The sequence below is a fragment of the Chlorocebus sabaeus genome, chromosome 15, assembly GCF_047675955.1.
Source record: "Chlorocebus sabaeus isolate Y175 chromosome 15, mChlSab1.0.hap1, whole genome shotgun sequence".
Taxonomy (NCBI): Eukaryota; Metazoa; Chordata; class Mammalia; order Primates; family Cercopithecidae; genus Chlorocebus; species Chlorocebus sabaeus.
The window spans coordinates 91,462,402-91,530,180 of NC_132918.1; the positions used below are offsets into that span (position 1 = coordinate 91,462,402).

The 67,779-nt window shown below is 48.7% G+C and overlaps 1 protein-coding gene and 1 pseudogene across 3 annotated transcripts; both read right to left on the reverse strand.

The window, feature by feature from the left end:
* Positions 1 to 30,670: 30,670 nt before the first annotated feature.
* On the reverse strand, positions 30,671 to 55,375 carry NRROS (negative regulator of reactive oxygen species). 3 transcript variants are annotated; one of them, XM_073023781.1, is made up of 5 exons: positions 54,361 to 55,375; positions 52,874 to 52,979; positions 51,633 to 51,728; positions 38,968 to 39,088; positions 30,671 to 33,522 (listed from the first exon to the last, which is right to left on the reverse strand). In XM_073023781.1, exons 4-5 carry the CDS (start codon positions 39,073 to 39,075, stop codon positions 31,552 to 31,554), a joined length of 2,079 nt encoding a protein of 692 aa, XP_072879882.1. In that variant the 5' UTR covers positions 39,076 to 39,088; positions 51,633 to 51,728; positions 52,874 to 52,979; positions 54,361 to 55,375; the 3' UTR covers positions 30,671 to 31,551. The 3 variants fall into 3 exon arrangements, with proteins under 3 accessions (XP_072879882.1, XP_072879883.1, XP_008007842.2); XM_073023782.1 differs by lacking the exon at positions 54,361 to 55,375 and having other exon boundaries at positions 52,874 to 54,046; XM_008009651.3 differs by lacking the exons at positions 52,874 to 52,979; positions 54,361 to 55,375 and having other exon boundaries at positions 51,633 to 52,843.
* On the reverse strand, positions 40,542 to 51,638 carry LOC140713511 (uncharacterized; annotated as a pseudogene).
* Positions 55,376 to 67,779: the final 12,404 nt, after the last annotated feature.

A 67,779-nucleotide genomic window follows, 5' to 3' on the forward strand; every position in this document is an offset into this window, starting at 1 on the left:
GTGTGAGGTGTGGGGTATACGTGTGTGTGGGGTGTGTGGGTGTGCCGGTGTGCAGGGGTGTGTGGGGGGTGGGGTGTGTGTGTGGGGTGTGTGGGTGTGCCGGTGTGCAGGGGTGTGTGGGGGGTGGGGTGTGCGTGTGTGGGGGGTGTGCGGGTGTGCAGATGTGTGGGTATGCGTGTGTGTGGTGTGTGCGGGTGAGTGTGTAGGGTGTGTGGGGGGTGGGGTGTGCGTGTGTGTGGGGTGTGCGGGTGTGCAGATGTGCGGGTGTGTGGGTGTGTAGTGGGTGGTAGCTGAGGGAATCGTCCTGGACACAGATGGCAAAGCACATCGTGCATCTTCACATCCCTCCCAGTGGCTCTACCACTGTGGGCAGCCATAGTTTGGTATTCAGGAAATGAGGATATTTATTGCTGCTAAAATTAAAAATTAAAAAACTACTACCATCAGAGGGCAGTATTTGTTTTTTAATTTATCAAAAGGTAGCTCTGGCTTGGCACTGGGTATTAGCAATTTTTTCTTTTTCTATTTCTTATCCTTTTTTTGTTTGTTTGTTTTCTTGAGATGGTATCTCGCTCTGTTGCCCAGGCTGGAGTGCAGTGGAGCGATCTTGGCTCAATGAAATCCCCGCCTCCCGGGTTCAAGCGATTCTCCTGCCTCAGCCTGCTGAGTAGCTGGGATTAGAGGAGGGTAAGGCTGGTCTTGAACTCCTGACCACAAGTGAACCACCTGCCTCGGCCTCCCACAGTGTTGGGATTACAGGTGTGAGCCACCACGCCTGGCCGCAATTTTTTCTTATAATTTAAATGTGACTACCTCCACATCTAGAGTGAGCCTTGCTCAGAATTTACCTTTTTTAAAATAATCTTTTAAAAATGCTAGGTTGTCTGTGCCATACATGGAACCATTCTTTAATTATTGATCTCATATGTCTGACACACTTCACAGGCACCAAGCACTGTTCTAGGTAACAGCGACACAGAGGAGGGCCAGGCAGCCAGGACTTTTCTTTCGTGGAGCTCACATTTCCGTCGGGGAGCAACAGTCAACAAGAAAAAAATATCTTTTTCCGATAAGAAACTATAGGTAAAAAGAAAAGAAAAAGAAAAATATCGCACGGTCATAAATGCTGTGTAGACAGAGTAGACCATGTGGGGTTCCTCCTTCACTCAATCCATTCCCTCCTGCAAAATCTAAAAAGGAAGTCAAGGCCGGGCGCGGTGGCTCACGCCTGTAATCCCAGCACTTTGGGAGGCCGAGGCAGGTGGATCACGAGGTCAGGAGATTGAGACCATCCAGGCTAACACGGTGAAACCCTGTCTCTACTAAAAATACAAAAATAAATTAGCCGGGTGTGGTGGTGGGCGCCTGTAGTCCCAGCTACTCGGGAGGCTGAGGCAGGAGAAAGGCATGAACCCGGGAAGCAGAGCTTGCAGTGAGCTGAGATCGTGCCACTGCACTCCAGCCTGGGCAACAGAGTTCAAGACCAGCCTGGCCAACATGGTAAAACCCCGTCTCTACTAAAAATACAAAAATTAGCCAGTGTGGTGGCACCTGCCTGTAATCCCAGCTACTCGGGAGGCTGAGGCAGGAGAATTGCTTGAACCTGGGAGGCTGAGGTTACAGTGAGCCGAGATCGCACCACTGCACTCCATCCTGGGCAACAAGAGCAAAACTCCACCTCAAAAGAAAAAAAAGAAAAGATCTGTATTTTATAATATGTTGAGTGACTGGACTAACATCAACAGGATGAGATATTATGGAGACACAAGGAAAGTCCACGGCTTGCATGAAGAAATCCCAACTGCAAGAGCGCAGGACAGGAAAGAGTTAACTTGAAAGCAATTAACGTGGCACAGACAGAGGCATCGAACTGGCAGCAGATGCAGTATGAACACTCTGCGGATTGGCTGCCCAGAAAGCTAATGGAAGCCTACGCTGCATTAATTGAGGTTAAATGCTCAGATCAGGGAAAGGAATGGCTCCATTTTACACTGTCCTGATTAGATCCTGTCTGGAGCCATGTTTTCTTCCAGGAGTCTCATTTTAAAAGATGTTGACAAACTGGAGTGTGTCCCACAGACAGTGTTGCAAGAAGTGATGAGATTTTTGCCTGGAAAAGGCAAAAATTAGAAGATTGCCCTTAGAGCTCTTTAGTTATTTAAAGATCTTCAACGTAGAAGAATATATTAGTACTTCTAGAGGGAAAAACCAGGCACAGTGATTGGAAATTTAGGGAGCAGCTCTCACCTCAAGAAAACACAGAACTTTCTGGCTGGGCGTGGTGGCTCATGCTTGTAATTTCAGCACTGTGGGAGGCCAAAGCGGGTGGATCACTTGAGGTCAGGAGTTCGAGACCAGCCTGGCCAACATGGCAAAACCCCCATCTCTACTAAAATTCCAAAAATTAGCCGGGCATGGTGGCAGGTGCCTGTAGTCCCAGTTACTTGGGAGGCTGAGGCAGGAGAATCACTTGAACCCGGGAGGCAGAGGTTGCAGTGAGCCGGGATTGCGCCCCTGCACACTCTAGCCTGGAGGACAAGCAAAAAAAAAAAGAAAAAAGAAAAGACAGAACTTTCTGAAGATCCAAACTGCCAGCAATGGGAAGGATGACTTTATGAAGGAGTGACCCGGGTGTCCCTAAAGCAGCCCAGCGAGGCGCCCAAGAGGAGGTTAAGCGTCGGCGTTTTGCAAGCTGCCCTCTGTGGAGCAGCCTCCTGGGGAGCTGGGGTTGGGGTCGGGCTGTAAAAGTGGTCATTGTTCCGAGTGACAAAAAGAATAAGGACGTGGGAACCGGACTCCTAATTTATCCACAGCACCTCAATTCTTACGTTTAAGTTTTTCCCATTTCCGAGTTCCACTTGAGATCTTCATTAAGGTTTCTGCTGCTAAAATCAAACTTGCAAACCACCAGAGATGATGCCTTTCTTCACTTTCTCTTCTTTTTTGAGACAGAGTCTCGTTCTGTCACCCAGGCTGGAGTGCAGTGGTGTGATCTCAGCTCACTGCAACCTCTGCCTCCTGGGTTCAAGCGATTCTCCTGCCTCAGCCTCCCGAGTAGCTGGGATGACAGGCGCGCACCGCCACACCCGGCTAATTTTTGTACTTTTAGTAGAGACGGAGTTTCACCACCTTGGCCAGTCTGGTCTCGAACTCCTGACCTCAGGTGATCCGCCCGCCTTGGCCTCCCACACGGCTGGGATTACAGGCGGGAGTCACCGCCCCCAGCCTCTCCACCATCTCTGATGGACACAAGGCCCCATCTCTTAGGTGCCTGATTCTCAGACAGGACTCGGGGGCAGAAACCAGATAAATCTCAGATTTGTCTGAGCTTATTTGCTTCTGGAGTTTTCTAAACAGCTCTCTCTCTTCCCTGGGGTGGGTTCCTTTTTGTTTGTTTGTTTTGTTTTTAAGGCAGTGTTTTCAATCTTTTGGGTAGTAGCTCTTGAGTCTGTAAAGCCTGGTAATTTTCTAGAGGTCATTGGCATTAACCGTCAAGACTCTTCTCACATGCTCCCTTCCACTCTGGCACCCTCCTCCCACAGGCCTTCCTCCTGTCCTGCTGCCTCCATCAGTCTCTTCCTCTGGCAGCCAAGGGTTGCCTCTCCAAGTGGTCCCAGGAGAGAAATGCTAGGGCCACATATCCGCCAGAATGCTAGTCCTGGACACCTGTGTTTCTCCTGCCCACAGCAGACCCTCTGGAGACACTTGACCAGCACAGGCCCTTGTGGGGTGGCTCGCCAGGTAGGACCCCTCCCTGCCAGCTGGGGCTTCCCAGCCCCCACACTGGAGTTCTCCTAAGTGGAATCTTTTTAGGACTACTCTTAACAGTCCAGTCCTCTCTACTTGCTTTACACCTCCTGAGACTCGTTGTTGCAAAAGTCTTTCTGTGCTAGAGACACAAACTTTGAATCTCTACTCGAGCTAGTGGTCCTTAGACTTCAGCATGCATCAGACTCACCTGTGGGACTTACGATAACGCAGATTGCTGCATCCCACCCCCAGAATTTCTGATTCAGTAAGTCTGGGGTGGAGCCTAAGATTTTGCATTTCTTTTCCTTTTTTTTTTTTTTTTTTTTAATTTGTTTGAGACAGAGTCTCGCTCTTGTCACCCAGGCTGGAGTGCAGTGGCACAATCTCAGCCCACTGCAACTTCTACCTCACAGGTTCAAGCAATTATCCTGTCTCAGCTTCCTGAGTAGCTGGGATTACAGACGTGTGCCACCATGCCCAGCTAATTTTTATATTTTTAGTAGGAACAGGGTTTTACCATGTTGGCCAGGCTGGTCTCGAATTTCTGACTTTGTGATCCGCCTGCCTTGGCCTCCCAAATTGCTGGGATTACAAGTGTGAGCCACCGCGCCTGGCCAAGAAATTGCATTTCTAACAAGCCCCCAGAGCACACTTTGAGAAGCACCGTGCGACTCTGCTTTGTCTCACCGTTGTTGTGGGTCCTGGTGTTCCAACTCGCAATTCCCTTTGGCTCGTATTAGCTTCAGTATGTTCCATCGTGTCTCTCTGCTTATAGGCTTTTTGTAATAACCTTATTTCTACGGAATTCCAGTATAGCATGGCCTTCTATTTTAAACTTTCCTACAACCACTGGCTCTGTAGGCCAGGGTTTCACCCTCACACAGGTGCTATGCACTTAGAAGGCATTCTTTTTTTGTTTTTGTTTTTTGAGACAGAGTTTCACTCTTGTTGCCCAGGCTGGAGTGCAGTGGCACGATCTCGGCTCACAACAACCTCCGCCTCTGCCTCTGCCTCCTGGGTGCAAGTGATTCTCCTGCCTCAGCCACCTGAATAGCTGGGATTACAGGCGTGCACCACCACGCCCGGCTAATTTTGTATTTTAGTAGAGACAGGGTTTCTCCATGTTGGTCAGGCTGGTCTTGAACTCCCGACCTCAGGTCATCTGCCCACCTCGGCCTCCCGAAGTGCTGGGATTATAGGCGTGAGCCACTGCGCCCGGCCTAGAAGGCTTTCTTGCTGAAGAAATTGGGCAGAGGGAAGGATTCATGCGGGCTGGAGCAGCTGGAGAAGCTTCACAAAAGGAGTTGGAGTTGAGCGTGTCCTCAAAGGGAGGTCTGTCTGTGTCGAAGGGAGAGGAAAGCGTGTTCCTGACAAGGCAACCATGCTGACAATGGCCCTGAACATCGGAGCGTTTATTGGGATGACTCGGAGGAACAGACTCACACTGGAACACACATCTCTTCAATGAGGTGGTGAAAGACATCATGGGCAGCAGCCTGTCTCTGCCAGAACTATGATAACCTATTAAGTGCAATTAGCCATGCTGTAGCCAAAGGGATGTTGATTTTGTCCAGCAGGCTATTATTCAGGAACCCCAGGGACAGTGAGGCTGTGTGGGCAAAGCCGCGTGGGCAGCACCAGCAAGGGAATGGGTGTGTTTACTCCCGAAACCCAGGACAGATAACTCCACTTCTTCTTTCTGTAGAAAGAAGTGTGGCAAGAGCTGACCCGAGGAAGAAGCTTTGCTCAATAGGAAATGAGCTATGATGACGAAATGAGGAAGCCCTGCTGGGCTTCAGCTTGATGGTTCTGAGTTATAAAAAGAAAAGAATGTGTAAAAAGCGAATATGATCGTGGAAAACTGGAAACACTCCAGATATCCATCAATGAGACATTGGTTAAGTGAATTGTGTGGTGTCCACGCTGCGGTATACTATGAAACCTGTAGGAAGAAGGTAGCACTGGGCATAGTGACCTGGAAATAACTCCTAGCTACATGGTTAAGTGAGGAAAACAAGTTGCCAAATAGCATATTATAATTCCTTGACTTAAAAACTACATCAGTGAAAACTCTTGAATGAGGCCAGGCGCAGAGGCTCACACTTGTGATCCCAGCACTTTGGGAGGTTGAGATGGGCAGATCACCTGAGGGCAAGAGTTTGAGACCAGCCTGACCAACATGGAGAAACCCCATCTCTACTAAAAATACAGAATTAACTGGGCATGGTGGTGAATGCCTGTAATCCCAGCTACTCAGGAGGCTGAGGCAGGAGAATCGCTTGAACCTGGGAGGTGGAAGTTGCGGTGAGCTGAGATCGCATCATTGCACTGCAGCCTGGGCGACAAGAGCGAAACTCCATCTCAAAACAAAAACAAAACAAACCTCTTGAATGATATTTGCAAAGTGACTGTTAACAGTTTGCCTGTGGAAAGGGGAGTGGGGTTAAAGTGGGAGATAGAGAGCTTAAGTGAGGTTTTATTTTTTATTTTTAAAATTAAATTTCTGAATGGTTTAAATTTTTTCAAAAATGCAATTGAAATAAATTCTAGCTAATGTGTACTCAGTGCCAGACACTGCTCTAGCTGTTTTAGACCTATTATTTAATCCTCCCAACAAACCTCTGGAGATAAGTATTATCAATCTCTCCCATTTTGCAAATTAGAAAACTGAGGCCTGGAGCAGTGAAGCAGCCTGTCCAAGGCCACACGGTCATCAGTGGGAGAGCTGAGATTTGAACCCACGTCATGTGGCTCCAGCATCTGTGCACTGAGCCTCTCACTGCTATGGCCCTCGATGGACCATGTTGGTCCATGGGACGGCAACTGTAACTGTAATAAGATTCCAGTAAAAATCACACAAAAATTATGCACATAGAAAAGGCAATGGGAGTCTCTATAGTTGTCCCTTTAAAACATTGATCCAAAGATTAACTCTGAATTCCAGCCCAGATAGGCTAATTCAGGCAAGAAATTAGTGATTTCAGAACACAAGGAAAGCGTCACTTCTCCCTCCTACCCCAAACTGCTGGTTAACATTGCTTAAACAAGGACTAAATGTTTTTACCACCCAAATAGACATCAGGCTTCATATGTGAATATTTCTGGATAAGGCGTAACTATCTCAAATTTAGTTGTGTAAATCTCTGATTTAATATTATCAAGGTGTAAATAGCAATCGCATACAAAAAGCAGGTTGTGATAGGAGATGGGGAAAAGGCAGGAAGGAGGGACTCAGAGAATGATAGGGTACATATGGGGAAGGCAGATGGCAGCAGATTATAATATACTAGTTATCAATGATGCTTCTTTGCAGTGATAGAAGCCTTACCTTTCATAAGAACTTGCCTATGTATTTACACATTTGATCTTGACAACTTATGAACTAGAGAAGACAGATTTCTTCATTTTATTGATAGAGAAAACCAGGCTCCAGGAGGCTGTGACTTGGTAAATTACCAAGTTGGAACTGGAACCCAAAACTCCTGATTCTCCCTCGAGGATTCTTGAATTACACCCAGACACCAGCCACATGGCGACTTTACCCAGGATTAGGCCTGAGTCGGCATCAGTGTAAGAAAAGGTAGCAGACAAAAGCTCCAGAGGTTCAAGGGAGCAATAGGACCCTGGACAGGACCCACCAAAGGACATCCGGGTGGAATGACAAAGGAAGAGCCCAGGTCAACATAGAGGGTGCCAAGGTCACAGGCTCAAGGAACGGCCCCAGGGCTGACACCAAGCAGTGAGGAAACAGGGCAGAAGTTTTGATTTTGGCATCTCTATGCCAGGACTTTGCTGCCACTGCTTCTCCCATGCTGCCCCCATTCTTAGAATCTTCCTCCTATTTCTTTCCCTTCATTCTTTGCTTTCCTCTCCCACTGCAGCCCCAAACTCACATTTGCAGTTGTATAAAGGAGGGAAATACATTAATTTTTAAAAATGAAATTTGTCTTATCAATGGGATTGGAATTGTAATCCCATTCTCTTAAACTCAATTTAAACCCCTACTAAATCTTTGAACTTTTTCTGCTTTATCACCTGGTTAGAATGGGTGAAGTTCCATTACTCAATTCTTTCATCACTTAATTAAATCCAATCTATTTGCTGCTTTGTTCAATCTTTTTTTTGAGACGGAGTTTTGCTCTGTTGCCCAGGCTGGAGTGCAGTGGCGCAATCTCGGCTCACTGCAACCTCTGCCTCTCAGGTTCAAGCGATTCTCCTGCCTCAGCCTCCCGAGTAGCTGGGGTTACAGGTGCCCACCACCACACCCGGCTAATTTTTTTGTATTTTTAGTAGAGACGGGGTTTCACCATGTTGGCCAGGCTGGTCTCTAACTCCCGACCTCAGGTGATCTGCCCACCTTGGCCTCCCAAAGTGCTGGGATTACAGGCCTGAGCCACCGCGCCCGGCCACTTTGTTCAATCTTGAATGCTCTTCATATTCTTTCTATCACTAGGGCTACAGCAGTGCTGGATATTTAAGTGATCTTCAGCTGAATTCTGTATCTCCCATGGCTTCGACTACAGAGTCACGCTAAATCACATCCCCTAAAAGTCACGCTAATGACCTGAAGACACGGATATGCTCCACAATCCATGCTAGGCAGAGGAGAAGGAAAATAAGGATGAAAACAGATACTACACACTGTCATTCCTCTAGGGTATGGGTGTCCAGTCTTTTTTCTTCCCACATTAAAAGAAGAATTGTCTTGGGCCACACATTAAAAAACACACTAACACTAACGATAGCTGATGAGCTTTAAAAAAGCCACAAGGGAAAAAGCTTACCAATTAGTGCTGGGCTGCATTCAAACCGCCTGGGCCACATGCGGCCGGCGGGCAGCGGGCTGGACAAGCTTGCTCCAGGGTAAGTGGATGACTCCTGGAACTTCCTGCAATGCGTGGTTGGACTACTGATAGTGGTGGGAGGGAGAAGGCACCAAGAAGGCAAGACAATGCACGACCCCGACGCCGCTGTGCCTTACAAGGAAGACATTGGGGGGGGGGGTTGTTTTACCCTTTTCCACGTTTTATTTTTGCCCTCGCCACTACCCCCATAGTTCTAAACATTACCACCAGGGGGCAGAAGGGTGCCAATGTCAATTGTCTCTGCTAGGTTTGGGTTTTCCTTTCCGAATTTCCTCACAGAAGAATTTCTGATCCTATTATGCAGATTAAGAAACCAAGGAGCAGAGTGATGTAAATAGTAGGCAACCTAGCATTTCGTGAGTGGCAGTGGTAGGAGTTAAACACTGGTTTGGGTGAACCCAAGGACTAGGCACTTTCAGAGCTCACCTGAGTCGAAAAACATTTTACAACCCTCTTTAATGCAATACATTAAGAAAACTTCAAACAGGCCGGGCGCAGTGGCTCACACCTGTGATCCCAACACTTTGGGAGGCCAAGGCAGGGGATCACTTGAGGTCAGGAGTTTGAGACCAACCTGGCCACCATGGTGAAACCCCATCTCTACTAAAAATACAAAAATACAGGCATTGTGGTGAACACCTGTACTCCTAGCCACTCAGGAGGCTGAGGCAGGAGAATCGCTTGAACCCGGGAGATGGAGACTGCAGTCAGCCGAGATCGCGCCACTGCACTCCAGCCTGGGTGACAGAGCAAGACTCTACCTCAAACAAAAACAAAACACTTCAAACAATGTTACTGTAACTCCTTCTATTTTCCTGTTTTGTGTTTCACTTATCCCTAATTTTTGTCACTCATAGTCCTTTCAGCTCTGTCCACTGTAAAAGAGGGGGCCTTGTCCCTTTCCACTAACATCGACTTTGTGTCCCTCCATTAAGAAAACCTTGGCCGGGCACGGTGGCTCACGCCTGTGATCCCAGTACTTTGGGAGGCTGAGGCGGGTGGATCACGAGGTTAGGAGATCAAGACCAGCCTGGCCAACACAGTGAAACCCCGTCTCTACTAAAAATACAAAAATATTAGCCGAGCGTGGTGTTGGGCGCCTGTAGTCCCACTTACTCAGGAGGCTGGGGCAAGAGAAGCGCTTGAACCCGGGAGGCAGAGGTTGCAGTGAGCCGAGATCACGCCACTGCACTCCAGCCTGGGCGACAGAGTGAGACTCCGTCTCAAAAAAAAAAAAAGAAAAAAAGAAAAAATCTTTCTGGGCCAGGCACAGTGGCTCACGCCTGTAATCCCAGCATTTTGGGAGGCTGAGGTGGGCAGATCACCTGAGGTCGGGAGTTTGAGGCCAGCCTGACCAACATGAAGAAACCCCGTCTCTACTGAAAATACAAAAAAACTAGCCGGGCGTGGTGATGCGTGTCTGTAATCCCAGCTACTCAGAAGGCCGAGGCAGGAGAATTACTTTAACCCGGGTGGCGGAGGTTACGGTGAGCCGAGATTGCTCCATTGCACTCCAGCCTGGGCAACAAGAGCGAGACTCCATCTCAAAAAAATTAAAAAATAAAAGAAAGAGAACCTTTCTGTGATGGCTTCTGTTCTGTTGTCTATAATTTGAAGACTCCAGCAGAATCACTGTGATGTAAATGTGTGTGCTCATCAGATTGTAGATGTAAGCTAGGGCTAGCTGCCCTGAGCGAGAGCACATACTCTAGGGGCGATTAGTGAAGCAAGTCATCAAATGCTTCAGATAGCTCTGTGTCCAGTCACACGGGAGGCTTTAACCAGCACGATGGATGTTAGAGGTGTTTCACTGGTGAGGTTAGCAGTGTCCAGGATGCGTGGATTCTCGGAAATACTTGAAGAGCTTTTCCTGCCATTGCAGGGGCAGGATCCCATGCCTGGTGACTCATACCCTTAGAACAGCACTGGAGGTTTGACTCCTAAACGCTCCTGTAATCCAGCCACTGATTCAAAAAGTCTTGACTGCCAGGTGCGGTGGCTCAGGCCTGTAATCCTAGCACTTTGGGAGGCCGAGGCAGGTGGATCACCTGAGGTCAGGAGTTCGAGACAAGCCTGACCAACGTGGTGAAACCCCATCACTACTAAAATACAAAAAAATTAGCCAGGAGTGGTGGCAGGTGCCTGTCATCCCAGCTACTCGGGAGGCTGAGGCAGGAGAACTGCTTGAACCCGGAAGGTGGAGGTTGCAGTGAGCTGAGATCGTGCCATTGCACTCAAGCCTGGAAAACAGAGCAAGGCTCTGTTTCAAAAAAAAAAAAAAAAAAGAGTCTTGGCCCTTTGGGTTTGACAAGATGCTAGCTGAATCCTCACTGGAGACTAGGGTTTCACTTGTGTCAAGTGGAATGGAGTAGTACTGAAAAGGTCCGAGATCTGGGGCTTCATCAAGTCCTCAGAACACATTTGAAAACTGTTTCTGTACCTGCCTGAGAGTAAACATGATGTGCATGCAGCCCTATCTGGGCTGAGATTTGCTTCCATTGTGGCCACATGATGTTGTGGGTCAGGAGTCTGTGGACCTCATCTGTTATCTACCGATGATTATAAACAGACAAATTGCCTTAGGTTGGTTCACAGTATTTTGTTTACATCCCACTTCAGAAAAAATCCTTCCAGCAAATATACCCGCATCTCCTTCCTTCCTCCGTGAGGGAAAAGTCCAGAGGTGTGGGAGTGGGGGAAGAGTCACCTCTGTCCTCTCTCCAGGTTTCCCACTAGCTGGAGGAAGCATCTCCCTCCTTTCTTTAATTTACAGGTTCATTTCCTGAGGCTCCTTTTTTGCTTTTCTTCCAGAGAGCAGCATGTTTTCCACACAATGTGTGTTTGCTAATAAAAAGACCTGTAAGTTTTCTCAAGCTAGGGAGTAACACATAAGCAATTGACTTCTTGAAAACCACTGATACCAAATGTGTAAAGCAACAGTGTCCTTTAAAATACAAGATAAGGGCTGGGTGTTGTGGCTCATGCCTATAATCCCAGCACTTTGGGAGGCTGAGGCGGGTGGATCACCTGAGGTCAGGAGTTCGAGACCAGTCTGACCAACATGGAGAAACCCCTTATCTACTAAAAATACAAAATTAGCCCGGCATGGTGGTGCATACCTCTAATCCCAGATACTCAGGAGGTTGAGACAGGAGAATTACTTGAACCCAGGAGGCGGAGGTTGCGGTCAGCCGAGATCGTGCCACTGCACTGCAGCCTGAGCAACCAGAACAAAAAAAAAAAAGATAAAATTGCAAAGAAAAAAAAATCTATGTCATCATTATAGGGTGGTAACTTTTACGCTTATGTTTCTTTCTGAGGAGATTCTAAGTCCTGAAGAGTCAGTCTCAGAAATTACAATCCCCGGCCGGGCGCGGTGGCTCAAGCCTGTAATCCCAGCACTTTGGGAGGCCGAGACAGGCGGATCACGAGGTCAGGAGATCAAGACCATCCTGGCTAACACGGTGAAACCCCATCTCTACTAAAAAATACAAAAAACTAGCCGGGCGAGGTGGCGGCGCCTGTAGTTCCAGCTACTCGGGAGGCTGAGGCAGGAGAATGGCGTAAACCTGGGAGGCGGAGCTTGCAGTGAGCTGAGATCCGACCACTGCCCTCCAGCCCGGGCGATAGAGCAAGACTCCGTCTCAAAAAAACAAAAAAAAAAAGAAATTACAATCCCCGCCCTCATGCCCTTTGGTCCAGGCTTTTGTCATATGTTGTCTACAGTATTATCACTGTCTAGATTGGTTTCTATTATTCCATAGTTATTTTTATTGAATGGAGGTACAGCAAAGTGCATCAATTTTAAGTGTACAGTTCAATGAATGTTGACATGGTTGTACACCCCTGTGGGCACCACCACACATCTCCAACACCTCCAAAAGGCTGCCTCATCCCCTTCCTTGTCAATACCAAACCCCCAAAAGGATGAACTACTCTAACTTCTACCACCTTAGATTGCTTTTGTCATCTTGAATGTAACTGAATAAAACAGTACATACTTTTTGGCATCTGGTTTATTTGCTCAACATAGGGCAGTGAGATTCCTTGACTCTGTGGCATAAAACGGTAACTTACTCTTTTGTATTGCTGTGTGGTATTCCAATATATGAATATATTACAATTTGGTGATTCAGCCCTCTGTGGATGGACATTTAGGTGGTTGTCAGTTTTTGGTTATTGTGATACAGCTGCTAAAAACGTGTACATGTCTTTCAGTGGACTCATTTTCCTTGGATAAGTACTAGGAATGGAATTGCTCAGTGTTAGTATAAATGGCGTCTTAAAGATTTTTATTTTCTAGTTGATTGTAGAAGCATGCACAAATACAGTTGGTTTTTGTATACTGACCTTCCTTCTAGCAACTGTGCTAAATTCATTTGTGAAATCTCATAGTTTATTTCAGATTCTTTCAGACTTTCTATGTATATCATCATGTCATTTGTGAATAATGACAGGTTTTTTTGGTTTCCAGTTTTGTTCCTCTCCCTGCTTTCTTGATAGTAATGGCTAGAACCTCCAGTACACTGTTGGGTATTGGTGGTGATGGTACATACCATTGCCATGTTTCTGATGTCAGGGGAAAGTATTCAATATTTCAGCATGCAGTTTGATGATATGTATACCTAATTAAAATTTTCTTGTGTTTTAGAATAATTTCGTAGTCACAGAAAAGTTCAGAGTCACAGAAAAGTTCTGCAAAAAGTGCTTTTTTCAGATGGATACTATTTTTGCAGTATTTTGTGAAAACTTTTTGCAGGTGGATACTATTATTACTGTTATTATTTGAGATGGAATCTTGCTCTGTTGCCCAGGCTGGAGTTCAGTGGCACAATCTTGGCTCACTGCAACCTCTGCCTCCTGGGTTCAAGCGATTCTCCTGCCTCAGCCTCCTGAGCAGGTGGGATTACAGGCGCCTGCCACCACACCCAGCTAATTTTTGTATTTTTAGTAGAGACGGGGTTTCACCATCTTGGTCAGGCTAGTCTTGAACTCCTGACCTCATGATCCACCTTCTTCAGCCTCCCAAAGTGCTGGAATTACAGGCGTGAGCCACGGTGCCTGGCGCAGATGGATACTATTTAATGGATTAACAAATTTTCTATTATTGGTTTCCTTACGTTAACAGGTATTGAATTTTTTCAGGTGCTTTTTTGTATATTGAGATGATTACATGATTATTCTTTTAGTCTGTTCATGTAAAATTTGTGTTGATTGACTTTCAAATGTTATACTAATCTTGCACTACTAGAATAAACCCGGCATTACTGAGCAAAGTGTGAGGTCTTTTTTGGGTATATTGCCAGATTTGCTTTGTTAATATTTTGTTGAGGATATTTATATCCAAGCTTATTAAAGAGGTTGTCCAACAATTTTCTCTTTTTGCAATGTCTGTTTTTGAGTCTCGATATCAGGATTTGCCCACCTCATAAAACACGTTGGAATATATTATCTTTTCCTTTTTTTTTTTTTTTGAGACAGAGTCTTGCTCCATCGCCCAGGCTGGAGTGCAGTAGTGCGATCTCAGCTTGCTGCAACCCCATCTCCCATGTTCAAGCGATTCTCCTGCCTCAGCCTCCTGAGTAGCTGGGATTATAGGCATGAGCCACCACACCTGGCTAATTTTTGTATTTTTAGTAGAGATGGGGTTTCACCATGTTGGTCAGGCTGGTCATGAAGTTCTATTGTTTTAAAAAAAAATTTGAAGAAAACTAATATTTTTCTTTCTTCAACATTTTGAGTAATTCACTAGTAAAGCCATCTGGACATGGAATTTTCTTTGTAGGAAGGTTTTATTACTAATCCAACTTACAGGACTATTCAGATTTTATTCTTTCTTCTCATCTCATATTTATTGTATTTTCCAAAGACTTTGCTGATTTCATCTAAACTATTCAAATTATTGCACAAAGATAGTTACAACATCTTATTATTGTCTTATTGTTGTAGGATCTGTAGCAATATTCTCATTTTAATTCCTGACATTGGTAATTCATTTTTTTCCTCTTGAGAGTTATTAAATTTTTTGTTTTAGAATAATTTCAGAGTCACAGAAAAGTTCTGAAGATATACAAAACGTTTCCATATACCTCTCACCCAATTTGTTTATCCAATACTTTTGTCAAAACTAAGAAATCAACATTGATATGTTACTATTAATAAACTCCAGACTTTACTCATATTTCACCAGATATTTTCTTTTTTGTTTTTTTTTTTTGAGACGGAGTCTTGCTCTCTCACCCAGGCTGAAGTGCAGTGGCCAGATCTCGGCTCACTGCAAGCTCCGCCTTCCGGGTTCACGCCATTCTCCTGCCTCAGCCTCCCGAGTAGCTGGGACTACAGGCACCCGCCACCTCGCCTGGCTAGTTTTTTGTATTTTTCAGTAGAGATGGGGTTTCACCGTGTTAGCCAGGATGGTCTCCATCTCCTGACCTTGTGATCCACCCGTCTCGGCCTCCCAAAGTGCTGGGATTACAGGCTTGAGCCACCGCGCCCGGCAACCAGATATTTTCATTGGTGATCTTTGTTTCTTCCAGGATCCAATCCAGAATACTGCATTGTGTTTAGTTATTACTTTCTTAGGCTTTCCTTGTATTTCATGACCTCAACAGTTTTGAAGAGGACTGGTCAGATGTTTTGTAGAATGTACTTCGGATTGGGTTGTCTTGCATTTTTCTCATTATAGGACTGGGGTGATGGGTTATTGGAAAGAAGACCAAAGGTGACGTTCCCTTCTCATCACGTTGTATCAAGGGGTACATACTACTTACATGACAGCATTGGTGATGTTAACCTTGATCACTTGGTTCAAGTAGTATCTGCCAGATTGCTTTACTGTGACGGTACTATTTTTGCCTTTCCATATTTTATTTTTGGAAGTGAGTCACTAAGTCCAGCCACACTCAAAAGTTGACTGAGGGCAGCAGAGGAGGATAAGATTCACTTCCTAGAATGTAGAGAATCTACACACGTTATTTATAATTCTTCTTTCCCACTTATTCATTTATTCAGATATTTATTTATATCAGTATGGATGGATACAGAGCAAAACAGGAAAGGGTGGAGAATGGATCTGAAAGTAAAGAGGCAACTGACTGGCAATAGGGCTAAGCCAATATTACTTGTTTTCTCGTTTCTTTGAGATTCTGAGCCCAGAGCCTAGACTAATGTGTCTGTTGGATGGCTGGATATGTGGCAAATTGATGTTCTATGTCATCCAGCTTTAAGACTAAGAACAGAAATGGCCTATTGTGTTATAGTATGTGGTAAATGCATGGGTGACACAGGAAGAGGAACTGATTCCTCTGTCAGGAGCACATTAAATTAAGAAAACTGAAGACACAGAAAAGAGTTTATGTGATCCATATGCCACACACCCTTCCTGTCATGGTCCTAATGTAGCACAGAGAACCTCAACCCAGCGATGACCGGAGTAGTTCAGTACTCAGCTCTCAGGATACTGAGGGGAGTCAAGAACAGTGGAGGGATGGGGGATGGAAGTGAAGAAAAACAACTTGTAAATGACAACCAATGAATTAAAAATATAGCTTTGTATGTATCCCCAGAGCTAAGTAGTGCCTTGCAGACAGCAGCAGCTTGGTAAATATTTGCTGAATGAATGAATGACTTAGAGATTTGCTCAAACAAGGAGTAAGATTTCTGTGTATTTGGACGTTAAATAAGCCCCAAGCAAATAAATGCAACTTTCTTTCTTTTTTTTTTTTTTTTTTTTTTTGAGACGGAGTCTCGCTCTGCCGCCCAGGCTGGAGTGCAGTGGCCGGATCTCAGCTCACTGCAAGCTCTGCCTCCCGGGTTTACGCCATTCTCCTGCCTCAGCCTCCCGAGTAGCTGGGACTACAGGCGCCCGCCACCTCGCCCGGCTAGTTTTTTGTATTTTTAGTAGAGACAGGGTTTCACCGTGTTAGCCAGGCTGGTCTCGATCTCCTGACCTCGTGATCCACCCGTCTCGGCCTCCCAAAGTGCTGGGATTACAGGCTTGAGCCACCGCGCCCGGCCATAAATGCAACTTTCTAAAAGTGAACAGACCTAAAAGGTTTATGATGTTGAAATTGTAAGGGAAGACCAAGCTGTAATTCCCTGATGAGGACATCAGATTTGAGGATGTGGGGGTGGGTGGTGAAGCTCTAGTTGACTGATACCAAGAAAACAGTGGGCAGTTCCCAAGCAGAGTGCCCTTTGTCAGCTTAGTAACATGTAAACTTGTCCTAGTGTTGCTGTCAGCTGGTTTGAGGGGTGGGGGGCAGATTCCAGCCTATTTTAGGGGTGTTAGGAAAGAGATTCCTGGTCAGTATCTCGCAGGTAGATGCTGGAACCTGGATGAGAAAGATAGAGCTGAGACATACCCATCCCAGAGGGCTATTGGACTTTGTGGATATGAGTTAGCTGAAACCCTCAGAGACAACAAACAAAATCCACATAGGTGTTCTCACACACTGGAAGCTCACTGTTATAAACAATCAAATAAAGGCTGTGGGGACAGGAAGGGAAGCCTGCTTCATCCTCCTCTCTGGGCCTCTAGCAAACCAAACACCTCCACATTGCTCCCTTGCTTAACTAAGCTGACCCTTCCACTCTTTCTAATTTTATTTACAATTGATATTTTATTTATAAACATTTCTAATACCTGCCTACTTCACCCAGATAATCCAACAGAAAGCTCTTAGAATCACGGAACGTTAGATTTGCAGGAAACTGTAGAAATTATCTAGTTCAACCTCCTTATTTTGTAGGTGAGGAAAGTGAAGCCCAGGAGGGAAATGCTTAGCTCAAGGGCACACGTTTCCTTAGAGTCAACCTGGGACTGTAACCTCAGTGCTAATGCCCAGTCAAAAGCTGTCTCTGTTATTCTGGTGCTGCTGCTCGACCTCGAGGAACCTCAGAGTGGATGCATCAGCCAGACCGCAGGCTGTCCTACCTTTCCACCGGCGGAAGCTCAGGAACTGACAGTGTAAAACTGACAGCCAATAAAAAATAAAAACGGGGCCAGACCTATAATCCCAGCACTTTGGGAGGCCGAGGCGGGCGGATCACGAGGTCAGGAGATCGAGACCAGCCTGGCTAACACGGTGAAACCCTGTCTCTACTAAAAAGTACAAAAAACTAGCCGGGCATGGTGGTGGCGCCTGTAGTCCCAGCTACTCGGGAGGCTGAGGCAGGAGAATGGCGTGAACCTGGGAGGCGGAGCTTACAGTGAGCCGAGATCGCGCCACAGCACTCCAGCCTGGGCGACAGAGCGAGACTCCGTCTCAAAAAAAAAAAAAAAAAAAAAAAAAGGCTGACTTTTAAAAATCATGTATGTAGCAAAAGGCTTCTTGGGGTTGGGAAAAACAGTATGTCCCATTAGAAGACAGAAATTGTGAACTGGCGATGACTCGAAGGATTGATACCATTCAACCGGCAACCCTCCCTCTCCTGATAGAAGTTCCCCAAACAGGCTATACTCTCTCGTCTCAGAAAAGGTGATGAGCACTGTCACCTACTACCAAAAATTAAACAGGACCTAGAATTTAATATGAATCCCAGTAACATGGCAACCTAGTAGTAACTCAAAATTAAAATGCCCTCTGAGAATGAACAAACCTCACAACATCAAAGCCCCGGTACCACTCACGTCCTCACAAAGCAGCCATGGCGGCCGCCATCTTGGACGCCGCAGCTCCGCAAGTGACCGAAGGATGAAAACCACAGACTCGCCGGGCGCGGTGGCTCGCGCCTGTCGTCCCAGCACTTTGGGAGGCCGAGGCAGGCGGATCACGTGAGGTCAGGAGTTTGAGACCAGCCTGGCCAACACGGTGAAACCCCATTTCTACTGAAAACACAAACATTAGCCGGGCGTGCTGGCGGCGCCTGTAGTCCCAGCTACTCGGGAGGCTGAGGCGGGAGAATGGCGGGAACCCGGGAGGCGGAGCTTGCAGTGAGCGGAGATGGCGCCACTCACTCCAGCCTGGGCGACAGAGCAAGACTCCGTCTCAAAACAAGCAAACAAACAAACAAAAACCCCACAAACTACAAAAGTAAACAACAGTAAGTGCAACATTTTGCAAGGGCTATGGAGAGATTCACACGCTAAGAAATCAACATTGGAAAACCAAGCCCCCCAATAGAAGTAACATTTTTTCATGAACTCACTCACAAAAATACACCCAAGAGGGACACTTGAAAATGAAATAAAAAAGGACTGAGTGGGTACAAATTGGGAGGAAAAAGAAAAGATTAAATAAGTCAGGAAGGGAAAAGACGATAAATTCAATGATGAGCTAATGGAATTTGATGCCAGGCACCAGAGGCGGAGCTGCTCAAACAAGCATCAGGTCTTTTCTTCCTTTGAAGCCTGAGAAACAAATTGTGCCTATTTATAAGATTTTAAATTCCAAAAACAGGAGAGTACTTGAGTTAATAGTCATCGAAAGAAAAAAAAATTGAGTTGTTAGAGTATTTCGCTGTTGGTCTAAATAAACTTTAAAAGGATGAAGAACGATGTTCTACTTGCTGGGTGCTGGGGCAGGGTTGACAGGGAGGAGAATGGGAGACACAAAATACTCATAGAAAGGGGAATAGCTGCAGAACTGCGCCCACCATGGGAACCTCAGGAGAAGCACTAGCAATCAAAAGTAAATAAAGCACATTTTTAAAAAGACTTTGTACTTTCATACACAGAATTATATTTCAGCCACTGATTTAATATATGCCACTTTCTTATTTGTGAACACATGTGTTATGCAAAGAGTTACTTCATTTTTAAATGTAACTTTAAAAAAAAGTATTTGGGGCCAGGTGTGGTGGCTCATGCCTGTAATCCCAGCACTTTGGCAGGCCAAGGTGGGTGGATCACCTGAGGTCAGGAGTTCGAGACCCATCTGAACAACCCTGGTGAAACCCTGTCTCTACTAAAAATACAAAAAATTGGCTGGGCGCAGTGGCTCATGCCTGTAATCCCAGCACATTGGAAGGCCGAGGTGGGTGGATCACCTGAGGTTAGGAGTTCGAGACCAGCCTGACCAACGTGGTGAAACCTCATCTCTACTGAAAATACAAATTAGCCGGCATGGTGGCGCATGCCTGTAATCCCAGCTCCTCAGGAGGCCGAGGCAGGAGAATCACTTGAATTCGGGAGGCGGAGGTTGCAATGAGCCGAGGTCATGCTATTGCACTCCAGCCAGGGAAACAAGAGCAAATCTCCATCTCTGTCTCTCTCTCTCTCTCTCTCTCTCTCTCTATGTGTGTATATATATATATGCACAAAATATACAAACATTAGCTGGGCATGGTAGCGGATGCATGTGACATTTTTGAAAAGTTAGAGAATTGAAGGGCGTTTCCTTTTCTAATCGACTGTTACGATCAAAGTGGAATTTTTGTTGTTGTTATCGCTCTTTCAGAGGAAGGATGTTCTACAAAATGAAACAGGCAGTAAAGGAAGATGATATTCTTCAAGAAATCTAGATCAAGAAAGTCAGGGTTCGCTTGAAACTTTTAAGAGAAGTCTCTTGTATAGTCTCAAAATTTCAGGAGAGGTGTCATTCGCAGATGACAGTTTAAAAACCTTCCTTCCCACAGATTTCTCAAAAACATTGTCTAAGAAGGGGGTGTGGGGAAGGCAAATGGCCAAATAAAATTTGAATGGAGATATATTGGCTTTTTGAAGCATAGTAGAAAAAAGTTTATCAGTGAAATGACAGCCAAAGAGAGGCTATTTTGGTAAGTGGTAAGTTGTATGGTAATGTTAAAAATAAATAAATGTGGCCGGGCGTGGTGGCTCAAGCCTGTAATCCCAGCACTTTGGGAGGCCGAGGCAGGCGGATCACAAGGTCAGGAGATCAAGACCATCCTGGCTAACACGGTGAAACCCCGTCTCTACTAAAAAATACAAAAAACTAGCCGGGCGAGGTGGCGGCGCCTGTAGTCCCAGCTACTCCGGAGGCTGAGGCAGGAGAATGGCATGAACCCGGGAGGCGGAGCTTGCAGTGAGCTGAGATCGGGCCACTGCACTCCAGCCTGGGCAACAGAGTGAGACTCCGTCTCAAAAATAAATAAATAAATAAATAAATAAATAAATAAATAAATAAATAAATGTGTATTAATCATGGCGATAAAAATAAATAAGTATATGAATACGGGTGACCTGTCAGGACTGCCTGTGTCCTCTACTGTGGTGGCCAGGATGTTTCTGCTACATTTCATGAAGTATCTCATTGGCAGCTAAGATGTTCAGAGCAGCAAAGCAATGAAACAAAATCTGATATTTAAATGATTCTTTCCAACACTATAAAACCTTGGGGTCGATTCTCACAGAATGGAAGGATTTTGAGGGCATTAAACAGGGTGGGTATATTTCTTTGGCTGTATCTCCCACACATATCTCCTTAGTCTTCCTTTTAAGACTTTCAACGCTGTTGTTTATTCTGCTGTTTTTCTTGCTTTTTCTTTTTCTTTTTCTTTTCTTTTCTTTTCTTTTCTTTTCTTTTCTTTTCTTTTCCTTTCCTTTCCTTTCCTTTCCCTTTCTTTCTTTCTTTCTTTCTTTCTTTCTTTCTTTCTTTCTTTTCTTTCTTTTCTTTCTTTCTTTCTACAGAGTCTTGCTCTCTTACTCAGGCTGGAGTGCAGTGGTGTGATCTCTGATCACTGCAACCTCCACCTCCCAGGTTCCAGCGATTCTCCTGCCTCAGCCTCCCGAGTAGCTGGGACCACAGGCGTGCACTACCACACTCGGCTGATTTTTGTATTTTTAGTAGGGATGGGGTTTCACCATGTTGGTCAGGCTGGTCTGGAACTTCTGACCTCAGGTGATCCTCCCACCTCAGCCTCCCAAAGTGCAGGGAGTACAGGCATGAGCCACCATGCCCAGCCAAAAATACCCTTTTTATATAGATAAATTATTTTCTGAATCCTGATTGATTTGGGAAACAGCTCACGTGTGAGGTGTGCCTCTTTCCTGCATCTCCAGGGAAAAATGTGAGCTGAGTTTCCTCCTAAAGGCTGGCATTCCGATCTAGCTAGGAGAGCTTCCCATTTTTTTCCCCTTTCCCCTCTTTTGCTTTATTTCTAACTTGCATTTTGCAGCATTGGTAAGACAACAGGAAGCACTGGGCTTCCTCTCCAGGGCATTCAGCTGAAGGGATGTGCTTACCACATTGAAAACAGTAGCCGGAAAAGAGAGCACACACCCACCCTCCAGAGCGTGACCTCTCCCCTCCTCCTTGCTTTCTCTGCCCTCCCCATGCCGGCCCCATTTCCCCCTCAATGACTGGGAGGCCCCATTGGGGTTGCACTGTGCAGGCCCCCTCTCCCCGGTGTCCGTGCCAGCTTTATCCCCACTGAGATTTGATGTGGCTGTATGTGTACCTTCCCATGTTCTCCTAGACAAAGGTTTTTGGAGGTCTGAAGGAAAGACTGTTTTTGAACTGTGATCTGCTAATACCATCTCTCTTAAGATTTTGAGATGATGCAAGGAACTTCTCTCAGTCTCAGCAAGATAAGATGCTGTTATGTAAAGTTACTAAGGGTTAATCAGTCACTGAGACTCAGACTCACTTAGTGTCAGAATTGCTCATAATGTCCTGATATGTAAAATGGTTTGCTGTGTTGCCATTTATAAGCTAAACACCCTTGAAATAAGCAAAGGGAGGGATTACTGGTTGCAAACTCAGTGTGTACAGGGATAAGAGTTTTAAATATGATGCAATTTAAAAAAAAATTTTTTTTCTTGACATAGAGTCTAAGTCTGTCACCCAGGCTGGAGTGCAGTGGCGCGATCTCAGCTCACAGCAACCTCTGCCTCTTGGGTTCAAGCAATTCTCCTGCCTCAGCCTCCCGAGTAGCTGGGATTACAGGCGCACACCACCACGCCCAGCTAATTTTTGTAGACAGGGTTTCACCATGTTGGCCAGGATGCTCTTGATCTCTTGACCTTGTGATCCTCCCACCTTGGCCTCCCAAATGCTGGGATTACAGGCGTAAGCCACCGTACCCGGCTGCAATGCATTTCTTTTTTCTTTTTTTTTCTTTTTTTTTTGTTTTGAGACGGAGTCTTGCTCTGTCGCCCAGGCTGGAGTGCAGTGGCCGGATCTCAGCTCACTGCAAGCTCCGCCTCCCAGGTTTATGCCATTCTCCTGGCTCAGCCTCCCGAGTAGCTGGGACTACAGGCGCCCGCCACCTCGCCCGGCTAGTTTTTTGTATTTTTTAGTAGAGACGGGGTTTCACCATGTTAGCCAGGATGGTCTCAATCTCCTGACCTCGTGATCCACCTGTCTTGGCCTCCCAAAGTGCTGGGATTACAGGCCTGAGCCACCGCGCTTGGCCAATGCATTTCTTAAATGTATTTGATTTAAAATTAGCCAGGCATGGTGGCTCTCTAAATGTCTCCTGCCTCTCTGAAATGTATAAAACCAAGCTGCGTCCAAACACCTTAGGTACATGTTGTCAGGACCAGTCATGGGCCATGGTCACTCATATTTGGCTCAGAATACAGCTCTTCAAATATTTTACAGAGTTCTGGCCGGGCGTGGTGGCTCACGCCTGTAATCCCCAGCACTTTGGGAGTCTGAGGCAGGTGGATCACCTGAGGTCAGGAGTTTGAAACAAGCCTGGCCAACATGGTCTCTACTAAAAATACAAAATTTAGCCAGGCATGGTGGCTGGCACCTGTAATCCCAGCTACTCGGGAGGCTGAGGCAGGAGAATTGCTCAAACACAAGAGGCAGAGGTTGCAGTGAGCTGAGATCGCTCAACTGCACTCCAGCCGGAGGGACAGAGCAAGACTCTGTCTCAAAAAAAAAAATTATTTTTTTTCCCAGAGTTTGACTCTCCTTCGACAGAACCAACTTTGGACAGAAGGTCCAAAAAGCTGCTGAGGACAGTCTTTGCACTGATTGCACTGGCAGGACGATGGGACCTTGAAAACAAAAGCCGTATCTGGAATGAGTGAAAGACACCGTTGTTTTGGGACCAATTACAGAAGACTGTTTTTTTTTTTTGGTGACAGAGTCTTGCTCTGTCACTCCAGGCTGGAGTACAAAGGCACGATCTCTCAGCTCACTGCAACCTCCACCTCCTGAGTTCAAGCAATTCTCTCTTTTCTTTTTTTTTTTTTTTGAGATAGAGTCTCGCTCTGTCGCCCAGGCTGGAGTGCAGTGGCCGGATCTCAGCTCACTGCAAGCTCCGCCTCCCGGGTTCACGCCATTCTCCTGGCTCAGCCTCCCGAGTAGCTGGGACTACAGGCGCCCACCACCTCGCCTGGCTAGCTTTTTGTATTTTTTTTTTTTTTTTTTTTTTTTTTTGAGACAGAGTCTTGCTCTGTCGCCAGGGCTGGAGTGCAGTGGCCGGGTCTCAGCTCACTGCAAGCTCCGCCTTCCGGGTTCACGCCATTCTCCTGCCTCAGTCTCCCGAGTAGCTGGGACTACAGGCGCCCGCCACCACGCCTGGCTAGTTTTTTGTTTTTAGTAGAGACGGGGTTTCACTGTGTTAGCCAGGATGGTCTCGATCTCCTGACCTCGTGATCCACCCGTCTCGGCCTCCCAAAGTGCTGGGATTACAGGTTTGAGCCACCGCGCCCGGTCTTTTTGTATTTTTTTAGTAGAGACGGAGTTTCACCATGTTTGCCAGGATGGTCTCGATCTCCTGACCTCGTGATCCGCCCGTCTCGGCCTCCCAAAGTGCTGGGATTACAGGCTTGAGCCACCGCGTCCGGCTCAAGCGATTCTCATGCCTCAGCCTTCCTAGCAGTTTGGACTACAGTTTGGACTACTACGCGCCACCACACCCGGCTAATTTTTGTATTTTTAGCAGAGACGGGGTTTCACCATGTTGGCTAGGCTGGTCTCGAACTCCTGACCTCAGGTGATCCACCCGCCTCAGCCTCCCAAAGTGCTGGGATTAGAGGTGTGAGCCACCATGCCTGGCCTTCGCCTAGTCTTTCTTCCCTGAGAAATGACATCTGTAAAAGTTGGGTTCTACTTTTGAAGAACTTGGATCAGGTGATTATCTCATAAACAGTTTCCTCCCTGGCACAATGGTTTTCCTAACCAGTGCCACACTCACCATGAACCGTTAAAATCATGGTGAAAACCACGGTCCCCCTACGCCAGCCTTTGATCCTGATGGTTCAGCAGGAAGATGTTGCTTGGCTGAAGAAGGAATTGAGTGAGGTTCCTCTGGTGGTAATTACCTCCAAGCTGTCACCACATCATGCTGCTGCCTTTGAACGGTCTCAGTGGAAGTGAGTGAGATCTTCAATCACTCTACCCAGCTACCCCGAGTAGCTGGGATTACAGGCACCCGCCACCACACCCAGCCACCTTGAACAAATCTTAAGTGCTCTCAGCTGAGGGTTTTCTCCAAGATTAAGCGAAATTATCCACATAAAGCACTTAACACAAAATAAGTGCTTGGTACTTGTTGATGAGAATGAAATAGAAGGTGGCTAGTTGGTGAGATGAGTTTTTTGTTTGTTTGTTTGTTTGTTTGTTTGTTGTTGTTGGTTTTTTTGGACAGAGTTTCGCTCTTGTTGCCCAGGCTGGAGTGTGGTGGTGCGATCCTGGCTCAACGCAACCTCCGCCTGCCGGGTTTAAGAGATTCTCCTGCCTTCTCCATGTCTGCCATTTAATCAGCAAACGTGCTGTTCAGCAACCACTAACCACTATTGGCTGACAGTTTGATAGACTTGATAAAGACGACAAGTTGTTGAAGCTGTTTTATCTTCTTTGCGTAATATTAATATCTTCACCACAGTTCTTGAGCAAATCATCTTTTTTTTTTTTTTTTTTTTTTGGAGACAGGATCTCATTCTGTTGCCCAGGCTGGAGTGCAGTGGTGCAGTCATGGCTCCCTGCAGCTTCCACCTCCTGAGCTCGAGTGATCAGCCTCTCGAGTAGCTGAGCCTGCAAGCACATGCTACCGTGCCTGACTAATTTTTGTATTTTTTTGTAGAGATAGGGTCTTGCTCTGTTCCCAGGCTGGTCTCAAAATCCTGACCCTCAAGTAATCCTCCCGCTATGGCATCCCAAAGTGCTGAGATTACAGGCATGAGCCCCCACGCCCAGCCACCTTGAACAAATCTCAGGTGCTCTCAGCCGAGGGATTTCTCTGCGATTAAGGGAAATTATCCACATAAAGCACTTAGCACAAAATAAGCGCTTGGTACTTGTCAATGAGGATGAAATAGAATACGACGAATTGGTGAGAAGTGTTTTTTATTTTTATTTTTTGTTTGTTTTTATTTTGGTTTTTTGTTTTTTTTGGACGGAGTTTCGCTCTTGTTGCCCAGGCTGGAGTGCAGTGGCGCGATCTTGGCTCAACACAACCTCCGCCTCCCAGGTTTAAGATAGTCTCCTGCCTCAGCCCCCCGAGTAGCTGGGATTACAGGCACCCACCACCACACCCAGACACCTTGAACAAATCTTAAGTGCTCTCAGCTGAGGGTTTTCTCCAAGATTAAGCAAAATTATCCACATAAAGCATTTAGCACAAAATAAGTGCTTGGTACTTGTTGATAAGGATGAAATAGAAGGTGACTAGTTAGTGAGATGAGGTTTTTAATTTTTTTTCTGTTTTTGTGTTTTGTTGTTGTTGTTGTTGTTGTTGGTTTTTTTGGACGGAGTTTCGCTCTTGTTGTGCAGGCTGGAGTGTGGTGGTGCGATCCTGGCTCAACGCAACCTCCACCTGCCAGGTTTAAGAGATTCTTCTGCCTCAGCCCCCCCGAGTAGCTGGGATTACAGGCATGAGTCACCGTGCCTGGTTAATTTTTTGCATTTTTAGTGGAGACAGGGTTTCACCATGTTGGGCAGGCTGGTCTCGAACTCCTGACCTCAGGTGATCTGCCTGCCTCAGCCTCCCGAAGTGCTGGGATTATAGGCATGAGTCACCGCCCCCGGCTGAGAAGTTTTTTTTTAAATAACACTTTTTTTTTTTCCCTAGCTCCATCATCTGTTTGCTTTGGCCATCACAACACCCACACTCTTTTAAAGAAGGTCTCCAAGGCTAGAAAGTTCTCCCACTCTAATTTGGGTAAAATATGAATATGTTTGCAACACACTGAGGCGTGCCGTCTTCCTCATGTCCACCCATGGACTCCATGGAAATCGGAGGGCTCCATCTTTGGGAGATTTGCTTTCGTAGTGCTGGCTGCATCCTTAGCACTCTGTGGTTCCCCAATACAAGCGCTGGAATCTCTCAGGCTCAGTATTACTAAATGAGTAGCCAGCTGCATCATGCAGGGACCCAGCAGGAACCAGATGGCACATTCAAACAAGGACAAGTCAGGAGGATTTATAAAGGGACGATTCACAAAGGGGTGGTGAGGGGAAGGCAGACCACAAAGGATAATGCAATTACACGAGCTGGTGAGGCAGAGCTGTTACCCATGCTAGGCCCAGAGAAGACAGCCAGGGCAGTGAGTGGTTCCCAGACACCCAAGGCAGAGACTTGTGTGCAAAGAGCTGCCCTGAGACGGGTGTGAGTTTGGTTGAGAGGTGCAGCCGGTTTGAGACATATCTACAGGGAGGAGTCAGGAGAATAAATACTCTCATCTCACTTTCTTCCTCCCCTCTAATTTTCCAAACCTCTTTCTTAGCCAAATACCACTGGAAGCCAAAGGCCAAGGGAGCCCATTGAGGCCAGCCTCCTGGGGCAGGGTGGAAAAGAGTGGGAAGTGGATCTGGAGGGGCAAATGGAAGTTTTCTGGCACATTAAATAAATAAAAAGTGACATGACCAGTGATACAAACCAAGGATTAGAGTTTGTCCAATTGCTTGCAACTGGGGTCCTTTAAAAAAATCGGCAGGTGCAGTGGCTCAGGCCTGGAATCCCAGCACTTTAGAAAAATCGGCCGGGCGCAGTGGCTGACGTCTGGAATCCCAGCACTGTGGGAGGCTGAGGTGGGCGGATCACGAGGTCAGGAGATCGAGACCATCCTAGCCAACATGGTGAAACCCTATCTTTACTAAAAATACAAAATTAGCCAGGTGTGGTGGCGCATGCTTGTAATCCCAGCTACTCAGGAGGCTGAGACAGGAGAATCACTTGAACCCGGGAGGCAGAGGCTACAGTGAGCCGAGACTGCTCCATTGCACTCCAGCCTGGCAACAGAGCGAGACTCTGTCTCAAAAAGAGAGAGAGAGAGAGAGAGAGAGAGAGAGAGAGAGAGAGAGAGAAGGGAGGGAGGGAGGGAGGAAGAAAGGAAGGAAGAAAGGAGGGAGGGGGGGGAGGGAGGGAGGGAAAGAAAAGAAAAGAAAAGAAAGAAAGAAAGAAAGAATCAATTGAAATTGATCCCTAACTTAAATGCCTCCAGAAAAACCTTCAGCTTTTGTTTTATGACTGGATTTCCAAAATCTAAGTTACTGTTACTCATGTTTACAGACCAGTCTCTGACATGATTTATCTGTGATTCTGAATATTCTCCTGTCTGAATATTCTGGCATGTGGCAATTGGGGATGGCCCCTACTTCCCACCCACTGAGGAGGAACCACGTGCCCCACCTGGCTGAATGGGAGCTCTTACGCAGACCACCATTCTGGCCCACCGGAGAACGCTGGTAGCAGCAGGCTTTGTGAGTCCTTCCCTTGCCAGTACGCTGTCCTATGGGTCCTTGTCCTGTGGGAGAAGCAGGGAAAGGGGACAGAATTTGCTGGGGGAACCATGGCTGAGGACTGGAGGCAGAAAGCACCTTCTCTATGTAACTTTCCACATACTGAGAGAAACCTAGAAAATCATCCTTTTTTTTTTTTTTTTGGAGACGGAATTTTGTCTCGTTGACCCGGCTGAACTGCAGTGGCACCATCTCGGCTCACTGCAACCTCCGCCTCCCAGGTTCAAGTGATTCTCCTGCCTCAGACTCCCAAGTAGCTGGGATTACAGGCACTTGCCACCACACCCAGCTAATTTTTGTGTTTTTAGCAGAGAAGGGGTTTCATCATATTGACCAGGCTGGTCTCGAACTCCTGACCTGAGGTGATCCACCCACCTCAGCCTCCGAAAGTGCTGGGATTATAGGCGTGAGCCACCGCGCCCAGCGGGAAATCACCTTTGGATCCTTGTGACAGAAAACACTAGGAAGGAAAGCCCACAGCCTTCTAAAGTCACAGTCACAGGCAGGCTGGGGCTCCATTTGCCATCCTCCCGGGCTGGCTCCTAAGAACAGAAAGAGTGGCCAGCTACATGATGTGACTTGAGGGGCTTCAAAAGGCCTGCTGAACCCCAAACGATCTTCCCCACTGGCCTGAGATTCTGTCTGAAGTTTCCATCATTTGAGTCATTTCTTTGTGCTAAGAATTTCCTTCCAGAAGTTGCCTGCTAAAATGTACATGCTGGCCGGGCGCGGTGGCTCACGCCAGTAATCCCAACACTTTGGGAGGCCATGGTGGGCGGATCACCCTGAGGCCAGGAGTTCAAGACCAGCCTGGCCAACATGGTGAAACCCCATCTCTACTAAAAATACAAAAATTAACTGGGAGTGGTGGCAGGCTCCTGTAATCCCAGCTATTCAGGGGGCTGAGGCAGGAGAATCACATGAACCTGGGAGGCAGAGGTTGTAGTGAGCAGAGATTGTGCCACTGCACTCCAGCCTGGGTGACAAAGCGAGACTCAGGCTAACAAATAAATAAATGAATAAAATGTACATGCAGCCATAGAAGGATATGGGACTTACTTTTCATTCATTTTGTTTGCTCAACATCTTACTTCCCTTCTTAGGTTTCAAGAACTCTGCCCCCTCATGAGAATTTGGAGGATGCGGAGCCTATCTTTTGCCATAGACACCTCGCCAAGAGGTACAGCATGGCTGTGCCAGTCCTTCTTGTACTCAAGGCAGGGGCACATGTCCCAGGGTCAGGAGCTGGTGACACAGCAGAATTTAGGGAGCGTTTATTTCAGCAGCAGGTGGCAGGGGTGGCTGCAGCCATGCTCCCACAGTTACTGCTTATGGCATGATTTGGGCTGCAGTCAGGAGTTTGAGACAAGCTGGTCCCGATTGCTACACGGCATCTTCTGTTCCTGCCTATTTTCCAAGCCTGTTCCTCAGCCTTCCCGAGAGTCCAGAGCTTACCAATATTCTCTTACTAAATGCGTAAGCTGCTTAAATCAGACAGAACCGTCTTCAGTTGCATGAGACTAAGAACACTGATTGATACAAGAGGTGACACATTGACTCAAGAGAAGCGGTCAGTGCACCAGCCACAGGTAAGTGCATTTGTCTAATTTAACTAGTTGTCACATTAGGAGACAGCAGGACCCCAGGGAAGGTTTTTGTTGATGGGGAGAGGAAATAAGAAGAGTCTGGTCTGATGTTGCGTTGGCTGATGGGACTTGCCCGGAAGGCTTCAAGGTAACCTGAGAGGCATCCCCGGCACGAGGCTGGGCGCAGTGCAGGAGGGAAAGGTGGGGTCATAATAAGGGTAAAGCCTAACAGGACCTGCCACTGATGCTGTTGAATGTGGGGCCTGAGATGGCCTTGTTCAAACCTCCATAGAGCATCCAAGGGAAGTTTCTGCTTTGTCAAAGACAGACCACTGATTTTATCTCTTTGATTTGCCTAAACATTTCTGCTGACAGTCTGCATGGTAATAGCAGTTTGTGGGATTTCTAGCCTCTCTCCCTCCCCATCCCTCCCCCGTTACGTTTAATTCCTTTATGATTTAGTAAGCAGAGATTAAAAACTTGGAGGACAGTGTAAATTCTAAACTACCGAAGGACGGGGGCCGTGTCTTTGTTATCTTTTCTCTCAGAGAGGAACACAAACATTGTCATTGAATAGCAGGAGAAGGGAAGCTGAGAATCTAGTGAATACAGATACTGAACATCTGCTAAGAAGTTGCAAGCAATTTTTTTGAAGAGTTAGGAGGGTTCACAAGCGAGCAGAATTCATTCCTTTCTGCTTCCTCTTTACTTCCCTTCAGAACGAGGACTGTCTCTGGCAGTTGGCTTACTGACTGGATAAACTCGCGGCCAGTTATTACTCTCTTAGTTTCTCCACGGAAGAGTCATGTCTATCTGCCAGAGACTCTGGGTATGAAGCCAGGGCACGTGGAGAGGGCCCAGCTAGAGGTCCATTATTTTATTTATTTATTTATTTATTTATTTATTTTTGAGACAGAGTCTCGCTCCATCGCCCAGGCTGGAGTGCACTGGTGTGATCTCGGCTCACTGCAACCTCTGCCTCCTGGGTTCAAGCAATTCTTCTGTCCTAGCTTCCCAAGTAGATGGGATTACAGGCACGGGCCACCACGCCCGGCTAATTTTTGTTATTTGTAATAGAGAGGGGATTTCACCACGTTGGCCAAGCTGGTCTTGAACTCTTGACCTCAGATGATCCACCCACCTCCGCCTCCCAAAGTGCTGGGATCGCAGGCCTGTTCTGACGGCAGTGGCCGGTCACACAGCAGGTGAGAGGCCACATCTTACCATCTTACGTCAGACCCTCCGGCTGTGCTTTGAAATTCTTTGTTGTTGTTGTTGTTGTTATTGTGCATGCCTTGCTGCATCCCCAGGGCACTGACTCACCATCTCCAGCACGCACTCTTGGAGTTTTTCCAGTAGGTTGCATTGAATTGCAACCCTTTCGGCTCTGTGGAGGTCACCAAGGGGAGGACATTAAAAAATAATCCAAGGGAAACCACAAAGGAACATGAAACAAATACACACAAGCTGCATTTAATTTAAAAAATATTTATGAGACACGTTGCCTTTTATTTCTATAAAATGTCACCTAATAAATATTTTACCGCGATAATAAGGATGAATTATAATGATGGAAAAAGAACTTGGGTGGGGGGTGGGGAGTGGAGATGAGGAATGGAAACATTTTAAATTTTAATTGAAACTTCAATTCGTCAGACTTGGCCTCTGCATCACATCTTGAAAGCTAGCAGAGAAAAGAGAAAATGTCCTGTCGTGTGCAGACCAAGTTTCGAGTCTTGGCACACAGGCAGGTCAGTAAACAGAGGACCAGTGGCAGCGGCTCTTGATGACCTGAAGCAGAGGCTTCTTAAAAGTGAGGACGATGAGGGTGCAGGCCACCAGCAGGGTGAGGCAGCTGGGGAGGATGAGCACCAGGTAGAGCAGGCCCAGGTCCAGCCGCTCCCACTTACAGTCCCGAGGCACACCCCCGGGCAGCTCCGCCAGGCGGATGATCTTGGAGGAGAGGTTACAAGTGACTGTGGCCCAGTCGGCCACCGTCTGCCCCTGCTGCAGGGCCCCCCAGCCGTCCACCCCACAGCAGTCATACGGATTCTGACTGAGGTAGATGGTCCGCAGACCTCTCGAGAGCTGCTCAGACACAGCCTTCTGGGGAAGGGCTGTGAGCGAGTTTCTACGGAGATCCAGGGTCTCCAGGGCCAGGCTGCCCCCAAACCTTGGGAAGGTGGTCAAGCAATTTCCCGACAGGTCTAAGTCCCTCAGATTCCCAAACCCGGAGAAGTCCAGTGCCATAAAGTTGGAGTGGAGGCCCATGTTCCTGAGAGACAGGACCTGTAACATGGGGGCAACGTCCCGGAGTGGGGCGAGGCTCCCATTCAGAACCCCCCAGTTGCTTGAGAGGTCTAAGGAGGTGAGGGGGGTCCCTTGGAATGGGCAGTCTGGCAATGCCCCCAGCCCACAGCCCTCCAGAGAGAGGCTCCTTAAAGATGCCATATTCCTGAAATCCACACAGCTAGGGGGGCCCACCCGGTCCGAGGCAGCTGGCAGGGGACAAAGTGAGATCTGATTGTGGCTCATGTCAAGTGTAGTGATGTTCCTGGCGTTGGCGAAGAGGCCAGGGGGGACGCCCAGGAGCTGGTTGGAGCTCAGGTTGAACAAGCGCAGGCTGCCCAGGCAGCTGGCCAGCCCTGGAGTCAGGTGCAGCTCCGACAGCTGGTTGTGGCTCAGGTCCAGCTCGGTGAGCGCTCCAGGGGGCTCGTGCTCCCGAATGTGAAGCGTCATCAGGCAATTCTGGTTGAGGTTCAGGTGGGAGAGGGAAGGCATTTTCCTCAGGAAGCCATCTGGCAGGTACTGGAACTGGTTCTGGCTCATGTCCAGGAAGCGGAGAGCTGCGAGGTCGCTGGAGGAAAATTCTTCCCAGAGGTTGACGGTGGTGATGTTGGTCACATTGCCGTCCACAAGGAGGAACTGGGCCACCATCTCCCTTGGCGACGAGGTGTTGTACAGGTCCCTGTAGAAGCCCATGTTGTTGTCACGCAGCAGGAGGGTATGCAACTTGCTGTACTGCGGCAGCAGCGGGAAAAACAACAGCTGGTTGTGAGACAGGTCCAGCGTCTCCAGCTCAAACGCAGCCTCTCCCCCGGCTGCGAGGAACCACTCCAGGACATTGTAGCTGACGTTGAGAGACCGCAGCTGTGTGAGCCCGAAGTCCACAATGCAGGGGAGGTTGTTGTAAGCCAGGTTGAGGTGTCTCAGCTCAGTCAGGCCGTCAAAAGCACCTCCCTCAATCTCAAAGATGTAGTTCCTCTGCAAATCCAGCTCCCGGAGACGCTCCAGGCCCTCGAAGACGGAGTCATCCAGCCGCATGATGGTGTTCCTCGCCAGGGACACGGACTGCAGCGAGGAGAGGTTCTGGAGCATGAGGGCCGCCATGTCCTCCGTCAGGGAGTTTCCTGACAAGTCCAGCCTCTGCAGGCCTGGCAGGGTGTGGAGTGCCGCTGCCGTCTCTTTGTAGTTCTCTGAAAGGCAGTTGTCCCCCAGGACCAGGCTGCGCAGGTGGCCTTGCTCCTGGAAGGCGCCGCGGCCGATGCGTTCCAGGTGGCAGCTGTGCAGGCTGAGGCTCTCCAGGAGAGGGTAAGGCTGGAGGGAGTGATTCCACAGGGCCTTGAGAGGGTTGGCATCCAGGATGAGTGTCCGGGCTTGGGGCGGGAGGCTGCTGGGCACCGAAGCAAGGCTCTGCCCTCGGCAGTCAGTGTCTCCACCCACCTGCGGCCAAAACCACACTGGTCAGCAGGGAGGAGGCCCAGAGGCAGGCATTTATGCCCAGAAACTTAGTTCACTTATCAGACTGTCCCTGCAACCGCTGGGGATGGCTCTAGGGATGTTCATTTTCAAAACAGGATAGAAAAGGCCAGGCACAGTGGCTCGTGCCTGTAATCCTAGCACTTTGGGAGGCCGAGGCGGGTGGATCCCTTGAGGTCAGGAGTTCGAAACCAGTCTGGCCAACATGGTGAAATCCCTTCTCTACAGGAAATACAAAAAACTAGCCGGGCGTGGTGGTGGACACCTGTAATCCCAGCTACTTGGGAGGCTGAGGCAGAGAATTGCTTGAACCCAGGAGGCGGAGATTGTAGTGAGCCGAGATCGTGCCATTGTACTCCAGCCTGGGCGACAGAGTGAGACTCCATCTCAAAAAAAAAAAAAAAAAAAAAAAAAAGGACTTGAGAGCTTTCACCATCCTGAATTGTACAGGGAAGTAAAGTGGGACTGCAGTGGAGAAGCGAAGAGCCAGGCGCAGTGCTGGGACTGGAGCCCAGGGCTCTGAATACCCAGTTCAGTGCTTTTGCTAAACAGGGCTCTACTCTGATTGTGCAGAATAAGGAGGTGGGAGGCACAAGGCCACCCAGGTCACACTGCGGAAAGCACACATGCCAGGATACTGTAATTCAGCCCCACGTTTTGCAAAATTGGCAAAGCCAACAATCAGCCACAGGATGTCATTTAAGTGTCTAGGACAAAAATGTTTTTTTTGTTTTAGTTTTTTGAGATGAAGTCTTGTCCTGTCACCCAGGCTGGAATGCAATGGCACGATCTCACCTCACTGCAATCTCCGCCTCCTGGGTTCGAGCAATTCTCCTGTCTCAGCCTCCCAAGTAGCTGGGATTACAGGCACACACATCACCATGCCCAGCTAACTTCTTTTGTATTTTTAGTAGAGATGAGGTTTCACCATGTTGGTCAGGTTGGTCTCGAACTCCTGACCTCAGGTGATCTGCCCGCCTTGGCCTCCCAAAAGGGCTGGGATTATAGGCGTGAGCCACTGCGCCTGGCCAGAAAAAAAGTTCTCAGTGGTAAGACAGAGGAGCAACGACATTCCTTTGTACACGTTCATCAGTAACACAAGGGCAGTGGTTGCCTGCAGTTGTGGGCTCAGTCCCAGAGGGCAAGTGCGGCAACAGGAGAAACATCCCGAGAGAGGAAGAAGCACAGGTTTGGAGGACAGACTCACGTCTGAGTCTCGGCTCTACCACCACTAGCATGGAACTTCTTGGAGCCTCGGGTTCTTTATCTGATAATTAAAAGAAAACCTTCCAGTAATTAAACATGGATACTGCACTGACATGTGGAAAGCTAAACTCTTCCATCACCTCAGTCCCTCTCTCAGAGAAACACCAGTCACCTTCTGTTCCATGTTTTTCTGGATCTTTCCTAAGATATTACCTACCTTTGTCTAAAAACAAAAATAAAACCATACTCTGCAAACTGTTCAGTAACCTATTTTTCTCCCCCTGTCAATAACATACGACAGACTCACTGCCTTGGCAGTACAAATACATTTGATCATGATCTTTTTAGGAAGCATATGCATTCACTTCATGAACAGCACAGTGGTTGAGAGCAGGAGTTCCAGGGCCAATGCTCCATGGCTCTGCTTTTGATCAAATGGGTGACCTTTGGATGGTTACAGAACCAAAAAAGACCTCCATTACCCTGCCTGTAAAACCAAAATTATACTCGTAATTTTCTCATAGGGTTTTTTTTTTTTTCAGGATCAAGTACAACTGTTTACGTGAAACACATTTACTGTGCTTCATGAATGTTAGCTCTAATTATTAGGATGATCTAATTAAGTCATTTCCTACTGCTGAGCATTTGGGTTTCTCTAATTTCCAGATGAACATTCAAATGGATTTGCCAAGGTCTTTCCACATCCCCCCTCCCTCTTTGGTATTTTGATTGGGATTGCATTATACTTACAAATTACTCTGGAAGAGAATTTACTTTTTTTTTTTTTCTGAGACAGAGTCTCACTCTCGTCGTCCAGGCTGGAGTGCAGTGGTGCCATCTCGGCTCACTGCAACCTCTGCCTCCCGGGTTCATGCGATTCTACAGCCTTAGCCTACCAAGTAGCTGGGATTACAGATGCCCACCACCATGCCAGGCTAATTTTGCATTTTTAGTAGAGGCAGGGATTTGCCATGTTGGCCAGGTTGGTTTCAAACCCCTGACCTCAGGTGATCCACCCGCCTTGGCCTCCCCAAGTGCTGGGATTACTGGCGTGAGCCGCCGTGCCTGGCCAGGTGTGTGTCTTTATGTGAGTGAGTGTTGCTCTTCTCCCTGTGTGGGGACTCACTGGAGAATGTCAGGGGCTTTCTTCACGCTGTGGGACGCTGTTTCTCCACAGCTGCTGCAGTCAGGGGTCACACCTCTGCAACTCCCAGTGGCCCCGCTGAAGTGATGTAGAAGGACCACATGGCCATCCCAGAAAAGCTTACCATGTCCACTTTCTTTCTTTTTCTTTTTTTTTTTTTTTGAGACGGAGTCTTGCCCTCTTGCTCAGGCTGGAGTGCAGTGGTGTGATCTCAGCTCACTGCAACCTCAGCCTCCCTGGTTCAAGCAATTCTCCTGCCTCAGCCTCCCAAGTAGCTGAGATCACAGGTGTGCACCACCACGCCTGGCTAATTTTTGTATTTATAGTAGAGACAGGATTTCACCATGTTGGTCAGGCTGGTCTCAAACTCCTGACCTCAGGTGATCCGCCTGCTTCAGCCTCCCAAAGTGCTAGGATTACAGGTGTGAGCCACCACACCTGGCTAACGTCTACTTTCTAATGAGGTCAAATAGATACTGTGATGAGGGCGAGTGAAGGGCACCCAGACTCTCCAATTCTCAGTCCTCAACTCGGAACAGCTGCAGGAAACCCACTCTTTGGGTTCCCTGGCAGCCAATTCTCTACTCCTGCCCACTGGGCCAGATAGTGTCAAGCAGAGGGTCTAGCCTGAACTCTGAAAGGCTATTCCTTTATCTCTCTTCTTCCTGTGCCTGGGAACCCCTGAATAACTACTGTGCAGTTAATCCTTTATTGCCTCTGTAAGAGAATGCTGGAGGTCAAACATAGCAGAGATTAATAATAATATGAGTGATAATGGATAAACGCATAGCACTTACTATCTACCAGGCACTGTCCTGAGTGCTTTACATGTATTAACTCATTTAATCATCAATCAACACAGCATGATGTTATTGGTAGATATTATTATTATGTATATATTCTACAGATGGAGAAACTATGGCCTAGAGGGCCCCAATGTCACCAGCTAAGGGTGGGGCTGGGTTTTAAACCGGGCCAGTCTAGCTCGTAACTCCTATGTCATACTGGAATATACTCTAGCACAGTGGTTATAGGTTACTACTAAAAGAGGTTAAAAACCATGACAGTTGGGTGTTAAAGATTAATCTGCTTTAAGAATACATATTTGAATGTGTTAGCCCTGACATCCAATTTGTCTTCCCAGTGCCTAGTATATAATATGGTTCAAGAAATGTTTATGAAATATGTGTTTCAGCCGAGCGCAGTGGCTCAAGCCTGTAATCCCAGCACTTTGGGAGGCCGAGACGGGCGGATCACGAGGTCAGGAGATCGAGACCATTCTGGCTAATACGGTGAAACCCCCTCTCTACTAAAAAATACAAAACACTAGCTGGGCGAGGTGGCGGCGCCTGTAGTCCCAGCTACTCGGGAGGCTGAGGCAGGAGAATGGCGTGAACCCGGGGGGCGGAGCTTACAGTGAGCTGAGATCATGCCACCGCACTCCAGCCTGGGCGACAGAGCGAGACTCCGTCTCAAAAAAAAAAAAAAAAGAAATATGTGTTTCTTTCTTTCTTTCTTTTTCTGAGACAGAGTATCACTGTGTCACCCAGGCTGGAGTGCGGTGGCGCGATGTCAGCTCACTGCAACCTCTGCCTCCCGGGTTCAAGCGATCTTCCTCAGCCTCCCAAGCAGCTGGGACTATACGCACGCGCCACCATACCTGGGTAATTTTTGTATTTTTAGTAGAGACGGGGTTTTACTGTGTTGGCCAGGCTGGTCGTGACCTCTTGACCTCGTGATCTGCCCACCTCAGCCTCCCAAAGTGCTGGGATGACAGGCGTGAGCCACCGCACCCGGCCTAAATATGTGTTTCTCGAGCAGATTTTTGATATCATTGTTATATAGGTGAAGGAGACAATTACTAGAAATTTCTCAATTTTGACCCAAGTCTATTTTCACATATAGGCTGAAAGCCCTAGAGAAGGCACCCGTAAAGGCTTGGGTATCCACTCTCTGGGTCTTCTTAGCCTGAGCATGGTCCAGGCTGCTGCTCTGCAGTACAACATGGCAGCAAACCCTCCCTACAGCTATGTAAGCCTTAGCTGTCAACCCGTCCACAAACTCTGAGGCAGGCTTCTCCAGCCTTCATGCACCTCACCCAGAGATTCTCATACCATCAGTGCAGCTCAATCATTCAGTTTTTTGTTTTATTTTGTTTTTTTCTTTTTTTGAGACAGTCTCACTCTGTCACCCAGGATGGAGTGCAGTGGTATGATCTCGGCTCATGGCAACCTCCGCCTCCTGGGTTCAAGCGATTCTCTGCCTCAGCCGCCTGAGTAGCTGGGATTACAGGCATGCACCACCACGCCCAGCTAATTTTTGTATTTTTAGTAGAGACAGGGTTTCACCATGTTGGCCAGGCGGGTCTCGAACTCCTGACCTCAGGTGATCCACTCGCCTTGGCCTCCCAAAGTGCTGGGATGACAGGCATGAGCCACCGCGCTCAGAATTTTTCTTTTCTTTTCTTTTTTTTAAAGACAAGGTCTTGCTCCATCACCTACGTTGGAGTGCAGAGGCATGATCTCAGCTCACTGCAACCTCCACTTCCCGGGCTCAAGCCATCCTCACATCTCAGCCTCCCAAGTAGCTGGGACTATAGGCGTGTGCCACCACACCTGACTGATTCTTGTATTTTGTAGAGATGTGGTTCCGCCATGTTGCCCAGACTGGTCTTGAACTCCTGGGCTCAAGTGATCTGCCTGCCTCAGCCTCCCAAAGTGCTGGGATTACAGGCGTGAGCCACTGCGCCCAGCCTGAATCATCCAGATTTTTAACAAGTTGTTCTTGTTCTGGAAGGCTGCCCCAGGCTGGTCTCGGATGCCTCCTTTCCTCAGCAGGCGTGAGAAGGGTGGGGCAGGGACTGTCTTTCCCAGGCAGCAGCTTAAACTCCTGTGGCTAAAGGGCAGCTGCACATGGCACTGTGCTAGGCAGGCACAGAGTGATTCAGGCTCCTTCATTCTCTGCCCTTCCTGATGGACAATCCGTCAGCTTCTTCTGAATGGACCAAGCTTTGTCAGGACAGGAGCAACTGACAGATCAGGGTTCAAGGGAAAACTCACCAACTTACAGCCCCGTTGGGAAGCTGCTGTGGCCGTTACACTTCTGTCCCTCCAGTCCACTGTCAAGAACTGAAAACCCAGGCAGAGCCAAAGGGGCAGCAACTCCATCTCAAGGGCAGCCCTGTGGACAGAGAGCAGGGAAGAAGCAAGTCAGAGAAGGACATCCCAGGGGGCTGTTTGTATTCTCGGGAGAAGGAGCCAGTTCCAATTCTATGTGGTCTTGGAGCTCGATGGAGCTCACAGCTCCACAGAGGTGCAGCCCACGGGTTACTCAAATACCTCCATTTAGCCAAGACTTCCAGCCTTTCACTGAAACTGTTGACAAGGGCTCAATTTCATTTTGCCTCTACCGTTTGATGGACGGGTGGCTGAACACTAAACTTCACTGAGTCCAGCACAGAAGGGAGAAGCATAAGGCTTGAGTAACCAGGCCTCCGGTCACCTGGAGTTTCCCATATTTCGTCATTCTGCTGAAGTGTTCCTGCCTCCAGCTCCGGTCGGCCTGATGCATCCCGTGAGCTCAGTAAGTCCTTGCTGAGTGAGTGAATGAACAATCGGAGAGTGGACTGAGACTGGAAACGGATTGGAGCCCCTGTCCCACAGAGTTACTACTCAGCTGCTGATGTGAGGCTGACTTCGGTTAACTCATTTCACTATGACCCTTTGGAAAAAGAGGTTTGATGTTTTGCCTGGACAGGGGGAAAAATGGAGGGGAAAATGAAGAAGAAAACTTTGGATAGAATAAAGACGGTTAACGAAACGAGGTTGCCAGCCCTCTTGTCTGGCCGGTGCACACAGAACAGCGGTAATGAGGAGGCTTGAAGGTATACACACACCAGCAGAGATTCAGAACTAAGAGGAGCCAAAAAGGAAACGCAATATACTCATCACATGTGCCAGGTGAACAAAGGCTCAGAGACACTACTGGAGGTTGTGGATGGCCTTAGCGGCAGGGCTGAGAGCAGCCCCTGAGCTCCCCGAGCTCCGATGAGTGAGCAGGGCAGATGCTCCCAGCAGTGAGGCTGCACTCACTGCTGCCCTGCTGGGGACCTGACGCCTGGTGCACGCCCCCAGCTCTGCATTCTGCAGACCCAGCAGCAAGAGCCGGCCCCAGCATTCCGTCTGTCCCCTTCCTTGACACCCACCCGAGGCCCAGTGCCTGCCCTCCCATCTTCTCCTGGGCCAGCGGCACCAGCTCACCCCACCTGCTCGCTCCAGCCACTCAGGGGCCTCCTCTTTCCTTTCTTCACATGTATTTAGGGATCCTGAAGGCTCATTTTACCTTCTTGATCAGATTTGAATGCCCACCAGTGCAAACAGACTAACTGAAGAGCTAAATGAAACCGGGTAAGCCAGCTTTCACTTCAGGCCAGGCCAACTCCCCTTACTACAGAGAGAACCTCCAATGCGGAATTCACCAGAACTTGCCAGACACTGGGAATCCCCTTCCAGACCCACTTCTGCCTCTGCACCCACACAGGAATCACTACCCTGTGGCCGGCACAGGGGAGAGAGGGCAAAAGCAGAGCTGTATGGGTTCCTGACCTCAGGATCCCCCCAGCACCCTTCCCCGCCCCCACGCCCCTGAAACCTGGGATCACATCGCTGCCCACTATGAGATGAGGTTGCATAGTTTCAGATTTAGTAAATTACAAGGCATCATTTCAATGCTAGATACATCCTTATACCAACAAATTGTCTATCTGACATTCAAATTTCACTGGGCATCCTGAATTTTATTGAGGGAGATGGGGAGGTAAGAACCCTCCCTTCCTGCCTGCCCGCCTCTGTCAGGTGTGGGGTGGCACCCACTGCTGTGACTCCGATCTTTCTAGAACAGCCAGCCCTGTATATTGAAGAACTGAATCTAGATGTGTAAGGGGCAAGAGTGCAGGTCCTTCAGTGAGGAGGTAACCTTCAGACTGGAAGGCAAGGCAGGCCTCGCGTCACACTCAGCAACGGCATTTTCATTTATGGGTCATCTAGAATTTTGCAAGTTTAAAACACATCCTCTCCTTCCTCCTAAACTCAGCCAACTGGCCCAGAAAAACTCTTGCTGTGGCCCTGGGTAGCTCCTTCTGGCAGGAAGCAGCAGGATATCATGGGAAGATCAGGGAATTTGGAACTAAGCAGACTAGAGTTTGAATTCTGCCTCTGTTGTTTGTTATTTGTCCTTCAGGAATTCAAAGTCTCCAAGACTCGGAGAATCCATCTACAAAATGGGAGTAATGATAACTATTCCAGAGTTGCATGAGAATAAACCAGTCTCATGTACGTGAAAGGGCTTCGTAGCTGTAGAGGTAGTAACACAACTATTAATATTAATTATGACTTGTGAGTTTCAAACACCAGTGAGTTGACCGAGTGCTGGTTGTTCCTGTGTAATCTCCAAGGTAATTCAGCAGCTCCACAAAGTCTAAAATAAAGGCCTGAGTAATGTGGCTGGAAGGATGAATTACACCAACCAGATGTGTAAAAGGTATGCAGGAAGGTTCAATCAAAAACTACATTCATATTGCAGAGCAAGGCTAACTTTGGGCACAGACGACGGTGCTGGCTCACAGCAGTTTGTCCCCAGAGCCATGCCTTCCCCTTCCCTGCTGCCCTCGGTGTGGCAGGGCTCCGACTTCTGAAGGCTCTGAATCTCGAACTCTGCTGTCACCTGGCCTCCAGCGGTTAAGTCAACGGAAGACACTCCTAGGAGGTCAGAGGTCAGAGGGCAGAGGGCAGAAAGAATCCACGGTATTTCTCTCCCTTCCTCTCTGCCTTGGACAGAGACATCCTAGAGTTTCTTCCGCTGACCCCAGGCTCTGGTGACACCACCTCCTCCTCTTTTTGTTTTTTGTTTTGTGTTTTTGAGACAGAGTTTTGTTCTTGTTGCCCAGGCTGGAGTATAATGTTGCAATCCCGCCTCACTGCAACCTCCGCCTCCCCAGTTCACGCCATTCTCCTGCCTCAGCCTCCCGAGTAGCTGGGATTACAGGCGCGCCCCACCTCGCCCAGCTAATTTTTGTATTTTCAGTAGAGATGAGGTTTCACCTTGATGGCCAGGCTGGTCTTGAACTCATGACCTCAGGTGATCCACCAGCCTTGACCTCCCAAAGTGCTGAGATTGCAGGCGTGAGCCACGGTGCCTGGCCTACCTCCTCCTCTCATCCTCACCCTACCGAGTTAGGGTGAGGATAAGAAGCTTCCTGAAGCTGCTCATCGCTGTGTTGACTGTGTATTTGCTGATTTGCCTTCTCAGCCTCTTCCATCATGTGTTGCCACTTTCTTGCATTCAATATCCTCTGTTTTAAATAATCTGGGCAGTTTCTGTTTCCTGGTTGGACCTTGCCTGATACAATCATGTGAGAATGGTCATGACCCAGTGCTAAATTAGATGTAATGACTGTAAAGAAATAAAAGGCTTTCAAAATACTGACCACTGAGGTTGAGAAGCCCTCTTCCTAGAGTGTGTAGCTGCAGAGAGCTTCCTTAGAGCCATAGCACTGCAGAGTCCAAGGTAAACAATCTGCTTGCCGTATCTCCCTGCGAAATTCCATGACTCATCCCCTGCGAGTACAGGACTTGCTTCCTCTCCCCCTACACATCCTCAGGGCTGAGGGCCACACCACAGCGCCTGCAGCTGTAAGAGGGCATCTAAGCCAGCACGTGCCCAGCATCCCGGAACAGGTGGAAAGCCCAGGAGCTTCCCGAGGGGCTGCCAGCTGGTGAGTGTTCCGGGACCCTGAGTTGCCTGTTGCTCCTGTCTTGACAAGGTTTGGCCCATTTGGAACACTGCTGCATTCTAACTAGCTATGGAATGCTGTGAGTCTACTCCATAACCAACCTTGTCTATGAAGATGTGGTGTTGCTTTTTAGGCAGAGAAGACAACATGGTTTTCAGCCTCCAGACCTGGTCATAGCAAGAAAGTGGTAAAAACATTCATTCATAAAAACAACATGAATGGAGGTTGTATTCTGCAACAAGAGAACACTGACAGTGAGGAAGAAGAACCTGCAGCCGCTGCAAAGAGTCTCCTTTGTTTTAGAAATTATGTTTCTTTGCGACCAGGTGCGGTGGCTCAAGCCTGTAATCCCAGCACTTTGGGAGGCTGAAGCACTTACATGGCACTTTCATGGTGTCTGTAATCTATGTAACCTACCTCCAAATGGCTCAATAGAGATGGTAAAGCAAAATATTACTACTCGGTAAATTTAGCATTGTACTTTCTTGTAAACTTTTCTGTAAGTTTTAAAGTACTCACATTTAAAAACAAGGAAAATGAAATAAATGTTCCTGAAAACAGAGGTAAAATTATGGTAATCTTTGTCCCCATATTTCCAGGAATTACTAACGCATCTTTTTCAAACACTCTTCTCATAAAGGTGCTTAGGAAACATCTGTCATGTTAAAAATGGAAATACAGGCCGGGCACAGGGGCTCACACCTGTAATCCCAGCACTTTGGGAGGCCGAGGTGGGTGGATCACCTGAGATCCGGGGTTCGAGACCAGCCTGGCCAACATAGAGAAACCCCATGTCTACTAAAAATACAAAAATTAGCCAGGTGGTTGGGCGTGGTGGCTCACGCTTGTAATCCCAGCACTTTGGGAGGCCGAGGTGGGTGGATCACCTGAGATCCGGGGTTCGAGACCAGCCTGGCCAACATAGAGAAACCCCGTGTCTACAAAAATTAGCCAGGTGGTTGGGCGCGGTGGCTCACGCTTGTAATCCCAGCACTTTGGGAGGCCGAGGTGGGTGGATCACCTGAGGTCAGGGGTTCGAGACCAGCCTGGCCAACATAGAGAAACCCTGTGTCTACTAAAAATACAAAAATTAGCCAGGTGGCTGGGCACAGTGGCTCACACCTGTAATCCCAGCACTTTGGGAGTCCGAGGTGGGTGGATCACCTGAGATCAGGGGTTCGAGACCAGCCTGGCCAACATAGAGAAACCCTGTCCCTACCGAAAATACAAAAATTAGCCGGGCATAGTGGCAGGCACCTGTAATTCCAGCTACTCGGGAGGCTGAGCCAAGAGAATCACTTGAACCGGGGAGGCGGAGGTTTCCGTGAGCCGAGACCCTGCCATTGCACTGCAGCCTGGGCAACGAAGTAGGAGTCCATCTCAAAAAATAAAAAAGAAAAAAACCGATTGTGATCTTTGGTAAATTAATACATTCCTGTATTTTGAAAAAGTGAATATTCAAATGGTGGATGCATTAACAAGAACCTGAAATTGAGGACTGGAACAGCAAACATTTAGAATTGTGATGTGTGAATTAGAGCTTCTGATTTGCTTCTCTAGCTTTCTCTTAATAATGAATTTGTTAAAATATAGGCAATACAAAGGTTTTGAATATTTCCCCCCAAGAACTGTCTCACACCCTGCAGGTAGAACAGGAAATTGGCATGCTTTTTCTGAAGGACAATTTAGCACAATTTATCAAAGACCTTGAAAGTGTGGATTCTCTTTGATACAATGTCTAGGAATTTATCCTAAGGAAATACAATGTACATAAAAGTATTTTAAAAGGAGTATTCATTGTAACATTAGTAATAATAATAACAAAGTGGAAACCATGAAAAGTCCAATAATGGGAGCACTGGCTGAATCACTTATGACGAAACTACACGACAGGAATGACGTGGTGTGATAAAAAATGCTTTGGTAGCAATATATTGATTGATGCAGAAAGATGTTCATAATAAAATAATATCAAGGAATGGAAAGTGTAAAGCAGAATGTGTAGTACAGTCCCCAAGTTTGCTAAAAGAATATGCAGGCCAGAGAGGTGAAATGAGAGGCGCACGGTGGCTCGGGGAAGGCAGTGCAGTGGTTCCCAGCACTGGTTAAACGCAGATCTCTGGTTCCCACCCGAGCCTCACACTCCTGGTCAGCCTGGGCTCTATTGGGGCTTGTGACAAGGGACGCTCTGGGAATGCATGAGGCTCTGCCTTCACCTGGAGGGGGATTTAGGGGCCACAGCAACCCTTCTTCCCTTGGGCCCTTCCCACAGCGACTCCAGACAGCCAGTGTGAGGAGCCGGTCTTGAGCACCTCCCTGCTCAGCCCTCATTTCCTCAGGGCCACCAATAAGCCAACTGGCTTCCCCATGTGGTCGGCATCGGCCTGGCAGGGCCAGCAGAGGGCAGTTCCCCTTGTCCTGTTCCATGCCTACAGGCTGCATCTGGCCACAGGTCTTAACGAATGCAAACCTGCCCCCACTGGGAGGTGACACCTCGCCCTTGCATGCTGGTGGTGGCTGGGGCTGGGTCCTCGGTGTCACCTTTCTATAGGAGAGACCCACATAACCTCTGCTGATGGGCACTCAGCCGCGTAACGCAGTAGCGTCTAATTTCCCTTCAGCATCATGAGTTTGTTCCCGCTGGTCACGTCCGAGGGAGCGACCACCTGCCACCGCCCTTCTCGATACGAAGGAGCAGGTGGCATCTGTGTAGAGGAAGGGACCCTGGGCTGGGGAAGGGGACCTGGGCCCAAGTCTGGCTCCTTCACTCTGGTGGTGGCCGTGGAGGACGACACTTGCCTTGCTGACCTCACGGGGTTGTGTCACGGCCGAATGAGATAGTGTGTGATGAAAGGCTGTGTCAGTGTGAGGGAATGTTTTGACTCCAGTTCAGTGGGCAGGGGACCCCCACCTCCAAGTCCTCCAAGGCCCGTGGGAGAACACTCCCCCACTGGAGGGGGACAGACACTTTCTATAGTGAGACAAAGTGGTGCATTAATCAAAGGGAAAGCGGAGTTCTTCTGTGCAAACAGCGAGCTGGTGTTGAAGGAAATACAGTGAAGGAGAAGGAGCTTTCGTCCCTTCTCCCACCCCTGGGAGCTGCAGCGTGTGGACCCTGGGATGTCCAGGGGGAAAAGAGCACCCAGAGTCCAGGGTAGACTGTTGGCCGGAACTATGGGTGATGACAGCGGCTTAGTGGCCACAGTGGAAAAACAATGAAAATACATCTCCCCACCTCGACTACTTGGTTTCCCTGAGAACCTGCACAGCTGAAGAATGAAATGACACGGATTCCTGACAAGAGGCCAATTCGAAGGTCATCTCAGTGGTGTTCGAGGTCTGCATAATGGCTCCCAGATTCCGTCCGGGCTCATCACTGTGACAGCTCACGCTCACTGAGTGCTCACCTTGGAACATGTGCTGTACCAGGTGCTTTACATATAATTCCCACAAAAATCCTAGCAGGTAAATGTTGTCATCCCCATTTCACACTTGGTCAATGGAGGCTCACATAGGTTTAGGCCGTATAGCTAGAGAATGTTAGAGCCACAATTCAGACCTGGGTCTGTGACTTCTGCATCAACTCAACCTCAATACTGCAAGCCCCGGCCACCCTGGGACGCCTGCAATCCTGGACTACATCACGCATGCCCACATACTCTTTCCTCTGTGGGAAAGGCTCCTTCGCTGGTCTCGTTCACCTACAAAGCTCTTATTCATCCTGCCAGGCTCAGTGCTGGTATCACCTCCTCATCACAAATCAATAGTTCAGTGGAGCAATAACCCGGTAATTCATGTGACAGTATATTTCAGGTAGTTACTGTTCCAATGGAAGTTTTCTAATTTCTTATTATTTGGTTTTTATGATTTTAACAAGGAATGTGAAGTTACTAGGTACTGTTAGTCATTTAGCTTTTCCCCAACAACATACTATCCATCTATCTATCCTTCTGTCCATCTTTCTTTCTTCTTTTTTTAGAGGTCTCGCTATGTTGCCCAGGCTGGAGAGCAGTAGTTATTCACAGACGGGATTGTAGCACACTACAGCTGCAAGCTCCTGGCCTCAAGTAGTCCTCCCACCTAAGGCTACCGAGTAGCTGGGGCTACAGGCACACAGCACCACCCACGCTGCATTTCTTTCTTTCTTTTTTTTTTGAGACAGAGTCTCACTCTGTCACCAGGCTGGAGTGCAATGGCACAATCTCCGCTCACTGCGACCTCCACCTCTGGGATTCGAGAGATTCTCCTGCCTCAGCCTCCTGAGTAGCTGGGATCACAGGCACCAGATCACCACAGATCACCATCACACCTGGCTAATTTTTGTATTTTTAGTAGAGATGGGGTTTCACCATGTTGGCCAGATTGGTCTCAAACTCCTGACCTCAGGCGATCTGCCTGCCCTGGCCTCCCAAAGTGCTGGGATTGCAGGCGTGAGCCACTGTGCCCGGCCTCATTGTGCATTTTGAAGTACATTGCAGTCATTGATATACTTTCCTCTAAATATTTCAGAATGCATATCAAGTGATTTAACTTTTCTTTTGTTTTTGAGACAAGGTCTCGCTCTGTTACCCAGGCTAGAGTGCAGTGGCGTGAACTTGGCTCACTGCAACCTCCGCCTCTGGGATTCGAGCGATTCTCCTGCCTCAGCCTCCTGAGTAGCTGTGCCACGCGGTGCCTGATATTCTGAACAGCGCCCCTGAGTAGATCATGGGACCATGGGACCATGGCCTTCTGTGGAGGCGAAGCAAGATGGGGGCTGCCAGAGGCCTTCTAAAGGAGGCAGAGAGCCTAGAAGAAAACTGGGGATTTGGAAGGAGATGAGAAGCCAAATGGAAGCATCAGTTTAAAGACCTGAGGAAGGGCCCAATGACCCAGAACAAGAGAAAGGTCACTGGGGGAGGCCCGTGAGGAGGTCTCAGGGTGCCAGGCTGGCTGGTGACCGGGAGGCCACTAACTTGCTGAAGTTGAAGGAGGTGGTCCAGGGCCAGGCAGGGAAAGCCCCACTCCCCACTGACCCTGCAGGGCCGAGGGAAAAGGCTCAGCCCTGGTATCCGAGGACCACGGAGGGGAGACACTGGAAGGGCAGAAGAGATCTCAGGGATCAGGGCTGGACCAGGAGAGGAGTGAATGACAGGAGGAGGATCAGCAGGAGTCCGTGTCCAGTTGACATCTCAAATGGAGTGACATGAGCTTAGGAGAACACGATGCGTACCCCAGGGTGAGCCCCTGCCAGGCACTGCGGGTGTGGGGCTGCCTCAGACACTCAGGTCCTGCTTGAGAATAGACAGGTGAAAAGACGGAGCCTTACGTGCTCTCTCCTGGGAGAAATCCCTCTTTCTTGGAGGTTGCTGCAGAAAGTTGTTTGGTGCACATGGCGCAGCACCTGCCTTAGGCAACCTTTTGGGTTGGGGCTGGAGGAGGGGAGTCCCTGTGACCTCACCAGGCTTTGCAGCCGCATGGAGCCCATCCAGTACCAGCCACTCCTTGCACCCAGCTCGTGGGTGAGGACCATGACAAGGTTCCACTTCCTCCTTTCTTCACTCTGTTCAGTCTAAAATCCCTCAGGCATTAAAGTCAGAAATGGCACATTGGTTTGGTCTCAGCACCTGACTCCGTTCACTCTGGAAATTGGTTGGTTTCGCCTACTCACATTCATTTCTCCTTCTGGTAACAACTCCTCAATTCCCCTTTGAGAAAAGCACCCCTTTCTTTCCTTTTTTTCTTTAGAAAATGTTTAATTGTAGTAAAATACACAAAACATGAAAGCGATTATCTTTTTTTTGAGACGGAGTTTCGCTCTTGTCGCTTAGGCTGGAGTGCAGTGGCGTGATCTCGGCTCACTGCAACCTCAGCCTCCAAGGTTCAAGCGATTCTCCTGCCTCAGCCTCCTGAGTGGCTGGGATTACAGGCGCGTACCACCACGCCCGGCTAATTTTTGTATTTTTAGTAGAGATGGGGTTTCACCATGTTGGCCAGGCTGGTCTCGAACTCCTGACCTCAGGTGATCCGCCCGCCTCGGCCTCCCAAAGTGCTGGGATTACAGGGGTGAGCCACCGCGCCCGGCCGAAAGTGATCATCTTAACCGTTTTTAGGTGTCCAACTCAGTAGTGTTAAGTACACTCACACTAACAACTAACCCCCTTCCTTTCTTAAAAAGTCTGTGTATGTTGGGGAATGATCCCAACTTCTGGTTCCAGGGTGGGGCCTATGAATAAGGCTGGGCCTGTGAGAGCAACTCCATTTTCCTAACACAGGCTCATCATAAGAGCCAAGCCCATGAGACTCAATCCAAGGGCAGTTGCTAGAACTCATGGAAAGGAGACTTGCTCTTTCTGTTTCAGAGGCCAGACCAGTGGGGATATAGTTGGAGCTGCAGGCAGCCATCTTCGCCACCAGCTCCAGGACTTGCCTGGTAATGAGGCCCACAGAGAGGAAGGCAAAGCTGAGGAACGGAGACAGATGGATTCCTGGCAATGCTGTTTGAGCATTTGGACCCAGCTATGCCTGAAACTATTGCCCATACAATTTTCAGTTATTTGAAACAATAAATCCTTTTTTTTTCTTTTTTTCTGAAGCATATTTGAGTTGGTTTTTTGTCATTTGCAGCCAAACCAGTCTAAGAATCTGATCCTTGAACTCGGGTTTATTGTTGCATGGTGAGGCTTATAAGATCCAAGCACTGATGTCCTTTTTCCTTCACCTCTCTGAGCTTTCAGAAATAATCACCTAACCTAGCCCTGAGCCTCATCACAGACTGACCACATGACATTTGTTTCATGATGAAGTTGAGAAAAATGGTGTGGGAGGAAAGTGAGTACAATAAACAAGTTCTACCAAAAGCAAAAAAAATGATAAATATTTGTCACTGATGTGTAATGACACCTCAACAAGCATCAGTGAGTGCGGACACCTGTAAGTATGTTATAGACACAGCATGTCCCAAGAAGGACGGTGCTTTCAGTCATGGTTGGAAGCCCACCCTCCCCTAACTTCTGAGGCTCTGAAACAGACCTGAGCATGATGTGAGGCACAGTCATTGTCCATACGAGAGTCTGCGCACACTTTGCAGTGCGGACGCACACCGCAGCCAGAATGCAGGCTGTCATCAGTACTAGCATCTCTCTTCCAAAAGAGTCAAGACCAGAGACAGAAAGGTCAATGTATTCTTAATGCCCAGAACAAAGATACTAGGCGTCTACTCTCTGTTTTGGAGCCTACCAAGTTATGTCTCTTTATCAAAGAGCAGGATCTCTTGGATGATGAATTTAAAAACTATGAGAGATTATGTTTACATGTGTTTTCATGAAGTTCCCATGAGGGTACTCATGACATGAAAGCTGGGTGTGGTGACTCATGCTCACACTCCCGGCACTTTGGGAGGCCAAGGCAGGAGGATTGCTTGAGTCCAGGAGTTCGAGACCAGCCTGGGCAACACAGCAAGATTCTGTCTCTACAAAAAAAATTTTTTAAGTTAGCTGGCATGGCGGCGTGCACCTGTTGTCCTAGCTACTCAGGTGGCTGAAGCAGGAGGATCATTTGAGCCCAAGAGTTTCAGCCTGCAGTGATCTGTGATCGTGCCACCGTACTCCAGTCTGGGCAACAGAGCAAGAGCCTGTCTCTAAAAATAAATAATCTTTTTTTAAAAGTGCCTTCTTTGTGAAGCTGAGTTATTATTATTATTTTTTAAACCTAAAGGCAGGAGTTAAGGTTTTTTCCTGGGCCTGTGATTCTATAATCTTTAGGAACTATCAGGCATACACATACAAACCTGAGGGGTGTGTGAGGAGAATAAATATGTATTGTATGTAAAGCCCAGCAACCCCCCAGCATCCACAGGAACAGTCTGTGTGTCACAGCCAGCAGGTAAGGAGCACACAGGAAAGCACGGAGGGCCAGCTCCATAGACTCTGAGTGTTTCTAGCATCCAGACTCCTAACAGTCTGTACCCATCACGAAGAAGCCTCCAGTGGGGTCCCCTCAGCCCCTCCGGAAGCACAGCAGCCCCCACCAGCCCCGTCCAGAGGCTCCATTGTTAGGACCCCGACCTGGCCCCCTCCAGTCCCAGCCACTAACTGGCACGTGTTCGCCTTGTCTCAGAGGCAGCACAAAGCCACACCGGTGGCTCCTTGCTTCTTTCTGTCTAGCTCCTGGGTACCCGGGGAAGTATGCTGACCCCTTCAGAAGCCGGCCCACATGGAGAGGCCACGAGGGCCACCGACGAGCATCCCAGTCTGAGTCGCCCTCCTCTTAGTTTCCCTCTGATAAGCCATGGATCTAAAGCTAGGCTAGGATCCAAGTCACAGAGCCCCAGTAGATCTCCCAAGGACAAACCATCTGTGGGGGAAGGGGCTTTGCACATCTTCACAGCTGTATCCCCAGGACCTGGGACAGGCCTGGCACGTGGACCGAATCTGTGAACAGGTGTAGCTGTTAACCAGCCTTAGCGTCTTCATCTATGAAACAGTGGTTCTCAGTCCACGTTGTGGGACAGGAAAGGAGAGCCCAGCGCTCAGCATGCTGAGTGTGCACAGAGCTGTCCCATCATATCCAGTCGCCCAGTCCAGTGGGGGGAGCATCACTGTTCCCATTTTGCAGATGAGAAAACTGAGGCTCGGAAACCTTCACTGTCTGCTCACATGCTCCCTGCAGAGCCAGGACTCAAACCCACGTCTGAGTCTGAAGCCCTGGTGGTTTCCACTACACCGCACCAGTTTTTCAGCTCTAAGTGCCCCTGGAGGGAGGCATTTCCACCTCCACCCAGAGCCGCGGCCCCACGCCCAGCACAGAAGCGCGGCGCCTGGATGCAGCAAAGCCACAGCTTCCTCCTCAGCCCTGAGCTGCGGGCCACGGACCTGACCTCCTACCGCCCAACCTCGCTCGAGCTCGCCCACCTGGAGAAGTCCCCCGGGACGCCCCCACGCAGGAAATACTCACGGCTCCCGCAGGCGCAGGCGGCTCCGCGGGGCGCATCCTCTCCGGGGCTCCGGCCTCCTCGAGAGCAGCCGAACGCGGGGCTGGGCTCCCTCCTTTCTGTGGGGCATCAGATTATTTTAGCACCAGCGGAAGGAACAGACGGAAACTGAAGTCACATGGAGAGCGGGCTGCCGGGCGCCTCGGCACAGGCTCACTCAGACCGGGCTGCGCAGAGGGAACTGCAGCGCGGGGCGCGGGGGATGGGCGGGCTGCGGGGAGCCGGCCGGACACCTGCACCTGCCGGCCTGGCGGCCAAGCAGCGGGGATGTTTCAATGGTTTTCCAGCGACGCTAACGAGGCCCCCCGCTTTCTTGCCTTGGTGCCTAGCTGGGGTGGCCGGCTAGGGGGCCCTTGCCTGTGAGGTCTGCTGACCCAGAAACTTTTCTACAAGCTTCCAGCCAAGGGCCAAGCTGAGGCCGACTTTGGGAACCGCAGCGCAGTTGTAAAGAGGCGCAGCCTTCCGTCTGGAAGGGTCAGCCACTCAGCTAGGCTGTCTCTTTATCCACTCAGCTAGTCCTTGTGGATAATCTCCTTTACGGACCCTCGCTGTGTTAGAAAGAAGGGGAACTGCTTTGTCGTGGACTGTCAGAGTGCCGCGAGCTTCTTGATCACAGACTGCATGGGCGGGTTTTTTGTGCCTGATGTGTACAAAGTTCCCTGCCAGCTCTGGCCAGTAATTCAAAGGAGTAAGAAAATTGATGATATCACCATCATCGAAGGGGTGCCAGACACTGTGCTAAGAGCTTTATATGCATTATCCCAGCGCTCCTGGTCTTGAGGAACTGCTGTCGTCTAGAGAAGGTGAAATATTTAGTGTCTGCTGCATGCAGAGAGAGTGACGTGGACCACCACACTTAGGGGCTCAGAAAAGGGACCTCCAGTTCTGATCTCTCGTTCCCCTCTGATCTGGAACGTTGAAGTGTCCTGCAGGATTGGGTGCCTCTCCTGTAGCCTGTGATTTACGATTGTGTGTAGCATTGTCCATCCTAAGAGAACAGGAGCAAGTCCTTTTCACTCCAAACATCCCGCACATTGTCTCCGCTTTCTACTATGTTCACTCATGGCCGGGCACAGAGGCTGGGGCTTGTAATCCTGGCATTTTGGGAGGCCAGGGCAGGCAGACCTCTTGAGTGCCTGGGCAACATACTGAGACCCTGTACGTACAAAAAATTTAAAAATTAGCCAGACCTGGTGGCACGCACCTGTAGTCCCAGCTGTTTGGGAGGATCACCTGAGCTCAGGGAGGTTGAGGCTGCAGTGAGCCGAGATCACGCCATTGCGCTCCAGCCTGTGCAATACAGTGCGACCCTGTGTTTAAAAAAATAAAAATAATTTAAAAAATAAAATATTATCTCATAATGGTAATAACAATGACACCAGTGAAAAAGCTAAATAAAGACCAAATTGTCACAAACCCAGGTGCCTGATTCAGGCCTCTTTCTCTCCGGTATGCACATTCTCTACTCCATGTCTTTTGTGTCTACCAATCTGTTGATAACTCCCCAATTTTAATCTCTAGCTCCAACATTCTCTCCCACAAGAGAAGATCCAGAAGATCCAGACTTGCTTTTCTAACTCTCTACTGGTCAATCAACTACTATATGTCCCAGAGTCACCACAATATGATGTATCCCAAACTCAATTCTCTCTTTTTTTTGAGAGTTTCACTCTGTCACCTAGGCTAGAGCAGTGGAGCGATCTCAGCTCACTGCAACCTCTGCCTCCCAGGTTCAAGTGATTCTCCTGCCTCAGCCTCCCAAGTAGCTGGAATTACAGGCATCCACTACCACGCCCAGCTAATTTTTGTATTTTTGGTCGAGATGGGGTTTCACCATGTTGGTCAGGCTGGTCTCAAACTCCTGACCTCAGGTGATCCGCCCACCTCAGTCTCACGGAGTCCTGGGATTACAGGCATGAGCCACTGTGCCTGGCCCCAAACTCAACTCTTATCCTTTGTCCCAGCAGTTTCTCTCCTGTACGGCTGTCACACTTTACGGTATATTTCAGCCCAGGCAGCCCAGCCCTCACAGCCTTCATCCTTCATATCCAATTGAGCACAAATTCCTGCTGATTCTAGCTCAGAAATGTTGGATTCTGGAATCCAACCCTGCTCTTCATCCTCAGGCTGTTGCCCTGGGTCTAGACCTCATCAGCTCACGTCTGGACCACTTTTATAGCCTCCTGAAACTGGCTCCCCACCCCCAATCTCGTCTCTCTCCAATGTCGGCTCTACCCAGCAGCCATGGGCATCTTTCTAAAATGTGCATTGGGTCATCTCACTCTCTGCTTAAGCCCTTTTACAGGCTTCAGCAGGTCCAGGGGTTCCTCATGAATGCCTAAGACTGGCAGGTGGGATCCAGGTACCCCATTCCCCCCTCATCCCAATAATTCCACTTTGGTATGTTTTATACATTGGGGTTCTCTATAGAATTTCTTTTGAGAAAGGCAGCTGCTACCCCTCAAAAAAAAATCTAGTAAACCAATGGTCTTTTCTATTCTTTTTAATTCTTTTTTTTGAGACAGGGTCTCACTGTGTTGCCTAGGCTGGAGTGCAGTGGCATAATCAAGGTTCACTGCAGTCTCAGCCTTTGGGCTCAGGTGATCCTCCTACCTCAGCCTCCTGAGTAGCTGGGACCACAGGCACACACCACCATGTCTTTCGTAGTTTTAGTAAAGACAGGGGTCTCACCATGTTGTCTGGGCTGGTCTCAAGCAATCTGCCCACCTCGGCCTCCCAAAGTGCTGGAATGATAGGTGTGAGCCACCACACCCGGCCCCAGTGGTCTTGAGGGATGTGTAGAGACAAGCCAGTTGGTTGGCAACACCAGCAGCCCTCCGCTAGTCTAGCAGCACGCTGGCTCAGTGGGTGGCAGCCTGGACGTCCAGCTGAAACCAACGCAGATTCCAGTTGAAAGCAGAACATGCCAGCAAGGCTGGAAGTCTGACTGCACAGCTCTGGATCCTCCTACTTGGTCGTGAGCTCTGGGCTCCCCGCTCACTGTGCTTTTCGAGGCAGAGGAGACCAGAGTGCTTCTTGTCCAATGCAACCCTGGTGCACCCAGCCTGCTTGCCCTGGCCAAGCTCACCCCTCCACAGGATCACGAGAATTTCTGGGGGGCCATGTGCCTCTTTCTTTGAGCCTGCTCCACATATTAGGGTGTTTGCTTTATTCCACTCAACAGGAATAAAGCAAGTACAGTATTAAGCAGCACAGCAGCATCTCTGAGATCCAAAGTGAAAGCAACAAACCAGGCAGCTCCTGGCTGGAGGAGAAAGTCCAGATGCCTCATTCAGCCTGAGCTCGCCTCCAGCCTCTCTTCACGACTACCGCCCACACTTCACGATCACTGCACACATGACCTGCAAGTGGGTTCACCCAGCCCGGGCTGCCCACTATTTCCCCGAACACAGAACAAACCTTCCCACTCTCCAGTCTCTCTGGCAGAGGGTTCCCTTCTTTGGAATGGCCTCTTCTGCCCACCCCAACCCTCCGCATCCCAAAGGCATGGCTTGGACTTCCCTCCTCCATGAAGCCTTCCCCATTGCAATTGCCACCTTGGCCTCTGAACACATGGTGCCAGCGTCCCCAGTATCCACCGGCCTCATGACATCTCTTGTATTGTGATTTAATTCTTTGGACTTCTGTCTTGTTTCCACAACTGCACTACAAACTTTTTTTTCTTTTGAGACAGAGTTTTGCTCTTGTTGCCCAGGCTGGAGTGCAATGGCGCAATCTCAGCTCACTGCAACCTCCGCCTCCTGGGTTCAAGCAATTCTCCTGCCTCAGCCTCCCAAGTAGCTGGGATTACAGGCACCTGCCACCACTTCCAGCTAATTTTTTGTATTTTTAGTAGAGATGGGGTTTCACAATGCTGGCCAGGCTGGTCTTGAACTCCTGACCTCAAGTGATCCACCCACCTTGGCCTCCCAAAGTTCTAGGATTACAGGTGTGAGCCACCATGCTTGGCCTACTACAAAGTTTTGGAGGCAGGAGTCATGTGTTATTCCAAAAAATATAGTGTTTTATGCACATAAAGGGGCTTGGAGACTATTTGCTCAAAGAAAGGAGGAGGCTGGGCGCAGTGGCTCACACCTGTAATCCCAGCACTTTGGGAGGCCAGGGTGGGTGGATCACTTGAGGTCAGGCATTCAAGACCAGCCTGACCAACATAGTGAAACCCTGTCTCTGTTAAAAATACAAAAAATTAGCTGGGCGTGATGGCACATGCCTGTAATCCCAACTACCCGGGAGGCCGAGGCGGGAAAATTGCTGGAACCTGGGAGGTGGAGGTTGCAGTGAGCCGAGATCATGCCACTGCACTCCAGCCTGGGCAACAAAAGTGAAACTTCATCTCCAAAAAAAAAAAAAAAAAAAAAAAAGGAGAAAAGAAACAAAGAGAGGGAAGAAGGAAGGAATGATGGCGGTCAACCCGCTTTGTCTGTAATAATTCTCTAGCTGCTGCCCTCTGTGGGTGTGGGGATCTCTTTTCTTTCTTAAACGAAGCTTCAGAAGAGTTTGTCACTTGTGGGACTTCTCGGCCTCCCAAGAAGATCAAAGGGAGCCTTGGCTTCTGCCCTTGACCCCCACCCCTGACTGCTTTTCCAGATTGTAACCTATTTGAGACCAGGGGTGGGGGGCTACAGCCAGACTGTGAGAGGAGACACAGCTCAGTGTGCAAGGGAGCTGTGGGAGGAGCTGGGGCTGCTCCGCACTCCAGAGGGGTCTGCGAGAGAGGAGCATCGGGACTCCACCTAAGCAGTGGAGCCATGGGGACCTGGAACTGGTGGCTTATCCGGGGCAAAATCGTGGTCCTCTCGCTCCTGCCTCGGGTTCTCCACTGTGCTGTGGGCTCTCAGCTGCTGGCCACAGACAGGTCCTTCACCTTGGTGGCGGGGCCTGGCTCAGCAGGGAGCTAGAGCCTCCCCCACTTCTCCCAGCCCCCACTTCTCCCAGCCCCCAATTCTCTAGCCACCACTTCTCCCAGCCCCCACTTCTCCCAGCCCCCAATTCTCCAGCCCCCACTTCTCCAGCCTCTACTTCTCCAGCCCCCACTTATCCCAGCCCCCAATTCTCTAGCCCCCACTTCTCCCAGCCCCCACTTCTCCAGGCCCTACTTCTCCAGCCCCCACTTCTCAAGCCCCCACTTCTCCAGCCCCCACTTCTCCCAGCCCCCACTTCTCCCAGTCCCCACTTCTCAAGCCCCCACTTCTCCAGCCCCCACTTCTCCCAGCCCCCACTTCTCCCAGCCCCCACTTCTCCAGCCCCCACTTCTCCAGCCTCAGCACATGGCAGGGAGGGGATTTCCTTTGGGGCCTTAACTGGGAATTGTTCTCTTGCCCCACGTCAGCTGGCTACTGGGGGAGAGTGTTCAGTAGTTTCATTTCCCTCATTTGGAACGGAGTTTTTAAGAACCAAGAATTAAAACCGGAAAGAGGAGAGCCCACCGCCCACATTGGTACCATTCAACGCCTCATGATGCCTGTCCTGGAGAAGTGGAGGGGTCAATGCAGAGGCCGAAGGCAGTGCGGAGGTGGGGGTGGGGCTGGGGGCTTTTCCCGGCAGGTTTTCTCCTCCTGGAGGAAGCAGCGGTCTCCAATCCTGAGATCAGCTCCTCTGGCTCCCTGCTGCCCACGGCCTCCCTCAGCCACTGACTCCGGTGACTGACCTCGGTGGGGACACTGCCTCTTCCTGTCCCGGAACACCGACAGTATCAACCTATGATCAGAGTTCAGGTGGTGCAAAGACAACATGGAAGTGTCCTGTCCGTGCCAGGGCGTGCAGTGGGACAGCGAGGGGAAGGGGCACCCATGACTAACCACGGTCTGGTCTCAGGCAGAAAGGACCATGGGAAAAAGGGGCATGCGGTGCTGGGAGAGTCCTGGGACGGGGAGAGCACGAAGGGCACAGCCGCTGGGACAGTGCAGCCCCAACTTTCTGGAAGTGCGCACTGGACCATCCTGGGGTGGGACCTGGCATGGGGTGGGACACTAAGGATCCGACAAGGAAAATGACACCATGCCAAGGAGGAGGCTGCAGGGGGATAGCAGCCTGTCTTTGTGCCTCGACAGGACTTTGTTGCTGGCTCTGTCCAGCATTTCCCATGGGGCGTCCCAGCTCATCTGTGCAGTTATGCCTTCCCCCTGGTCAGCGAGTCCTGTCAGAGCGGGCCTCTGGCTTGTTCATATTTGTATGTATCCCCAAGAATACTTAGTCTAGCACCTTGTAGGGCCTAAGCACAGGTTTCTTAAATGAATGAAGGCTAAAGTGTCATTTGCTCTAGAGCCGTTGCAGAGGTTGAGGACTTACTCATTTGTGGTCACTGACAAGTCCTCTTTCTTTTCTTTTTTCTTTCTTTTCTCTCTTTTCTCTTTCCTTTTTTTTTTTTTTTTTTTTTTTTGGACAGAGTTTCGCTCTTGTGGCCCACACTGGAGTGCAATGGCAGGATCTCGGCTCACTGCAACCTCCACCTCGCGGGTTCAAGCGATTCTCCTGCCTCAGCCTCCCAAGTATCTGGGATTGCAGGTGTGCACCACCACATCCGGCTAATTTTTGTATTTTTAGTAGAGACGAGGTTTCACCATGTTGTCCAGGCTGGTCTCGAACTCCTGACCTTAGGCGATCCGTCTGCCTCGGCCTCCCGAAGGGCTGGGATTACAGGTGTGAGCCACCACACCCGGCCGAGAAGTCCTTTTTCATAACTGGTGAATATAAATCCCAGAGTCCTTACCACAGGCTCAAGGCCCTGCATGATCCGGGCCCTTCCCTGCTCCCTCTGACTTTACCCCCATCACTCTGCTCCCCACTCTGCAAAAAGCTTAACACCCTCCGGCAGCTCCTCACTGGAGCCGACTCTGGCTCAGAGCTTTCCTCATTGCTCTTTCCTCGGCCCCACGGCCCCTCCGCCAGATACCCAAGCAAAAGCAAGAAAGTGGTGGATTCCTAGATCCGGGAGGGCGCGGGCTGGGGGGTCAGCGGCAGGTTCCTGAGACGCGGGAGAGGAGGAAGAGCGAACCCAGCCCGCAGGTGCGTCGGCAGCGAGCGGGGCAAGGTGCGAACTGCCACAAAGCCGAGGTCCGAGGGCCCCAGACTCATCTCCCGCCCACGAGCCCCCATATTAAAAGGCAACACGATGCTGTCAGGAAGAAAAAGGAGTTGGAAGAAAAAAAGCAGTTGTAAGTAGAGTAAGGAAAAGAGATTTTTCCTTCCTCTCCCTTCGCTGTCCTAAGACGTAACAGCGAAGGACAAGACCACCAGAGGGCTCCTTGCGTGGCCTCGCGAGACTACCATTGGCCTCCCTGCGGGGCCTCGCGAGACCACCATTGGCCTCCCTGCGGGGCCTCGCGAGACCACCAGAGGGCTCCCTGCGGGGCCTCGCGAGACCCAGGGCGACCGGAAGGAAGGGCGGGAGGCTCAGCAGCGCCTGCGGTGGGAGGAACGCGCCCTTGTTGATTTCATGGAGGCCCAGGGCTATGGGCCCTGTTCTCCTTCCTGTGTCAAGTGTGGTTTGCTATCAAGTGGTGACAGTTCAGCCACAATCAGGGGAGATGGGAGGGAGAGGCCCCCGAAGAGGCAGAGGCCCTGCAGCGGTCGCCTGCACCTGGAAGGTGATTGGCTAGAGCCACTCTCAGCCGGGGAGCAGAAGGAATGGTGGGGACTGGGGCTTCTGGGTGGTGCGAGGTCCGTTGGGAGGTGTGGGTTTTAATTGGCAGTTGGGCAGTTTAGCCACACGGGCTGGGGGCAGGGTGGGGTTGGCCAAGGAGGGGAAGCTGGTGGGGCGGAAACAGGGAGGAGTAGGTTTTCTTTCTTCTCACACCAGCAAACCAGAGGAAGCTTAACCTATCAGAACCAATTACTAGCATGAGCCTAGCCCTGGGCTCAAAGGCTGAATTTTAGACCTTCCACTGCTCCCAGGCAGACCCTGTCTCTTCACGGCTTCTCACCGCCTTGACCAAGATCAGTCACACCAGTGATGCCCTGCTCATTCATCTTGCCAATTCGCTTCTACAGGACCCAGTGCCCAGACGCCACTACTCAGTTCCCCCAGCCTTGGAATCTCCTCCTCTCTGCCAGGTCCTCACCATTGTGTTCTTGGAGATTTCGCTAAAGATTCACCTCCCCAAAACTTTCCCCAGTTAGTCCCACCCTCTTCAACCTACTGTCTCCACTTACGGCAAATGGCACCTAATGCCCTCGGAAATCAGACTCCTAGTGACTACGATTACCCAAAATATGGCAGAAAACTGCCTCAAAACCCGGGCAACTCATTCTTGGGAGAAGCTGACTTACTCTTGGCCTCTACCTAGAGAAATAATTCATATTTACAGCTGTGAGAATAGATAGCAAAGAGAGAGAAAAAAGGTGCATAAATATGTAATAACATGTTTTTATAATTGCTTTTTTGTTCTTCCTGACAGCATCATGTTGCCTTTTAATACGGAGTGTCTGCCACAGCTGTCCAGGAGAGCCCCTCTGTGTCACAGTGAACCTCAGTCACTGACACTCAAGGAATTACTTCAACTCAATAGTAAACAAATAACCCTGTTTTAAAATGAGCAAAGGGTGTTATCACATTTCTGCAGGATACAAATGGCCAGTAATCATATGAAAAGATGCTCAGTATCATTTGTCATCAGGGAAATGCAAATCAAAACTACAATGAGAGGCCAGGAGCTATGGCTCATGCCTGTAATCCCAGTGCTTTGGGAAGCTGAGGTGGATGGATCGCTTGAGCCCAGGAGTTCAAGCCCAGCCTGGCCAACATGGTGAACCCCCGTCTCTACAAAAAATACAAAAATTAGCCGGGCATCGTGGCCTATGCCTGTAATCTCAGCTACTTGGGAGGTTGAGGCAGGAGACTGGCTTGAACCCGGGAAGCAGAGGTTGCAGTGAGTCGAGATTGTGCCATTGCACTCCAGCCTGGGTGACAGGAGTGAAACCCTGTCTAAAAAACCCCAAAAAAGAAAGCTACAATGACATATCACTTTATATGCCCTAGGATGGCTAGGATCAAAAGGTCAAATAATAACAAGTATGTGGAGAAACTGGGACCCTCATACACGGCTGGTGGGAGTGTCAGATGGTGCAGAGACTTTGGAAAGGGGGTCTGGCAGCTCCTCAAAAGGTAAAAGCATGGAGTTATCAGGTGGCTCACAAATTCCATTCCTAGAGACCCAAAAGAAAGGAAGACATGCTGTACAAACCCCTGAATATGAATGTTCAGAACAGCATTAGTCATGATTACTGAGAAGTAGAAACAACCCAAATGTCCATCAACTAACAAGTGGATAAATACAGTATATCCATGCAGTGGAATTCCTTTTTTTTCTTTCTTTCTCCTTCCTTCCTTCTTTCCTTCTTTCTTTTCTTTTCTTTTTTTTTTTTGTTGGGGTCTCCTTCTGTGACCCAGGCTGGAATTCAGTGGCGCTATCTCAGCTCACTGCAAACTCCTCCTGGGCTCAAGCAATCCTCCCACCTCAGCCTCCACAATAGTTGGGACCACGGGTGCCTCCCACCACACCTAATTTTTTGTATATTTGGTAGAGATGGGGTTTCTGCCCAGGCTGGTCTCGAGCTCCTGAGCTCAAGCTATCCACCTGCCTCAGCCTCCCAAAGTGCTGGGCATACTGGTGTGAGCCACTGCATCCAGCCATGCAGTGGAACATTTTTCAGTCGTGGAAGAGAATGAAGTACTGATACGTGCTACAACAGGAACAAACTTCGAAAACATTATGCTAAGTGAAAAAAGTCAGTCACAGATGATCACGTTACATGATTTCATTTATATGAGTTGTCCAGAAAAGGCAAATATGTAGAGAGAGAAAGATTAGTGGTTACCGGCTGGGTGCAGTGGCTCACGCCTATAATCCCAGCACTTTGGGAGGCTGAGACGGGCGGATCACAAGGTCAGGAGATCGAGACCATCCTGGTTAACACGGTGAAACCCTGTCTCTACTAAAAATACAAAAAATTAGCCAGGTGTGGTGGTGGGCCCCTGTAGTCCCAGCTGCTCGGGAGGCTGAGGCAGGAGAATGATGTGAACCTGGGAGGTGGAGCTTGCCGTGAGCCAAGATTGTGCCACTGCGCTCCAGCCTGGGCTAGGCGGCAGAGCAAGACTCCATCTCAAAAAAAAAAACCCAAAAAGATTAGTGGTTACCTAGGCCTGAGGGTTTGGGGGAAAATGGGAGTGACTGGTAATGGGTATGGGGTTTCCTTTTGAGGTTATGAAAATGTTCTAAAATTGTGGTGATGGTTTCATGACTATGTGAATATGCTAAAAAAATTGCCTCGTACACATTAAATGTGTAAATTATATGGTAGGTGAGTTATATCTCAATAAAGCTGTTATATAAAAATAAACCACTGGGCACTGTGGCTCACACCTGTAATCCCAGCACTTTGGGAGGCTGAGGCGGGTCGATCACAAGGTCAAGAGATCGAGACCATTCTGGCCAACATGGTGAAACCCTGTCTCTACTAAAAATACAAAAAATTAGCTGGGTGTGGTGGTGCATGTCTGTGGTCCCAGCTACTCAGGAGGCTGAAGCAGGAGAATGGCATGAACCCAGGAGGCGGAGATTGCAGTGAGCTGAGATCGCACCACTGCACTCCAGCCTGGCGACAGAGCAAGACTCTGTCTCCAAAAAATAAATCAATAAATAAAATAAAATAAAATGATTTAGGCTGGGCACGGTGGCCCACGCCTGTAATCCCAGTACTTTGGGAGGCTGAGGCAGGCAGATCCCCCACGCCTGTAATCCCAGTACTTTGGGAGGCTGAGGCAGGCAGATCCCCCACACCTGTAATCCCAGTACTTTGGGAGGCTGAGGCAGGCAGATCGCCTGAGGTCAGGAGCTTGAGACCAGCCTGACCAACATGGTGAAACTAAAAATACAAACTTAGTTGGTTGTGGTGGCACATGCTTGTAATCCCAGCTACTCAGGAGGCTGAGACAGGAGAATCACTTGAACCTGGGAGGCGGAGGTTGCAAATGAGCCAAGATCACGCCAGAAAAAAAGAATAGATTAACATAGACTCAGTATACAAGAAAGGGAAGTGCGGCAGCTCACATCTATAATCCCCGTGAAGTGTGATTTGTTTAACATTTTTTGAAAATCAGAATAAAAAAGATTAGTGCTTAAACTGATACTCTCCAGTTATTTGGAAAATACATTATGTAAAATATGTGGTTTCCTATTATAGTCTAAATCAGAATATTGGAGCAACTAGCAACATCTTAAAGCTAAACAGAATGACACAGTATTTGGACCATACTATTTTGAAATACTGCAGTTTCTCTCTGTAGCTGTAGAGTGATTCATGAATATGTATTTGGCTTCTCAAATTAAAAATATTTCACTGCTATTGAACTATTCCTTTAATATCTGTATAAATGTTTTTAAGCATTACATTTTAAGGATTTTGAAGCTTTAGTTTTCTTATTTAAAATACAATTATCGGCCAGGCATGGTGGCTCACACCTGTAATCCCAGCACTTTAGGAGGCCGAGGTGGGTGGATCACAAGGTCAAGAGGTCAAGACCATTCTGGCCAACATGGTGAAACCCTTTCTCTACTGAAAATACAAAAATTAGCTGAGTGTAGTGGTGCACGCCTGTACTCCCAGCTACTTGGAAGGCTGAAGCAGGAGAATGGTGTGAACCTGGGAGGCGGAGGTTGCAGTGAGCCGAGATTGCACCACTGCACTCCAGCCTGGCGACAGAGCAAGACTCTGTCTCAAGTAAAATAAAATAAAATAAAGTAAAATAATCTGGGCCAGGCACGGTGGCCCATGCCTGTAATTCCAGTACTCTGGGAGGCTGAGGTGGGTGGATCCCTTGAGCTCAAGAGTTTGGCTGGCAACATGGTAAAACCCCATCTCTACAAAAATACAAAATGCAAAAGAATTAGCCAGGCATGGTGGCATGCGCCTGTCGTCCCAGCTACTTGGGAGGCTGAGGCAAAAGGATCATTTGCACCCAGGAGGTCAAGGCTGCCGTGAGCCAAGATTGTGCCACTGCACTCCAGCCTGGGTGACAAAGCGAGACCCTGTCTCAAAAACAAAACCAAATTTCAGAATTGCCACAATTATCCTTAACCCATGTTGGAGATGATTACTAAGGAGATCATTAATATATAAAATGTATTCTACTATATTAATAAATTATATATAATATTAGTATAATGTATTAAATATAATTATATTAAGAATAACAAATATTTAAAAATTATATAATTTAAATATATAAAGTATATATTGTTAAATATCAGAAAACTGCAGGAAGTTGGTATTCCTTGTTAAGGAGAAGGGGCACTCATCCCTTTGAGAGCAGAAATGACTCTTCTTCTGCTTGGGGATAAAAGGACGATGTCCCTAGAGCTGGAATCTATAATAGTCAATATTTTCAGGGGTTGTGTTTGATGGGTGCTCAGCATCTGAACCTCTTTACTGGTAAGGGGAGGCTTTTCTTGCATGGTTTTGGTTGGAAACAGAGGCCTATCCCTTGGAAATTAGGATTTGGTTGCACGATCTGGGCTCAACTGTCTGAAGGTAAGAAACATGGGCATGGAGCAAGTATATGAGGAAGCTGCCTCACTCCAGGGGTGGCAGCTGCAGCCTCTGATGTCCCAGGGAGTCACAGTGATGCAGCTTTCCAAGCAGGCCACCCCCTGGCATGGCCACGGCTGTGGGTGCAGCCGCCCACCTCCCCTTGCTGCTGCCATTTGCTCACCTGCATCTCCAGCCTTCACACTGACATTTACCCACTATCCTTCCAATAAATTCCTTTCCTGCTCAAGTGGAATCAGAATCAGTTTCTGTTGTTTGCAGTTAAAAACCCTGACTCATGGGCTGGGCACGGTGGCTCACTCCTGTAATGCCAGCACTTTGGGAGGCCGAGGCGGGCGGATCACTAGGTCAAGAGATCGAGACCATCCTGGCCAACATGGTAAAACCCTGTCCCTACTAAAAATACAAAAATTAGCTGGGCATGGTGGTGTGCGCCTGTAGTCCCAGCTACTTGCGAGGCTGACGCAGGAGAATTGCTTGAACCCTGGAGGTGGAGGTTGCAGAGAGCCAAGATGGCGCCACTGTACTCCAACCTGGTGACACAGCGAGGCTGTCAAAAAACAAACAAAAAAAAGAAAAACAACAAAACAAACACAAACAAAACCCTGACTCATTCTCCAAGTAGGAAAAAAAAAAGCAAACTAAACCCCTCCAAGCTGAGAAAGGTGAGGAGGGAAGGAGGAGAGACAGGGGAAAGAGGTACTAGGATTTGGAAAGGTAAAATACATTTTTTCCTGGAATTAGCAGAAGGCAATGACAGCAAGTCTTGCCAGAGTAACCCGCTGCATCACCTGCACCTGTGTGCAAACCTACCGGGCTCCCAGGGAAACCAGAGCTGCAATTCAATTGGCAAAAGTCAAAAATTACAGTCTACTACCCCAGTGGGAACTGAGTCACTTGAGAGACGGAGTAATGGGATTATTTACAGAGGCAGTAGTGTCTGATATTCTGAGATGATGTTTCTTGGTGGGCTATACTTTAGGGTAAGTTAGGTCTGGGAATGCGTAAAAGAATAGGGGTTAAATGTTAGCCAAAACTGCATAATAAGATAGAAAAACTGAAATATTTGCAGCATGCTCAAAATATTAGCAGAAAGGTTAACAGACAGTAAATGTTTATAGGTGAAGTAAACTCAAACCAAACTTAAAAATAAGAAACTGATAGAATTGACTTACAGTTGGTTATGTGAGAAGAATATTTGCAGTTTGGGTCAAATTACTATTTAAGCTGTTCTGAAATTATAATTCTACATAATTATAATAACAAACATGATAATTCAAATTATGGACCAGAAGCTCATAGATTCTAAGTATACAGTGGCCTATAGGTGGAATTTGATAATACTAAATTTGAAATCTTTCTTTCCTTTGTTTTGTTTTGTTTTGTTTTGTTTTGTTTTTTGTTTTGGAGATGAAGTCTCGCTCTGTCACCCAGGCTGGAGCGCAGTGATGCGAGCTTGCCTCACTGCAACCTCTGCCTCCCGGGTTCAAGCGATTCTCCTGCCTCAGCCTCCTGAGTAGCTGGGATTACAGATGCCCCCCACCACACCGACTTAATTTTTGTATTTTTAGTAGAGATGGGGTTTCACCATGTTGGCCAGGCTGGTCTTGAATTCCTGACCTCATGATCTGCTGCCTCAGCCTCCCAAAGTGCTGGGATTACAGGCGTGAGCCACCGCGCCCGGCCTAAATTTGAAATAATTTCAATGAAATGATACTTCTTTCAATCTAGGGCCCTCTTGATCACATGGACTGGCTGAAAATTATTAATAGAAAGTTTGTAAAAGGAACAGATTCACACAGACTTTGTTCTATGAGCAAAAGTGTCCTGTTCAGTAGTGGTGTGGCCTGTCTGTGCCTCCATTTCCACATCTGTAAAATGGTGATAATGAGTACCTACTTCATGGAATGGCGAAAAATTTGACAAATCAATCCTGTGAGCCCTTAGACACAGCGCCTGACGCGTATTAAGAACTCCGTGTTTGTTGTTTTTATTGTGACTGCAGGGTTTTTATTAAGTGGGGCAAAGTGAGATGTATTCTCAATGACTATGGAAGAGAAGCAGCCTTGGAGAGCCATTTAGTTAAAACGAGATTACTTAAGTAACACAGAAAATGTGGCATTTCCAAAACTTATTGAAATTTAGGCAGAAAAAGAGCAGAACCATTTAGAGAGGTATCCACAAAGAAGAACTGTTCCACTTGGGAACCCACCACCAATCAAGTGGTCCCAGAGGCGGGGCCACCATTACCCTCCTGCCAGCCACGTCTACAGTGAGTGTAAGATGGTCCACAGGCGGGGCCACCATTACCCTCCTGCCAGCCACGTCTACAGTGAGTGTAAGATGGTCCACAGGCGGGGCCACCATTACCCTCCTGCCAGCCACGTCTACAGTGAGTGTAAGATGGTCACTGTAGACGTGGCTGGCAGAGGATAATGATGGCCCCGCCTGTGGACCATCTTACACTCACTGTAGACGTGGCTGGGAGAGGATAATGGTGGCCCCGCCTGTGGACCATCTTACACTCACTGTAGACGTGGCTGGCAGAGGATAATGGTGGCCCCGCCTGTGGACCATCTTACACTCACTGTAGACCTGGCTGGGAGAGGATAATGGTGGCCCCGCCTGTGGACCGTCTTACACTCACTGTAGACGTGGCTGGGAGAGGATAATGGTGGCCCCGCCTGTGGACCATCTTACATTCACTGTAGACATCGCTGGCAGGAGGGTAATGGTGGCCCCGCCTGTGGACCATCTTACACTCACTGTAGACGTGGCTGGGAGAGGATAATGGTGGCCCCGCCTGTGGACCATCTTACACTCACTGTAGACGTGGCTGGCAGAGGATAATGATGGCCCCGCCTGTGGACCATCTTACACTCACTGTAGATGTGGCTGGGAGAGGATAATGGTGGCCCCGCCTGTGGACCATCTTACACTCACTGTAGATGTGGTGGCAGAGGATAATGGTGGCCCCGCCTGTGGACCATCTTACACTCACTGTAGACGTGGCTGGGAGAGGATAATGGTGGCCCCGCCTGTGGACCATCTTACACTCACTGTAGACATGGCTGGCAGGAGGGTAATGGTGGCCCCGCCTGTGGACCATCTTACACTCACTGTAGACGTGGCTGGGAGAGGATAATGGTGGCCCCGCCTGTGGACCATCTTACACTCACTGTAGATGTGGCTGGGAGAGGATAATGGTGGCCACGCCTGTGGACCATCTTACACTCACCGTAGATGTGGCTGGCAGAGGATAATGGTGGCCCCGCCTGTGGACCATCTTACACTCACTGTAGACCTGGCTGGGAGAGGATAATGGTGGCCCCGCCTGTGGACCATCTTACACTCACTGTAGACGTGGCTGGGAGAGGATAATGGTGGCCCCGCCTGTGGACCATCTTACATTCACTGTAGACATCGCTGGCAGGAGGGTAATGGTGGCCCCGCCTGTGGACCATCTTACACTCACTGTAGACGTGGCTGGGAGAGGATAATGGTGGCCCCACCTGTGGACCATCTTACACTCACTGTAGATGT

Coding starts and splice junctions, on each gene's coding strand:
- NRROS (XM_008009651.3), bottom strand. CDS start 51,739: ATGCCCCACAGAAAGGAGGGAGCCCAGCCCCGCGTTCGGCTGCTCTCG. Junction 39,089..51,632: donor CGCCTGCGCCTGCGGGAGCC/GTGAGTATTTCC, acceptor CTCTGTCCACAG/GGCTGCCCTTGAGATGGAGT. Junction 33,523..38,967: donor CCCAACGGGGCTGTAAGTTG/GTGAGTTTTCCC, acceptor TTTTGGCCGCAG/GTGGGTGGAGACACTGACTG.